Consider the following 50,672-nt stretch of genomic DNA (forward strand, 5'->3'; position numbering starts at 1 on the left):
TATTTGGGGTGTCTATCTAACAATTCAAAACCTTTTTACTCGTAAGTAGAATTTTAACTTTGAAAAAAAAAAAAACAACTTATTCATACAAAAAATTGTTAATAAATAAACAAAATATAATGAATATGCTATTATTTTGTAAGTTTTCACTAATTATTAGTGGTGGTTCTTAGACTTTTGTGGCAAAGGATTTACCCTTAAAAATTTATCTTCGTATATAGCTAGCATCCATACATTTTTATATAAATTTTATCACCTCAAAATAAAATCTTGGTTCTGTCACTAATTATCTTGCAATAAGATGGTTCCCATCACATTCTTTTAGCGGGGAATAGTGAAACTTTTCCTGCCTTTTAGACTGGGCTAAAATTCTTGTCTTTAAAGGAAGTAAGATTTATAGGTTAATTAGAAGAAAATGGAAAGTTGGTCCACAATGAGAGATATTCACTGCTTTATGATTTGATGGTACACGGACGATTGATACAGATCCCACATCAAGCAATATAGAGACCATGCTGTGGTTATCATCAAGTTGATGACTTGAATTTGACATTCATGCATCAAGCTTTGATCTCTGTGATGCAACGAGTTTAATAAGCTATTGGAAATGAATTTTACCTTAGCTTTTTGTTTTTTTTGTTTTCATTGATTGAGATGTTTATAGTAATTAGTGTAAAATAGTAGTGTAGTATTCATGAAAACGATAATAGACGAATGACAACTTATTACCTTAGGAAATTGTTCTTCTTCTAAAAAAATATTTAAAGAAATTGTGAACAAAATATAAAAGATAAATTGTGTTTCTAGAATTTTTTTTAATAAAAAATTATACAAAAGCATATTCGAACCACAATCCTAATATAGCTTAATGAAAAGAAAAGGATTTTGACATATTAAAGATTATATATAAAAAAAACATTTGGGGTACCAAAGTTCTGAAAGTGAATGTCTGGTCATATAAATTTAAGCCTTTTACCCCAAACTTTCTTTTGTTCTGATTCTATAAATGGAAGATTTAATATTAGAATTGGAAAGAACCAAAGAACTAGAAAAACGTTATGTTCATAACATTTTTACAGCAAATTATATGTGATAAGTTGTTATAGGTAAAGAAAAAAGTAATTTAAGTGGTGAATTCAAGTTAAAGCCAATAATAACTTACCAAATATGATTTATTATGAAAATGTTATAGGCGTAGCACTTCTCAAAATAAAATATTTACTCTCTCGTGATATTTTTGACATGAATTGAAAACCAAAGACTGAGGATTAGAAAAAACCTACTCAAAAGTCACAAATATATTAATCTTCAAGGTGAAATACCAATGTTAACAGCCATTATTAATCTCGAAGAATGTTATATGGAATATATTGAATGGGGAATCACTAATAAAGCGATCTTTCAAGCTTTAGCAGAAGATACATGGTAATATTTCCCTGCTATGATTAATACAACAATATTTTCTTTCAAATTTATAGTTGCAGTCATAATGTAAATCAGAAATAAAGCGAGAGCATATTCCATCAAATCTATTAATTTAATGTGATGCCAATCTAATTACAAGAGTGCCTTTTCATTCTTATACCCGTCGGCAAACCAAACTCCAAACACCTGTCTTGATCCAAAGACTATTTCAATCGATGTTGAAATAAATTAAAAGCATGGCCCAATCTACTAAAGTCCTTGCAAGTTCATTATGAATTTCAAGTATCAACAAGCAGTCAAAGACTTGAGCCTACAATTCTTTGGTCTTGGGTTCGAGTGCCCCTGATCTTCATTAGCGTGCGCATTGGTACTCATTTTCCTTCGTATTGTCCTGTGTTTCTGTTGAGACATGTTAGATCTAGATCCTAATCGAATAATTTGATAGAAACTTCTCTTTTGTTTGTTTAGCTTGCCGATGCTTTAATAACAATCCCACTTTCATGAATAAAAACAAACCAACAACCAAAGGCATAATCCACCATGTTATGCTTGGCTAATCATACTTACTGGAAAAACCATGACACCTAGAAAGGAAAGAGGAGGAAGAAAAAGAAGGCAGGAGCATGTTATGTTAATTGGTGGGGATTCAATGATTCATCCACTATTATCTGTACCACATTTTGAAGATAAAACTAGCACTACACACATAGGCACATTACTTTTGGCTTCAAGAAAAGCTTTTCAACGTAATAGACAAGAAGCTAACTTTTTTTGATGAACATAATAGACAAGCAGGTCAATGATCATGCTGTATTCTAATGTGCTAAACAAGTTGTGATGGTCGTTTATACGTGTCCATTAGTCTCATGTGAATTAAGCTCTCTTTATGAGACATAGAAGGAAAGAAAGGTCCCATGAAAATTGGGTAGAGTGTCACTTGATTGAAATTTGAGAAAACTTTGTGTTAAGAGGCCATATCACTTAGTAGAAAAAACCAATTTGGGTTCTGCTAAAGAACATGTATGCCGAAAGGGACCTTTTTAACTCTGGATTTTGAACATTTTTCCTCCTATACTTCTAAGCACTCTGTGTATGGGAAAATGTCAATCCAACTATAAAGTCTGTGACAAATGGACCATAATATCAACAAGTAGCGCTATAGTTGTTCATTAAAAAAAGAAAGCACTAAAAATCATATCCTAGAATTGGTTCTTGAGACACGCAAGGTAGTTGTATGAAAAATATATATTTAGTGCGTTTTTTTTTCTAACTTGATGGTGAAAATTAGAGACTAAAGAAATTGTTTGTGTTCACAAAATAGTACACCTGAGGAGTGAGGACAAAGAATCCCTGAAACAAGTGCAAGGAAAACTAGGGAATTCGCCAAGTTTGAAACTTCGAATGACTTTGATATTGGAAAAATTAACATGTCCCTTTTGCCTTTTGTGTGTCTTTCCAATTTTCAATATTGTGACAAAAGGTTGACTACACTCTTGAAATGCACTCTTCTGGCAGAAAAATTTTCAAATATTGATAATGACATGGCTCCTTCCAAAGCGGTAATAGTGACAGAGTTTTAGTAAAAAAATCTTTTGGGAAGTGCAATAGATTTTTAAAGACAAAGATGGGTGACATATTTTTTCTGTCATTCTATTTTATACAGTATAAAATTATATTTTTAATAATATTTTTTAATTAAGTTGATCTTTTTTACCATTTCTATTAATATTATTTAAGGTTTTCTTTTATCTTTTCATTCTCTCGGCTTGAACCTAAATCACATTCTCTAATTAGTACATTAATCATTTTTCTTTGTGCATAACCAAAGCATTTAAAATGACTTTCTCTCAAATTTTTTTAAGTAATCATTTTGTAACTTATCTTTCTTATATTTCAATTTATCTCTATTAATATTTGCATTTCAACTACGTTCATTTTATAAATATGTTGCTTCTTTATAACCTAACTTTTTTTTTTCTTTTTTACTGTTTAACCCAACATTCAATATGCTAGAGCATAGTTAGACAGAGTCTTGTTATAGTTGGACAAAGTCTTGTTATAGTTACAAACTTACGCTCACATAATATACTTTTTGCACTTTTTTTTAAGTATTAAGTATAAATATATCAACAATATCTCTATTACTCTGTCAACAAAAAAAAAAAAAAATATATATATATATATATATATATTGTTTTCTTTTTCTTTTTCTTTTGTCCATATTGGCAGGATGGACAAGATTTAGATATGTTGAAGTCTCTATCTTTTCTCTATAAAAAAATAAAAAATAAAAAGAAAAATATGTTGAAGCCTATGTCTTGTCTTTTAACCAAGATTAGCCATTTCTCCCCAAAAAAAAAAAAATCACCTAAGATTAGCCTTTTTTTTCTTTGATACCATTGGGCCTGGGCCAGAAACCATTTTGTAGTAATAATAATTCAACCAGTATCAGATCTGTTTGAGAGCACAGTTTCTCTCATAGGGCTGGGCTTGAGACGTTGATCGCATTAGTTCGACCTGGATGAGTGTAAGCCAGCCCAGTGTGAACTTTGTTTAGTAGACCAAAGTTGGCCCTAGCGGACCACAGGATTTTTTTTGGGTAAGTTAGACCAGAGTCCAAAAATTTAAAATTACCGATTGTCCCCCAAAAGAAAAGATATTAGAAAATTATGAATTTATTCACTGCGAGAAGAATTAGATTTAAATTATGTACTTAGAAATGTATGGATCCATGCACACATGATATTTTTTTTTTGGTAATAGGTAACTTATATTAAATCAAACAGAAGAGTTAAGGCAAAGCCTCTTGTAGTACATGCCGATAGCATCAAAATATAGCAACACGAGCATTAGCATCCAAGGATGAAAAAAAAAAAAAAAAACTCTATTTTATATCCTCAAACATCACTTTATCAATTTTACCATCTCATTTTACAACTCATTAAAATAATATAAACCATCCCATCAAATAATAATATAAATATAAAGTGAGTGAGATAAAGTGAGAGAGAGAAAAAAAAAAATTTAATAAAATATATTATTTTAGTTTACAAACTCATGAATAGTAAGTTCTAAATATAAGAACTTATTATTCACATGTTGCAAAAAAATTTAGGTATACATCCCCAGATGAAGCTCTTTTTTAGATAGTTAGTGGCTATTTTAGCAACTTGGGAGGTTTTACACCCCGCAATGCTAATGCTCTAACAAGGTCCAATGGAGGACTATCAAAGCTAATATAATATAGCATGTATGTAATTGCATATACTAGAACTCGAGTCTCTTTTTGCTCCTACATATGATAGCTACATATAATTGAGTTCAAGAGGCAACAAAACTTCCTTAGAGAAGGATAACAATTTCTTTATGGCAACACAATTTATTGCCATTATGTGAATCTATTACACAAAAGCTAGCAACTTAACAAAAACTAGAACTCCCAAAAGAAAACATTGCACGAGAAAATGTTTTTTTTTTTTTACTTTTTTACTTGAATTGGTACAACTTGTGTTGACACTGAATATTAGGATTCAACCACTGCTGAATTCCATGAGCTCGTCTAAAATTTGGTGACTGACCCGGAATAGTAGTCAGATGCGACGAAGGAATGAGATGCAATGCCTCTTCTAAGTCCATTCCCAATGCATTTTTGAATAGATTCCTGAAAGAATTAGTTGTTGCAATCCTCTCAACATTTTCAGCTCCAATTTCCTGCATTTTCTTCCTATGCTCAAAATACCCTATATACTCTGCGCAAATGGGATCATTTGGGTTCACAAACAAGTTAGGAAACCAGGCAGATAACATTGCAAATGACTCATCTTCTCTAGGCTTAGAGTTATAAGCTTTTGTAGCAGCAACAAGGCCTGCCTTGACAATACTATTCGCAATGCGAAGTGTATCCTTCACTTTTTGATCCTTGATTCTCTCTATAGGAATAGATAAGAATGGTGGATTGAATAGATATGTTTCAAGATTATAACCCTCCTTGATCATGTTCTTTCCTGCAAGCAATGCCATAGCTGACCCCAAGGAATGTCCAGCTAACCATATATTTTCAGCTCCAGCAAAATCAACCATTTCCTTAACATATTTCATTGCAATCTCAAAACGTGTGTCTGATTGAAGTTTGTTAAGAATGCATCCCAGGTCCAACATGAGGTCACGTAATAGTGTACCTGGTTCAGTGATTGTTCCACGGAAGGCAATAACATATTTTGGGGTTTTTGTCTTAGAATCATCACAGTATGAAGCTGGGAATTTAGACTCAAAAATGGCACCAAAGATGGAATTGTCAACATTATCTACAAGCACATCACTTAATAGGAAATCGAAGAAGTCCCACCATACTGGAGCAAAAGCTTGAGGGCCCTGTCGGTTTTGTTGCCGGTCTTGTTCTAGAATGTATACTCCTTGAACCAAGCTAGCTGCAATAGATCTTCGATGATCTTTGTTCTTCCTGCAAAATTATTGTAACATAGAAAATAGCTAATGAGTTTAGTTATTAATAAGAACACCTATGAGATACATGTAGTGAAAACCCATTATTCCATTAGGCCATAATCATTTTGACAATGAACTGTTATCATACTCTAGTTTAAGTTCAAAGTAAGGTTACAAAATAATTTGCGTTATATCACTATCCAATTGTTCTATTTTCTACTCCAACCGACATTTGTCACACATACTTTTTTTTCCCTTACAACTGACCAAAGTTTAAAATGAAAAAATCAAACATATATTATACAGCAATTAAGATCTTAATTGTGTATTTCCCTAGGTTTCATTTTTATTCTTCATACATTGTGAGTCACAAAGAGAATGTTCACTTAACTATATTTCTTTGAAAACGACTTTCCCTGACCTTAAATTATGGTCTCAAGAGTCAAGCCTCATATATTTTTGATGTATTGCTAACAATTAATATATCATCCTCTAGGTGCCTCTGAATCTCCTTGCAATCAATTCCACCCCATAGACAGGTTAATTATGTGTCCGTTTGGCAAAAACTATTCTGCCAACTTATTTTACTATTCGGCTTATTTTTGTTATTATTTATGGGTCTTACTGCACTTTTTGATACTATTTATAGGTCACATTGTACTATTTACTTTCAGCAAAAAGTTTTCAGTATCAGTAAAATAAGCGAATCCTAAGTAGACCCATAAAAAATGGTCTTACCAGTCAACAACGTTGAAATGTGTTGGTCCTGAAAGGTTGAAAATATCCTCCTTGGCGAGCATTACTCCTTAATTATATTACTTCGTTCATCTTTTACTGAAAGCATTTGAAATGGATCTGCCATAGAGGAAAAGAAATGTTTAATATTAATCGTGAAATTTTTTTTCAGCTCTTGCTGTACTTGTGTAGATATGGGTCTTTAGGTACTATTTAAAGGGCAAGAGAGGATATGTGGTTGAATAGGATAACGGATGCACTAGTACTAACAAAATTGTAAAATTGAAGGAAAATGCTAAAGCTATTACAATCAACTAGACGTGAGCCTAGCTGATACAATTATATGCAACCCTTATGGCCTTACTAACAATCAACTATTAACCACTAATTAAGGCTAATATTAAGCCTACAATTTTTCTTAATCCTTTCAAGTAAAGTTATGCATAAAATCTTTTATAGTTAATTCATGTCAAATTTTAAGGCAACTAAACCAAACAACTTTGCCATTCTGTAAGATTCAAAAAGTTAAATTCTTCCATTCTTTTGCATTATTTGATAATTATCATCTCAAAAGTGAAGGAAAATGGTAAATTAACTTATCAATATTCGTACATTATCTCTTCCATCATATGGCACTTTGAAGTTTGTACATATAATGTATCTAACAATATTGCTTCGAACCTAGCTAATTGCCTAATTGAACTATAAACATTGGTAGAAAACTAAAATATATTCAAAAGCCAATCCAAATGAAAACCTTTCAAGTATATTCTCCAACTAGATAATCAAATTCCATTTGAAATTCTCCAAATCAAATCTTAACATAGCATGTGAAATATTCCCTAGAAAACTCCCATTTTTAGCTGAAATTAAAACATTTTCTATTTTGCAGTTCAATATTACTAATTAGAAAAGAAAGGAAACCAACCTGTACAACATGTAATGGTGTTGAACTCCACCCATTTGAGTCTCTTCTTGTACTTTTTGAGAAAGAGGAAGCTGTAATGATTAAACATCAATTAATAAACACTAATTAAGTACATGTAAAAAAAAAATTATACATGGGAAGTTCAAAAGAAAATAGCATGAATAGAAATTAGACTTTTTTTTGTGCTATTAATAGCATTATTGATTGAGATAGATTATAAAATCCTTTTACTTCAGTTGTCTCGGATAAATTCAAATCAACTGTTTTTTGTTTGTTTTAAATGGGCGGTGTAAGTAAAAAGTCTTTCCATTTTGTGTAGTTTTTTTTGTTTATACAGTTTGTATTGCTTTTGCTTGTAATCTTGTTGTTCTTCGCTAGTACAACAATAGTTTTACCTTTGGAACATTTCCACTCGTTTGAACAAATCTCTTTCACACCCAAAAAGAGATAAAAATAAATAAATAAATAAATAAATGACAAAGTAAAATTTCAGAGTTTAAGAAACTATCAAAAAATGTAATACCCGAAAAGTAATTATTAATTAATAAGAAAAAAAAAATGTTATACTTGTTGTAATTATTTCTTTATATTAAACAAAATGAAAAGGTCAAGGCTGGACTTGCATTATTCTCAAAAAATAAAAAATAAGAAGAAGAAGGAGGAGGCTGGACTCATAGTTGCAGCGTGTGTTATCAATACTTCAATAAAAATTGCTTGAACGGTGCTTTTTGCTCTGGTACTTCTAATTTTCTATATGCCAAAACGATTCGTTTCAATGAGGATTAAAAGAGAGAGATTCAATGGAGGTGCGGGGAATCGAACCCCGTGCCTCTCGCATGCGAAGCGAGCGCTCTACCATATGAGCTACACCCCCACTCCTTATCCAAGACACGATAATATTTCATTTATAAATGTTATCAATGACAGAAAAAAAACTGACCAATTTACTGCTCAATAAACAAATCCTACCATTTTTTCACGTGGCAAATTATAAGTGGTGAAATTGTGAACTCACCACTCAACTTGACAAGTTGTAAATTTTATTGTGGACCTAGCATTTTTGTTTACTACTTAGGATTTATTTTGGAACCATTTATTTTGCTAAAACTAAAATTTTTTTGTTAAAAGTACTGTAAATAAAGGTAAAAGTTAACTGAAATAGTACAGTGAGACCCATGAATAGTACCAGAAAGTATAGTAGGGTCCATAAATAGTAGCAAAAATAAGCAGAATAGTAATATAAGTTATCCAAACAAAGCTTTAGCATGAAAAAATGGTCAATTTACTCTTGAAATATTTCTCATGTATATGGGGGAGGCAAGTGGGACTATTAAAGTTGTATGATTTTGAGTAATTAAATGATAAGTGGAAGTATGAAGGAGAAAACAATCATGAAAATCTCTTAGAAAATAATTTATTAATTGAAGTAATAGTTAATAGACTGAATGAACAAGGAGAGTTCTATGGAGACACCTAAATTGACGCCTAATTTCACGATATTTTTAAGTGTCAATTGTAGATTGGCACACAATAATTTTACTTTTCTTCAAGTACCAGTAATGATTCCATATGTAATTGATGTGGTCCATCACAAGTTGACACACTATTATGGTTTGAAATTAGGTGTGGACAAGGACTAAACAATCCATACAATCTGACTATTACACATTGAATCAATACAAGTCAAGTACCTTTCCTTGGCCACCTCTGCCGCTCCAACCATTGGTTATTAAGCTCTTGTATTATCATAAATCCAATTATAGGTTTTATATACTAAAAAAGCCTTAGACTAACCCTAAGCTAACTATAAACTAACTAAAAAAGCCTTAGACTAACCCTAAGCTAACTATAAACTAACCTTAATTAATATATACAAATACATGGACTAACAATTGGCTTAGGCCATAATATATCTAACAGTGGCATCTCAATTTCTTAATTGATGGACTTTTGTAATTGCTTGCAATAATAAAAGTTCTAAATATACAAACTGCTTTACAATTATTAAAGTACTATGTTATAATTGGTACTAATAAAAATAGGAATAAAGTTTCTCTCCAAATTAGTTTGGAGATAAACTTTACAAACTCCTCATATATCTTTATATTGAGTGTGAATTTTGAAAATCTAACCGTTAGATTGCATGTTCTTATTATATTCTTCATGCATGTAAAATTTCAAGAAGATTAAAAATCACTTGTGATCTCATCAAACAAATTTTAAAATTTCAAATTTTTATGATCTAAAATTGTGTATAAAAAAAATAAGTTTATTGATCAAATAGTAAATAATATCCAATTTGAACGAAATTTGATATGTATATTAAGAATATAAGGAATATGAAATTTAACAGTCAAATTTTCAAAATTCATACAAAAAAAAAAAAAAAAAAAGATATATGAAAAGTTTCTCTTCAAACTAATTTGGAGAGAAACTTTGTTTTAAAAATAATATTGGTAATAGAATCATGTAAAAGTAATGTTATTATAATTATAACTTGTCACGTTAACATTTATAAAAAAAAAGTGAGTATGAAATATTTTATATCTCTAGTGTATTATTTAATTGCTTCGAGTCCAACCCCATCTTTTCTTCTTCCGGATCTTCTGTGATCCTGTGAGCAGTAGAGATATCTAAGATGGTCCTTTGAATTGTTCTTCTGGTTCAATGAAGTCTTATTTGGCAACAAGATTGAAAATAAAAGAAAAGAAATGTTTGAAGAATCCATAATGTCATTTTCTTCTCCCACTCTTCAAGCATGCATGTTGGACATAGTCGTATGCATTTGTCAAACTCTGAATGCTGGGGAAAAAAGTTCGGATTTTTTTTTTTGAAAGAACTTCAACCTTTGGCATAAAGCCATAAACGTTTATGACTTTATGCATCATACGGCATAATTTCCTCCCAATCAAACAATTATCATTGCCAACCAAAATGTAGTCCACCCAAACCATTGAAACCAACGTGGAAGTAAAAGTGAAAGGAATAAAGCATTTTTCATTACACGGAAAAGAAAAGAAAATGCCATCCAATCAAATCCATGGGAGGCAAATTTGGAAGGAAAAAAGCAAGAGTTTGAGAAATGCACTAAAATTATTATTTGACCCCTTTGATTAATATCTTTTTTTTTCTTGTAAATGTTTGTCTTGAGTCTCTTGATCTTGAAATCTATAATAGGATAAAATTTTAAATACGATAATAATTGTTTTTTTTAAACAAAAAATATAAGTAGGTTTTACATTTTTCTCTCACCTCTATGAAGATTTCTAAAATATTGAACCAATAAAAATCCAACCTAATTGAAATCTTAAAATGTTTCTCACACAAAAAAAGAAGTTACAAATTTACTAATAATCATTGACAACCAATTTCCTTAACAACTTGAGGCTTTAATTTTCTCAAATCAATATTCCACATGGTAAATTATATGATCAAGTGACGTTACAATAACATTTTTAATAAATTAAAGTTAAAAAAAAAAATCCAATTTAAGATTGATTATGTCATAAGAAAAATAAGTTTTTTTTTAGAAGAATAAGAAAATTAATTTTATTGGCTATTTTCAATTTTAAAGAGATCTTAACAAATCTAAATACAAAAATTTAATTAGTAATATTGTATCTCAAAAGAAAGAAAAATAGTTTTTTTTTTTTTTTAAATAGTTACTGTTCTTATATAGTAAGTTAAATAAATATTAGGGTGTAAAATGTATTTATTTATCTTTTTATATAAGTCATTGTAAGAAGAATAGATATATAGATTAGAATGCAAATTAAAATATACTTTTCACCTAATAATATTCCTCCCCCCCCACCCTTCAAACAAAAATAACATGCAATAATCTATATATATATATATGGACACACACACGCAAAACTTAAAGAAAGTTCAATTAGATTTTGAAATTAGAATCCAATTTTACATCATGTGTCTAAATTTATGTGGAAATCACACCATAATTATCCATTTAAATTTGTACCATGTGTCCATTTAATTTTTTAATCTTTGTGCTAAATGAGTTAATGAGTGCAAAATACTAAAAATCTAATATTAATTAACTATAAAATTAAAATAAATAAATAAAATCAATCACATATACTCAATAAAAATCACCGCACAACAAAAATCTCTACACATTCTATCTTATTAAAAATTAGAAATAAAATGATCATAAGTAGTATTAAATTTAGATAAAAATGTTAATATGCGACTAATTACGTTTATTTTAAAAAATAATAATTTAACTAATTATTTATACTTTTATGATAAAAATTATGTTTAATTTTAAATATATCTATACATATGCATTAATGTAAATGTTACATGCTATTTTTTTAAAATAATTTAACAAATTATTTATATTTTTATAATAAAAATTATGTTTAATTATAAATGCACCCACGTGTTTACATAGTTACACGCCTCTTAATAATAAAGACAACTGAAACCGTCCAATTAAGTAGTTTGGTTATTAGTTAGGGGCATCCAAACTTCAAAGTCAAAACTGTATGCAGGGGCATTTTTTGTAATCCTGTTCCTTATAAAGTCAAAACAATACACTTTCAAAAATCTAAAATCCCATTTAAACAAGCTCACAATAGCCAAAATTCAAGAACTCAAAAGAAGTGAGTATATTGGGCATTGATTGAAGCCTATCGCTTTTTCTTTTTCCTTTTTTGAGGCAAGATTAAAGCCTATCTCATTCCAAGAAAGCATATATTTTTGGAGCCTGTTCAATCTCAAAGAAACAAAAAAAGAACCTACAAAGAAGAATTCAAGATGGGTGAGAGTGATAATAATGGGAAGGTATCAAGGGAAGAGGAAGAGCAGCCACTAAGTCCAGCAGCTCGATTGTTTCATTCACCAAGCTTCAACTGTTATATCATCGCCATCTTGGGGTGCAACACAAAGTTCAAACCTGACGTTATTAAATCTGGTTTAGAACAGACTTTGCTTAAGCATCCAAGATTCTCTAGCAAGCTGGTAAGAGAAACTATCCTATTCTTCTGCTTCATTTGTTGAGGTTTCTTTTGCTTTCTTGCTATTAGTCTTGTTATTATTATCTTCTTCTTCTTCTTCTTTTTGTTCTAAGTGGTGCATCTTTTCTATCTTGTTTTCTTTCTTTATGATGGTCGGTGGTTCTTTTTTTCTTTTCTTTTTTGGGTTGTTCAATCTTCAAAGTTTCAACCTCATGATTTACTTGCATTCATTGAATTTTTTATTATTATATTTTTGATCAAATACTTTTGAGACCACTTGTTGCTAAAAGTTTATTTTTATTGGTTACCTGGGTCTTAAAAATTGAAACTTTGGCAAAAATTATACATAAATAAAACTTTAAAAAAAAAATTTGATATCTACTGCACTATGTTTTGGCACATTTGGGGTTGACCTTAGATGTTTTTGTTGCCAAATTATCACCACCGAAATTTCCACAATCCAATCCACATTAGATGAGACTACACTATTTTTTTTTTTTTTTTTTTTTTTAACTTATAGCATCCGTTCTTAATAATAATTATTTACTATTAGACTAAAACACTAATTATTTTTTGATATAAAAAAAATTAAAACTCAAATCTCTTATACAATTATCAAAAATTTTACCAAATTAATTAATTGAGACTCACAATACTACACCACTTGATTCGCAACAATGAACATCACAGAACTTTTTTTTTTTTGGGTGAAAAGAATAAGAAAAAAGAAAGACAATAAATGAAGCTAAGTTAGTAGCTAGTTAGAGGCAACGTGGCATATTTAATTACCTTTCCCTTTCTACTAATAAATTAAGTCACATCCCATCACAGGGTTGGCATCACGTTGCCACCAAATCTTTTTATTTATTTATTTATTTTATTTGGGCCACCAAATCTTTAATATATAGATTTATTGATTCTAATTCTAAAGTATAATGTACATGCCTCTTTTACCAAAAAAATAAAATGTACATGCCTCTTTTACCAAAAAAATAAAATGTACATGCCTCATCTCATTAAAATATATATATATATATATATATATGCATACCTCATTTGTTACATTTTGATAACGACGGGTTTCCCGATTCCATATTTTAAGTCAACCATAGTACAAAATTTATCGATAATGTAAAATTGTATAAAAATATATTATTGTTGTGGTAATTGTATAAATTTACATTAATATTATTCATTTTACATTTATTATTTATTTTTTCTTTATATATGTATCCCAATGATTAAGAAAAATAATAAATGATGGTTGTTGTATGTAAAGAAAGAAAAAAATTATAATAATCAAGATAATTCAATATTTTAATGAAGAAATCAAATTCTGTAAGGATGTGGTGAAAAATTTATGTTTTACCCCTCTAATCCCAACATGCCACATCATCTTATCACATATTTAAGAATAAGCACAACCACATCCAATCAATTCTAATATCCATATATAAATTTAACCAAATTGAGAGTTTATTGAGATGTTATGTGTGGTAGAATGTATTGAATTTTAAGTAAAATGTTGATGTAATTATTTTATTGGATAGTGTAAAACAATGGTTTTATGCATCATCCTTACCAAATTCTGACTCTTTAATGAAATGTATTACTCCCTTCGTCCCACTTTTTTTATCCTTTATTCCATTTTGAGATGTTCCAAAATATTGTCTTGTTTCTAAAAATAAAAGTCATTAATTTACTAATGTTCCTATTATACCCCTATTAATTTACTAATTCAATTTTTTGATAAATTTTTTTAAGGGTAGTTTGGAAACTTATACATTTTTAAAAGGTAAATAAGACAATAAATGATGTTCCTTTAAAAAGTTTGACTTTTCAAGCAGGAAAAAAAATTTACTAATTCAATTAATTTACTAATGTTCCTATTATACCCTTATTAATTTACTAATTCAATTTTTTGATAAAATTTTTTAAGGGTAGTTTTGGAAACTTATACATTTTTAAAAGGTAAATAAGACAATAAATGATGTTTTCTTAAAAAGTTTGACTTTTCAAGCAAGACAAAAAAAGTGAGACAGAAGGAGTATAAAATAAATAATTTCGATGTGGGGTGTTTTGAAAAGTGAATATATAAAATAGAAAAAGTAAATTTTTATGCTAAAATAGTTAAGAATTTATGTCGGAACTAATGCGAATGCTCCAAGTATAAAAACTCAAAAGTGTATTTTTTTTAAGGTTGACTTTTTAATTTTTTTTATTACAATTTTTTATTTATTTTTGGAGTGGCACAAAATTCAATTAACATGTATTTGTTTAGAATTAAATCACAGTATAATATTTCTCTACAAGAAAGTTTAGGTGACAAATTATTAATGATAAATAATAAAAAAATGACATCAATAGTGAGCCAAATGAAAACTAATTTCATAAGATATACCAAGATTCCAATGGAGACTTAAAATAAAGAATTAAATATAAATTCAATTAATAACAAGTAAATTATGAGACCTCAAACTATGAGGCCAACCAAAAGTAACATGTTTTTTACTTTTGGTTTTATATATAAATAAATATGATGATTAGAGATATTATGTCCCATTTAATATTGAAGGCTTGAAGCATGCCTAAAACCAATATGTCACAATTGCATTATGATAAATTTTTGAAGGCGATAATTCAAATTTGGGCTATTAAATTTTATCACAGGTTACTAAGAAACAATTGGAGAGAATGATGCTCCTATTCATACATAGTTGCAGATTAATTTTTGACGAAAATAGTTAGAGAAGACTGTGCTCAGATTATTTTTTACTAAAACTCTTTCAAATGTAGTATTTCATCTTAAAATGTTCTTAACTCTTTATATAGTTATGGCTACTTGTGTTTAACTGTTAACATTTTCTTTCTTATTATCTATGATACAAAAGGTTGCTGATGATGGACAAAGATGGACAAAGACTATAGTAAATTTAGAGGACCATGTCATAGTTCCTGATTTGGATCCTAACATAGATTTTGCAGACCAGTTTGTTGAAGACTACATATCAGACCTTACTACAAAACCTATGGACCTCTCAAAACCATTATGGGAACTCCACCTTCTTAACATTAAAACCTCAGATGCTGAGGCTGTTGGGGTTTTTAGGATCCACCACTCAATGGGTGATGGTGCATCTCTAATATCTCTTCTCTTAGCCTGTACACGAAAAACATTGGACCCAGAAGCATTACCTAGTGTTCCAGAAAATATACAAGCAGGTTCAACTAATTCAGGCGGGTTTTGGTGGTTCTTGTCAGCATTTTGGTCAGTATTAAGGTTGATTTGGAACACTCTAGTGGATGTGTTGCTGTTTGGGGTAACCATTATGTTTATGAAAGACACAAAAACTCCTATCAAAGGTGCACCAGGGGTTGAGCACAATATCAAAAAGTTTGTGCATCGGACAATCAGCTTGGATGACATAAAGCTTGTGAAAAATGCATTGAACATGGTATGCTGATTAATAAATCCTGTTTACTTGCTTATTAGCTTGAATTAGTTTTTTTTTAGGTACAATAGTAACTTTTTTATGTGCGAAACAATTGCATGTCTTTTTATTTTGTTTGTGCCATATTCCAATTTGACACTATCACACTACTCTAGATGGATTTTGCAAATTCCTGTCGTATCATAAGTGAGCTTCAATGAGATGATGAACATTTAAAATTTTTGGTGAATCTTTAATGAATAATGACGCCCATGACCCATCAAATTCTGGGTCCCAGTTCTTTAAGATCCATTCAATTATTTGGAACTCCATCATAAATGTAATTTTGCCTATTGCCATGTGGTGGCCACTTCATAATCTGCATGACTGCATTGGCAGCAAGTGTTCCTGCAATAACTGAAAAACAATAATAGGCACATTTGAATGATGGACTACTAGTTGTTGTGGAAGTTTTTTTGTGTGGATAATTCAATTAGTTACAACAGAGGGGGGGAATTAAACCATGGATGTTTCTGTTAAAAACACTAAGAGATACTAACCAGTTGAGCTACAAGACTCTTGGCTAGTAAGGGTTTAATTAGCTAACGTCATCCACTTAGTAATAAGCTGACATTATGTTCTTCCAAATCAAATCTAGTGGCCTTTAGAAAGTCATTCTGTCATAAGGTCTGCTTCAAGGAACATACAAGTGTACATATGTTTCTATATTTTCTTTTGCATTTCTTAATGGCATTTTTGTTTTTTTACTCTGGTCAAATTCAGTAGACTGTCAACGATGTTGTTTTGGGAGTAACTCAAGCTGGTCTTTCGCGGTATCTAAACCGGAGATATGGTGAGCCTATCAATTGCTTTCTCATTTACCTATGATCATACTGCGATACAAGTGTATCACTTTATTTTCCTTATTTTGATGGCATTATTTGGGCTAAAATTCAGTCTTTAACAAGTATTTATATCATGTTTAGTATTGACCTCCTTTAATTTGTAAACTTAAAGCAACGGATACCAATTTTAGCAGCCATATCGTGTTGAGAGTGCTGGCATAGTATTTTTTTATTGGAGCAATTCCCAGAGGCAGTAACACTGCTATCTGATAGAAAACTTAAAACTTGGGCCATTACAGTTTTTTTCAGTTCTTTTAGTCAATATGCCTAAAAGTAATAATAATAGGCAAGACATTGCACTTAAACAATTGCTTTCTACATTAGTTATTCAATTTATCTGTCCTTTCCCTTGAATGCAATAGCTGTGAAAACTCAAAGATGCAAAGTCTAGGAAAAACAAAGTTTATAGATTTCAACACATTCCATCATACTACAGATAACTTCTTTTGGATCTAAAAAAGTTTAGCAAGACGAAATTTACAGGAATTGCAAAGATGATGAAGATAAGAAACTATTTTTTTTTAAAAGTACTTTAATGAAAACTCAATCCTTTCCCTAAACCTCTCTGAGATCCATACTGATAATTTTTAGGCCTTCTCATAATTATAATTAACATGAATTTGTTATGTGCTTCGGCATTGAAGTTTTGGACTTTATAAAAAATAATCATAAATCAGATGCTATGTTACTGGACATGATTGGCATGATCTTTGGGATATTGTCCTAGTAATTTATGAATTACCAGTATAATGTGGCTTGGTTGGTCCATGGACAAGTATTATACTATCAAAAACCAAATACATTACCTCTACATGATATACACTAATAGTGGTTTAATGAAGTTAACTCAGCAGGTGAGGCAGAGATAGATGGAGGAGAAAAGCAGAGGAAAAGTAATCTTCCAAAAAGTATCCGCCTTAGGGCAACCATTCTTGTCAATCAAAGACCAACTGTAGGAATCCAGGTAATTTATCTCTTGTTATTCTTTGAAGAATATCACATTGCAATATGCTCCAATGCTATGAAAAATGTGAACTCTAAAATTACTCATCCATGAAGCTTAACTATGTCAATTATCTCACGTATACAAGTTTGTAAAATTGATTTTAGTGTTGGTATGTAATTGGTGTTAAGATAATCAGCGTGACAATCTTTGGAATCCACATTAATGTTTCTCCCATTTTAATGTGATTCATTAGATAATAACATGGTTTGCCTGCCCCTCATCTAGATCATCATCTCTTCTAATGTTGTCCATGAAACAGGCTCTGGCTAATATGATGGAAAAGGGATCCAAGACCAGGTGGGGTAATTTGATTGGATATATCCTCCTCCCGTTCACCATTGCTTTACAAGACGACCCATTGGATTATGTTCGGACAGCTAAAGCCACCATTGATAGAAAGAAGCATTCACTTGAATCTATATGCACATTTTCGGGTGGTGTGTTAGTACTCAGAACATTTGGAGTTAAGGTACAGACATATCTTTTTAAACCTTCTCGATCGGACAATAATGAATCTAAGGTCACAGTTGGCATTGGGATCTATTCTCTAACCACTATGGAAAAATTAACCAAAGAATATAACCCAAACTCATATTGTGCCTCAAATTATTATTCATGAATCATATGCAAAAATATTCTCCCATTAAAGAAAGTCCTTAATCAGTTCTGTTATATTTAAACATAATTATGGATCTAAAGTGTGGCACTGCAGAAGATGGTTATTGTTAGAGGAAGTATAACAAGCTGCTGTTATTGCATGTTTAAATGGATAACAGGTTGCTGCTGCTTTAATGCACAAAGTTCTTTCCAACACTACAATGGCCTTTTCCAGCATGGTTGGTCCGCTAGAAGAAATTAGCTTTTATGGGCATCCATTAGCTTACATTGCTCCTAGTGTTTATGGGCATCCACATGTAAGTAATCCAATGACTAAGTTAGAACCTTGTCTCTGATGCTTTCATATAAAATGACTCCTCATGGTTTTAACAAGAGAATGTGTTTGGTATGAATGTTTTGCACATGAACTAGACTTGGTGCCAGAGTTCTAATGTCTTCATTTTTCACCACCATGCTAGCAGTTAACAATTCATTGACATAATGACATTCTATTTCATTTTACTCCTGTTTCTTCAAGTTGAACCGGAATGTGTAAAAATATGACAACCCCATTTTCTCGAGCTGGCTGAATGGAACTATGAAGCCTAATGTAATCTGATGGAAAATGCAATATGAAAAGTTACTGAGTTAAGTGCATTTAGACTTTTATGATGCTGTTCCACTTATAGCAAATTTTGTGATACGAAACTATGTTCCTAACGGCTTATGGTGCTTTGTTCTTTGTTTTTTTGGTTTCTTTTGCAGGCACTGACAATCCATTATCAAAGTTATGTAAACAAGATGACTATTGCTCTAGCAGTTGACCCAAATGCAATTCCTGATCCTCACCAGCTCTGTGACGAACTAGAGGAATCGCTGAAACTCATCCATGATGCTATAGTAAAAAAGGTCTAAGAGGAGGATCAGTTCATAGAAAATATGTTCTATCAAAAAAAGAAATTTGAAGTTCCGGTAAACATTTACTGGCATTCTAATTGACTTGCTTTTAAAGAAAAGAAGAAGAAGAATCCAAAATTGATATCAAACAAGCGTAGGACCATTTAGTTTTGGTACATCTCTTTTCTTTTTTTTCTATTTCTCTCAACTAGTTTTTACACGAATTCATTTCATACGGCAATTGTTTAAATTTTGAAAACCATTGTTTGACGATACAAATGTTACAAGCCAATTGTCTAGTAGCACTATTATACCAGTCACCATCTACGACATAAAAATGCACAGGAATAAATTTTGCTCTACTGGTTCAAGCATTTTGAGGTGGAGTTTTTGTAATTTTGTCCTGTCTCCTCAAATATTTTGGGTTTTAGTGTAGATTTTGTTCGAGCCTAGATCTTGGACTGTCTTTGATATGATGCCTGCACACTCAAAGTAATGGATCAAAAGGTAAGGTGACATTGGTGTAATGTCGGCCTAAGTTTCTTTTCTCCCATGCTTAAGTCAGTTTCACCAATGGGGTAACACTGTATTTTGTGTATGTATTTCATATCAGCCATGGTTGGAGGAGTTCGGTTTATATATTGAGTTGAGCAAGGATGGCTAAATCATTGTTAGTTACTGAACTGGTGCCAATGAGCAAATCATAGGAGTTATATAGGGAGATCCGCCAACGGGGGGCTTGGCTTAGTTGGTAAGGTTCGGGCACTTCGTCTAACTCACCTAGCTTCGAGTCTTGGTGCCAGCAAGAGTCCGTTGGTGGGCATTCACACAAGTTGGCTCAAGGGCTTTAACTCTAGCATCCTGAGTCCGTTGGTGGGCATTCACACAAGTTGGCCCAAGGGCTTTAACTCTAGCATCCTGCCTAGGGGCTAGCATAACCTAACGAACCCTTATTTTTCGTTTACCAAAAAAAAAATAAAAATATATATATATATATATAGGGAGATCCTCCCTTATTCTAGTGCTCACGATTTTAGTGATGGGAGGGAAAATGCATTACATGACAGTTAGCATTCCTATACATTTAGTACACTCTACATTCACTGTTTTATGGGGTACAACTTTTTTAATTTATAGAAATTAATATTCCCCATAATAATTTTATTTAAAAAAAAAAAAAAAAAAAAAAAAAAAAAAAAAAAAAATCTCAACCTAAAGTTATTAGGGATTATAGCTATCTTCAACGCTTTGGTTTTTTTAATTACAAGTAGTAAGGGATGTGCCCCTAAAGATTTGAATCTAACTCTTCCCAAAAAGAATGATCAAAGATACCACTCGAGCTAAGAAGAGGCTCGATGGTGTTCCACACCAATTTCTTGTGTCATTCTTCATGATATTATGATTTCTTACCGGCTCTTAATGAAAGATCCATCATACCTTTTTATGAAGTATAGTTTGGATTTCTTGATTTTTATTTTTTTAAGTGTTGTAACTATAAGTCTATAACACCAAGACTCTTTTGCATGACTAACACGTGGTGGAAAAAAAAAATAGTAACGTAAAATAGATACTTTTTATTAAAGACTTGTGTAAATTACATAATTACTACATAATTTGGGGTGATTTCAAATTAAACTATAAATTTTAGAAGTTTTAATTTAAACCATAAAATTTTAAATCGTTCAATTCACGCCCTTACTAAGTTACTATTAACTAAAAAGAACAAAATTCACATAAGTTATGACTAAAACTTGTCTAAACACAAAAATTCTACTATGTGAAATTATAAGAGATTTGGTGCTCTATTTAAAAGTTATGCAACTATATAAATAATCAACAATTTAATTATTGTCATCAAAATGTGCACAATAAAATTAACTATCCTGGTGTGAGAATAGACTAGAGGAGCTATTTGATGTTTAATCCATTGAAGCAATAAGAAGAATCCAAATCCCCATTAGGCCAAGGCAAGATAAGTTAATGTGGATTAAGGTACATAAGGGTTGCTTTTTTGTCAAATCAGCCAACAGAATGTGTGAAAGATCAACCTTTGAGCACAAGTAATGTTTTGAATCGGCATAATATGGGAATAAAAAAAAATTTCAAGAAAGCTAAAGTGGTTATAAACCCTGTCAGTAAAATGGGTCCTATCTAATGTTAAAAATGCTCTTATAGAGAATCAGAGCTAATATGTTATCTACAAAGGAAAATCTGCACCACGTAATAGTGGGTATTGCTAACACTAATTGTGTTCTTTGCAAGTAGAGCACAGAAACAGTCTCACATTTGTTCTTCCACTGCAAAATAGCCAGAGCTATATGGTTTGGCTGTAATTTTCTTTTCTTTTTTTGGGGTAGAAAAGGAACTTGCATTAAAAACTAAGGAACAGAATTACAAAGAAGAACAAAACGCTCATAGGACACCCCAGTAGAGTCTAAACCAAGTAACAAGGACACATCCACGGGGGGTTCTAATAAAACCACAAAATCTTGGGAGAGCAAAGCTCCCTATCTAGCAAGGGCATCAACACACTTATTTGCCTCACAGTAACAATGTTGAATTTGAAACATTGGAATTTCCCTCAATTCGATCTTACAATTGCTAATTAAGGCACCTATACAATTCGGGTGGCCTTCCTCCTTCTATAACAGATCTACAATAAGTTTCGCTTCAAGTTCAAAGATCACAGCAGGAAGTTTTAGGGAGATGTACAATCTAATGCCGTCCCTTAGCGCCCACAACTCTGCAAGTTTGGCTGTAATTGGAATCTTAAAACTGATACCCTTCAAATCAATAGCCTTAAAGATATTATAAAATTTGTCCTAAATCCCCAAACCTTGACACCACATACTAGGCAATTATAGGGAATTAACACGAAATTCCCAACTTGTGAGAAACAAAAATTAGAGAAAACACACACCAAAGAAAAAACAATCACACGCACGAGACAATATTTACGTGGTTTGGCAATTTGCCTACGTCCACGGAATTCCAGGAATTTCACTATTATCAAGGAAAAATACAAAGTGCAGTCGTATAGTTTTTCTCTCTCAAAAACTACAACGACAAACCCTAATCACCAAAGCAACGTTTTTTACATCCTGCGCACATGATTCACAATGGACTACAAAATGAGCCAAAAAATTAGGCCTGTCAGCCCAAGCCTCCGCTCCATGGACTAAATCTCAGAAAATATCCCATTAAAAACCACACAACATTATTCGGATCAGGTTAGGTCATCAACCAGATCAAACATAACTAGGCTCCACAAAGCCCAATAGCAACCCTATCCAAATGAACACTCCTCACTTAAAATAGCCTACACCTTAGAATCCATATGGGATTTGACAAATGAGGTCCTTCACAACAATGTTCATGAGGTGAATCTTGCCAAAATTTTTAGCTCATTCGAGATCATTGTACAGGCCATCAAACTTGCTAATGAGAAAAAAATTCCAAGATATTGTGATTGAAGGAAATGCTAAACTCTGATTTGATGTACTAAATGGTGATTTCCAGAATTGTCAGTAGAGTGCAAAGACTTTTGGCTATCAAATAATGTGGAACTCAAGACTTTTTTTTTTTTTTTTTTTTTTGAGAAGCATAAAATGAGGGTGTTTATGGTTATATTAAACCCCCGAGCAGAGCACACACGCTTAGGGATGTGATGCCCACCAACGGACTCCTGCTGGTAGCAGGAATTAAACCTAAGCGTGTTAGGCAGAGCAAACGAACCATACCCAGTTGAGCCAAGCCCCCATTGGCAACTCAAGACTTATTTTGGTAATTGTTGTTTTTGTTGGGTTAAAAAAGAATGTGATGTTGTAGCTCATGCTCTAGCTAAAATTGTTTCTCCCCATTCCCTTGTTTTCAAGTATAATAATTAAGAAATGCTAACACTTTTACAACAAATTTTAAATGACAGGTTGTTATTGACTATTCTTAATAGGAAAAAAATAATTTTAGTACTGGATTTAAATTAGACCCATTAACAATATGTGAATTTGTTATGAAAATGTTGTGGATATAACATTTCTCATAATAATTACTCCCTTACTTATGTTTTTTTTTTTTTTAATTTTTTTTATAAAACTACTTGCTATATGCTATGTGGGAAGCTTGGGAGAGAGACATGTTGTTTGTAGATTCTATTTATTTGTTCGCTTGTTAATGAAATGGAATGTGTGAGTCTTTGTTAGTCGAATAAAAAATTTGGAGTTCAATCTCCGTGTATACCAAAAATCGATTAGTATCTTGGTCTGATGATAAAAAACTGTCATCAGGAGCGAATGTCATAAATTTAAACTCTCTAAAAAAAAAAAAAAAAAAAAAAGAATGAAATGGAATGTTGTTTATCAAAAGTTACCTATAAATAAATATTCTCAATGAAATTATCCAAGTTAACTTGCATTAACCAAGTAAGAATAGTAAGAAATTGAAATTTCAAAAGTACGAGGGGGGGTTTTTCAGCAAAATAAAGTTTCTGGAACTTTCTCTAAAGATTTCGAAACGACATGTATTTATCTGAGTCTTTCTAAAGTCCGAGACTCAAATCCAAAACCCCTCTGTCAAAGCAAACTCAAAACCTTGCCGATTCCGAACACCGAGTTGACTCACTTCCAGCTCACTCATTTTCTGTGTGATCAATGGCAATAATCTCCGATTTCGAAGAAGAACAAAAAGAGACGAAGCCTTCGACTTCGACATCGTCGGCGACGACGACGAAGAAGAAGACGGTGTCGTTTAGTGCAAGCCTCGACCCGTCGAGTCCGCTAGGTTTTGTGGAGAAAGTCTTGGACTTTCTCGGCGAAGAGAGCGATTTTCTCGAGAGAGATACGGCGGAGAAGGAGATCGCGGCGGCGGTGAAGGCCGCGAAGGAGAAGAGGAAGAAGAGGAAGGCTGCGGAGGTGGCTGCTGCGGCGGCGGCGGCGGCGGCGGAGGAGGAGGAAGATAAGAAGAAGAAGAAGAAGGCGGTTGTGAAGGAGGAGCCTAAGGTGGTTGCGAAGGAGGATCCTAGTTCTAAGGTGGTGGAGAAGACTGAGGAGAAGAGTAAGAGTGACTCTAAGAGAGGTACTCAATGGTTCATTCATAATCTCTCTCTTTCTCTATCTCTCATTTTTGCCCTAGTTATTATTGTTGTATTTTGTTTGATTGATGATTTTTTTTTGTGTATGTGAGAAAGAGTAGTGAATTTCAATCTGTTCTCTGATTTTTTTTCTTGAATGTTTGTGTGTAAAATGTATCTGATTTGTTTGGTTGTTTGGAAAATTATTTCTTTAACTCTGTTTATTAGAGTATGTGATTTGTTTGGATGTTTTTAGAATATAGGAATTTGAGAATTGTGTTTGTTGTAAATATAATGTGGTGTTTGATTGTGTTACTATTGTTTACATTGTAGATTATTTCATTCATTTCCATGAAAGAGTTACAAAAAGATGTCATTTTTAGTGTGAAGGACAATTTTGATAATGATTGGGATGAGGATGTGTGTGCTTTTCAAAATATATCTTTGTATATTTTAGCAACCACTTAGATATTGCTTCCTCACACAATGTAGGGACCTTGTGCTTGGAGGTGCCTTTTGCTTCCAGGCGCCTTTGATTACATTGATATGCGCTTTGGGGTTCCTTAATGATGATGGTTTTATTGATGGAATGTTGTGTTGTGGTATGTATGGTTGCTAAGGAACTAAAGGAAGAAGAAAGTATGGAAAGTTCATTTCTTTTGTCTTTGTTTTTTGAGGTTTTGTATTTTGTCCGTATTGGTGATATACTTATTTGGGTCAAATATAAGTACACATAGCAGCATTGAATTTAACACTGCTTGTGTTTCATTGTTCAATACAATTATGTGTTTATTTAAATGGAGAACCTTATGTACTATACATAAGTAATTGTACCTACATTTTATCCAACTTATTTTGTGGTTTGCTTGGCTGTGACCTGTGAGAAATTTGTGAGCAAGGAAAAAAGAGAGGAGTTAATCTTTGAAGTTATTATGTGAAGACTGAAGAGGGGTGTTGTGTTATGGTTTGTTTTGTAGCTGTTTGAAGATGTAGGTTATAGGAATCTAAATTATGATAACTGTTTCTAATGTGTGGAGTTTGGCTGAATTGTTTCAATTTTGGAATTCTTTCCAAGTGATTGAAATTATGATGTATCTGTTGAAAGTTTGACCTTGATATTAGATTATATATCCCTTCCAAGATAAGCACAATTTATGCTGTAAGACCAAATTGCATAAATCCTTTAATATTTCTATGTTGAGTCTGCACCCTGTCATCATCAGGTCACTTTCCACACACAGCTTTAAAAAGGGGAGAACTTTGAGATTTATTGGTTACCAAACATATAATATGTATAAAACTGTTAAATTGGTTGTTTAAATCATGGTGGCTTTCATGCCAAACTCCAGACTATCTATAATGAGTGATCTTTTCTACATTTGTTGTATCTTTTAATCATAATAAATGTCTATATGTTCATTTAACCTTTTTTGGTTTCGTATGTCTGTGCAGTTCCAAATGTAGGCAATGGCCTTGATCTGGAGAACTATTCCTGGACACAGACCCTTGAAGAGGTCACTTTAAATGTCCCAGTGCCAACTGGAACTAAATCAAGGTCTGTTGTATGCGAGATAAAAAAGAACCATCTGAAAGTTGGACTCAAGGGCCAGCCTCCAATAATTGATGTAAGACTGCTTGTAGGCTTGTTTTTTAGGTGTTAAAACTTGTGTACAACATATTGTCTCCTTATTCCTAATATTGGACTTTTTTTTGCCTTGGCTCATGTACTTAAACTACTTGTAGGGGGAGCTTTTTCGGCCTGTCAAGCCTGATGATTGTTACTGGAGCATAGGTATGTTATAATATGAATACCTGCATGAACTAATGGAACTTTACATTTGTTTTTTTTATACTCAAAAAAAATTAGAAGCTGATTAAATGCATGGATGCAAAAAATTAGAGGAAATTTCTGACTAGTTCACGCAAAGTATGTGTGTACAATACTCATCAATTTGCCAATGTGATCTAGCTCAATTGGCACTTCATTCCCTTGTAAGAGCTAGGTGGAGGTTGAGTCTGCGGGTTCAAGACCAACTGGGTGCATGTGTAACTTACCAATAAAAAAAATTGTCAATTATGTGTAAATCGTTTGCATGTGTGCATGTGTGAGTGTCTGTACACGGTTTGGGTGTGTGATGTTCTAGCTGTTTTTTTGTCAAGATCCATCAATAAAGTTTCTGAGTTGCTCATTATATATGTACCAATAAATTTGCCATTTTACAGAGGATCAGAGTGCCATCTCTATTCTTTTAACCAAGCACGACAAAATGGAGTGGTGGAAATCTATTGTGAAAGGTGATCCTGAAATCGATACTCAGAAGGTCGAACCTGAGTCCAGCAAACTATCAGACCTGGATCCAGAAACAAGGCAGACTGTTGAAAAGATGATGGTAAATCGTTGATGTTGTATTTTATGCTTTACACTTTGGTTGCCAATTTACCATCTTGCCCATCCTCTCCATGTGTGAACTCAGACTCCATGCTCTAATCTAGCCTTAGTTGCTTGCAGTAATATCCCCACGGTTTTATTCATATTGAGGTTCTGGATTATTTTTTAGGGCTGCATCAACAAATGTAGCTGTAGTCTCTCTTGTTCACAGTGAAGATCTAAGATTTTTTCCCCCAAGTTTCTGTCTAAGTCTTCTGTTTGCTCTCTCTCTCTCTCTCTCTCAGTGTGTTCTCAGACTCTAGCTAGCATGTAAGATAGAGCCTGTGTTCTGTTGCTGCGTTATTAGATCTTGTTTTGACATTCTTTATCTCTATTTTTTGTCCTTCATCAGCAAATGTTCTGGTTCATGTTTTTGTGTTCTGCTATGAATAATTGGTTAATGACTTGAGTTTTTTGCACTTAATGTACAGTTTGATCAGAGGCAGAAGACCATGGGGCTTCCAAGCAGTGATGAGTTGCAGAAACAGGAGATTCTGAAGAAATTTATGGCTGAGGTAAATACTTGAGCTCTTGATTGTTGAATTCCCCCATCACGAAAGTAATTGGTAAAATCTCTTGATAATTAATCTTTGATTTCCCGCAGCATCCGGAGATGGACTTTTCGAGGGCAAAGTTAGCCTAAATGGGACGGATTCTGTTGATCCTTTTTGGCAGCTATAACTCAACCTGGCTTTCTCATTTTAATGTTGTTGGAACTTTTTCTCCCCCTTTAATCCTCTGGTTCCTGAGGGTTAGAATGGTTGACTCTGTTCATATGACCTGTTGGCTAAACTATGGATTCAGATGATATTTTACAAGATGAAAAATAGTAAAATTGTAGTGTTTGTGGTGGGTTTTTTTCCTGAGTCTTCTATGGATACTTTCATGTTAGAATTGGGTCACGCGCAGAGCTGCAAACCAATTCCTTGGCTAATAGTGTCATCATGGTTTCCAATATTTTTGTGGCAAAATATTTTCCATCAAAACAAAATCAAGTCCTTTTTTTTTTTCTTTTAACAAGATAAAAATTCTATTTTAGCCTAATTTAAGTATATATGTGTGTGAGTTTCCCTTCCGAAGACTTAAACCTTGACATTTTCTCTTCACACTTAATAAGCACTTATACTTATAGTGTGACTATTGCGACAAATTCAAAGCCCAAGTTTTTAATTTTCCGGAATTGTTAACAAAAAAGATGCCATTGAATTTTGAGCCTCCTAAGGCCCATTTCTCCTTGATGTCAAGCACTCAAACAAGTCATAACATTATCTTTATTAGGAAATGGTAAAATAAGGCGCTGTTTGTTACACACACTTTAACAACGTTATTTGCGGTTTAAACACCCAAATAGGTGGATCCCATGTTGAACTATGTGTTTGGTAAGTGATTCAGAACAAGTATTGTTTGAATTTATGTTTGACATATTAGCATAGAGAAAATTATTGTGTACTTCTGAAATACCATAAATGCGTAGTCCCCCTCTTACATGAATGATGGGTCTCACTAATTATGAATAATGGGTCTCACCATGAATTTAATTAGTAAAACCCATCATTCATGTGAAAGGAAGGAGTACACATATATGGTACTCTGGGAGTACACAATAATTTCTCTTACCGTAGAGAGTGAAACACTTTGGGCTAGGGGTGGCAAATGGGTGGGTTTGGGCTGGGCATAATTGGGTTGGACATATAAAACCCATTTACCCATTTAAATCCCATTTAACTAATTACTTCTAACCCAAGTCCAACCCAACCCAATTATTATGGGTAAACCCCAACCCACCCAATTACCCAATTATCAAAATTACCAAAATGCCACTAAAGTGAAAATGATCAAAATACTCTAAAATCTTCAAAAATGACAAAAATACCCCCAAAACCCAAAAATGACCAAAATATCCCCAAAATCTAAAAATGATCAAAATACCCCAAAAACCTAAAAATGACCAAAATACCCTAGAAACCCAAAAAATGACCAAAATACCCCGGAAACCCAAAAAATTACCAAAATACCCCCGAAACCTAAAAATACCCCCAAAGCATAAAAAAATGACCAAAATACTCCCGAAACCAAAAAAAAATGATCAAAATACTCCCGAAACCCAAAAAAATTACCAAAATACCCCCGAAACCCAAAAAATGACCAACATACCCCTAAAACCTGAAAATTACCAAAATACCCCCAAAACCTAAAAAAAGACCAAAATACACCCAAAACCCAAAAAATGACCAAAATACCCCCGAAACCCAAAAAATTACCAAAATACCCTAAAAACCATAAAATGACCAAAATACCCCCCAAAACCTAAAAAATGACCAAAATACCCCTAAAACCTAAAAATTACCAAAATAATCACAAAACCTACAAAATGACCAAATACCCCCAGGAATCCAAAAAATGACTAAAATACCCCTGAAACCTAAAAATTACCAAAATACCCCCAAAACCCATAAAATGACCAAAATACGTCCGAAACAAAAAAAATTACCAAAATACCCCCCCCAAAACATAGAAAATGACCAAAATACCCCTGAAACCCAAAAAATGACCAAAATACCCCCAAAACCTAAAAATGACCAAAATACCCTGAAAACCCAAAAAATGTCCAAAATACCCCCGAAACCTAAAAAATTACCAAAATAATCTTGAAGTCTAAAAATTAACCAAAATAACGCCGAAACCTAAAGATGACCAAAATACCCCTGAAACCTTAAAAATGGCCAAAATAACCCTGAAGCCAAAAAATTGACCAAAATAACCTAGAAATAAAAAAAATGATCAAAATATCCTCGAAATCTAAAAAATGACCAAAATACCCCGAAACCTAAAAAATGACAAAAATGCCCCTTAAACCTATAAGTCGATAAAAATACACCCTAAATCTAAAAAAATGACCCAAATCCCTCCTAAAACTAAAAAGTGACCAAAATACTCCCTAAACATAAAAAAAAATGATCAAAATACCCCCTAAACCTAAAAATGACTAAGATAGCTCGGAAACCTAAAGAATGATTGAAATATCCCCAAAACCTAAAAAGTTATTAAACAACCTCCAAAACCTAGAAAATTACAAAAAAAATGGCCCCAAAATCTAAAAGTTAACGAAACACCCCTAAAACCTAAAAAATTAGTGACATTCCCTCAAAAGCTACAAAATGACTGAAATACTCTTAGAACTTTTAATTTAATGAAAATACCCTCGAAACATCCAAAATACCCCAAACCCCTATTTTGGTAATTTTAGAGGCTTCGGGTGTATTTTGTTCATCTTATAGGATTAGTGGTATGTTGGTCATTTTAGATATTTTGAGGGGTATTTTGGTCGTTTTATAGGTTTAGATTTATTTTGGTCGTTTTAGGAGTTTCAGGGTATTTTTGGTAATTTTAGAGGTTTCAGGTTGTTTGTGGCTATTTTAGAGGTTTTGGGTTTGTTTGGGTCATTTCAAAGGTTTAGGGGTATTTTTGTCACTTTTATAGGTTTGAGGGTATTTTGGTCATTTTTTAAGTTTCATGGGTATTTTAGTAATTTTTTAGGTTTAGGGGGTATTTTGGTCATTTTTAGGTTTCTAGATTATTTTGATCAATTTTTAGGCTTCAGGGTTATTTTGGACATTTTTTAGGTTTCGAGGGTATTTTTGTCATTTTTTAGGTTTCGGGGATATTTTGGTCATTTTTTAGGTTTTAGGGCTATTTTCGTCATTTTTTAGGCTTTGGGGATATTTTGCCCATTTTTTAGGTTTTAGAGGGATTTTGGTAATTTTTAGGTTTTGGGGGTATTTCGGTCATTTTTAGGTTTTAGGGGTATTTTGGTCATTTTTAGGTTTCAGGGGTATTTTGGTAACTTTTTGAGTTTCAGGGGTATTTTGGTCATTTTTTGAGTTTCAAGGGTATTTTGGTAATTTTTTAGATTTAAGGAGTATTTTGGTAATTTTTAGGTTTCAGGGGTATTTTGGTAATTTTTGGGTTTTGGGGGTATTTTGGTAATTTTTAGGTTCTGGGGGTATTTTGGTCATTTTGTAGGTTTTGGGGTTATTTTGGTAATTTTTATATTTTAGGGGTATTTTGGTCATTTTTTAAGTTTAAGGGGTATTTTGGTATTTTTTTAGGTTTTAGGGGTATTTTGGTCATTTTCAAATTTAGGTGTTATTTTGGTCATTTTTAGGTTGAGGGATATTTTGGTAATTTTAGTGGTTTTGGGGCATTTTAGAGTTGGGTGATTTGTAGAAATGATAGTTAGATCATAATTGGGTCAATTGGGTATCTAATTAAAACCCAATAAACATTAATGTTAATTGGGTTAATACCCATTTAACCCAATTAATAATTGGGTAGGTTTGGGTGGACAAATGGGTTTGGGTTAATTTTGCCACCCCTACTCTGGGCCCACCTAACAGTAAGCTCTCACTCCTCTCCCACACATTTGTGCAGATGATCTCTTCTCTCCCACATGTCAGTGCACTGTGGCATCTCAATTTAAAATAGTAGCGTTGTCAACTTTTTAAAAAAAGGAGTACACAATAATTTCCCTTATTGTAGAGAGTGAAACACTCTAGGCCCACCTGATAGTAAACTCTCACTCTTCTCTCCCACGCATCTGTGTAGGTGGTCTCTTCTCTCCCACGCGTCAATGCACTGTGGCATCTCAATTTAAAACAGTACTGTTGTCAGCTTTTAAAATTAAAAAAAAAAAAAACACACACACACACACACACACATACCAATCACACAACTTATATTTTTAACACCAAAATATACTATTTGAAACACATTACCAAACACATTTTTTCTCTTTATGAATACTATAAATACGTATTTTTTACAACACTTTTAAACCACATTATCCACATTATTTTAAACAACGTTACTCAAACTCTTCTACCAAACGCCCCTAAATATCCCAAATCCGTGAAATTAATATTGTGGAGAAGCTTCATGAAGCTGGTAGGTTTGACAGGATTGTAAGATCTTTTTTTTCTCATAGCATGTGTTGATCCTTACCGTAGAGAGTGAAACACTCTGGACCCACCTGACAGTAAGCTCTCACTCCTCTCCCACACATTTGTGCAGATGATCTCTTCTCTCCCACATGTCAGTGCACTGTGGCATCTCAATTTAAAACAGTAGCGTTGTCAGCTTTTTTAAAAAAGGAGTACACAATAATTTCCCTTACCGTAGAGAGTGAAACACTCTAGGCCCACCTGATAGTAAACTCTCACTCTTCTCTCCCACGCATCTGTGTAGGTGGTCTCTTCTCTCCCACGCGTCAATGCACTGTGGCATCTCAATTTAAAACAGTACTGTTGTCAGCTTTTAAAATTAAAAAAAAAAAAAAAAAAAAAACACACAAACACACACACACATACCAATCACACAACTTATATTTTTAACACCAAAATATACTATTTGAAACACATTACCAAACACATTTTTCTCTTTATGAATACTATAAATACGTATTTTTTACAACACTTTTAAACCACATTATTCACATCATTTTAAATAACGTTACTCAAACTCTTTTACCAAACACCCTTAAATATCCCAAATCCGTGAAATTAATATTGTGGAGAAGCTTCATGAAGCTGGTAGGTCTGACAGGATTGTAAGATCTTTTTTTTCTCATAGCATGTGTTGATTGATTCTATGTGGGTTCTACCTGCTATGAGATGTCTCATAGGATACCCTCTCTCCATGGAAGCATTTTATGCGATATCCTCCCCCAAATCTGTCTCGTCTCATGCGGTTTTCTTTTTTTCCCAATAACAAGTGTTACATGTATAAATTATTTCCAAAATAAAAATTTAATCCTTTGCCTCACTAGTTTTATATTTGGCCCTCTTCCTTCTCTCTTATTTACCAATGGTAGACTCTTTCAAAAGGATGGTGAAATGCCTTTTGTTCTGTTTCGTCTTGAGCCCATCTAAGCATAGATTCTCCTTGCACTGATTTCAGGGGGACATAAATGGAATGGGACATCTGCGATTCAGCTTACCCCATTCCATTGTCACCTCTAGCAGCTTAAAATTAAGAGAATAAAATTGCAAAAATGACTATTATGCAATTCAATCATATTATACGAATTTGTTCGGGATGTTTCCAAAGCCTAATATGCGGCCAAAATTTAGCCACTGTTTAACATGTTAAGGGATAGCCCTACCTGCATAGTCATTAGGGATGTGTCTTTGTCAAGGGACTATCATAAAATTTCGAGAATTTGCTCATGCATTGAATAAAATATTAAATCGACTTTAAAGTTTAAAGATCTAAAGAAATACTTAGTTTGAAGACATCTAATCAAGGATAGTGTTGAGGTTAGGTATACATTTCTTCCTTTTGTTTCTTCTTTTACTTCACTTTCTCTGACTCATATTAAACTAGTGGCAAGTGTGATCAAGTCTAATTCAATTTTCTGGAGATAGTATTATTGATGTGGTCAAAAAACTAAAACCTTTAAAAATCATAATTGGATACTTAACTTAGTGATGTAATAGAGTGCGTGAGACGAGAGGACTGCACATACCTCAAAAAATAATCAAATATTTGAAAAAGTTTGGACACTTTTGTTATTAAAAAATGGTGTTAGTCTCATATTCATAAATTTTGAACCCTCTTATGCATCTGTTTACAAAATGGCCATTACCCATTTGTGTACTTCTGAACCTTCTTTCTCACGTGTACTTTTGTAACTTTGACATGTGAGAAAGTTAGGTATCGAAAAATCACTTAGTTCATTTTGCAGCTGAACAATCAAATACAAATAGGCATTACAGGCAATACTGTCCAAGATGTTTCTAAAATGGCCATTACCCATTTGTGTTACTAGCAATACAAAAATGTCTATGAAAAATTGAAAATGGCAAAGGAGGAAATGGTCACATCGTGCGTTGTGTGTGTAACTAAATTGTAGTGTAGCCGAGAGTGTTTCCTAAGTGGGAATCCCAATAACAATGGGACATATATAAATATGAAAGCGAGAAACATTACACCTTTCACTTCAATCTTTTGTACATAATGCCACCACTTTGTGACACGTGCGTACATGACACGTCGGTCACTCTCACATGCTTTTTTCCATAAAAAGGTTTTGGGCTCGGTTTGGGTTCCACCACTTATTGTCTTTTTGTGGGGCAGGTCCATTTAGCCCAACCCAAGAAAATGACTCCTATTTTTATCAGTTTGTTCTAGACTCTTACAATTTCTTTAGCCTTGAGAGATGAACTTAAATAGTTAAATCTCAATCAAAAACCAAGCAATAAGTTTTGGTAATATATATATATATATATATATTTTCATAATTTTTGTCATGAGGTATTGGGATTAGTACAAAATAAAAGTGATATAAATGATAAACTTATGTAGAGCTAATTTTAATTAGCTCCAAACCTCAGAATCAAGAGGGCTTTAAGCTTTTACTTTCTAAATGCATCTGAAGGGCTCTGTTGTAGTACATGTAATGATGTTGCTTTCACTATCACACCATGTACTCCATTGACATAAATTGACATAAAAAAGACTTTTCATAAAATAGATGATTGGAATCGGTTTGAATTAAAAATTCAGTCTCCAAATGGACCAAACATACCCCTTGGTTGGTTAACATAATAAATGCCATTTAAGACGGAGTGTGTGTTTTTTTTAATTTTTTATTCAGGCAAAGACTAGATATTTTGTTGGACATTATTTTTCTTTTAAAAAATATAATATTATACCATTAATCCTCTATTTCATTTTAAGATGTTCTAAATTAAAGTCTTTTTATAAAATTTAATAAATAAATTTTATAATATATCATTTATTTTATCTAAAAAGGTAATATCTACCGAAAGTTTTGTAACTCAACGTATTGGTGTTTTCAATAGAAATATAGAATGTTCATAATTCAAATCTTCCCACTTTCAATAATCCATATAAAAAAAATTTTAAAAACCTATTTTCATTAAATTTTAAATTAATAAGCGTAATTTTAGAAACTTGTACCTTTTTATGTAAACGACAATGGGTGAAATGATGTATTAAATTACTAATTATTCTAAAAGTTTTTTTATATATATAAAATAGAAATTCAACTCTAGTATAATCTAAGTGTATATGTGTGTGAAGTTCCCTCCTAGAGACTTAAACTTCGGTTCTTACCCCTTCACACCCCACAAGCATTTATACTTGTGGAGTGACTATTACGCCAAAAGTGCGCGGTGGAGATTCTTCCAAAAGTTTAAACTATTGAAATATAGTAAATTTAATCATATAGTCACATATTTCTCCCATGGTGTTTTATTAAAAAAATTGGATTTTATTAAATATACCAAACAATATGGGAGAGAGAGCTGTTTATGAAAAATATTTAATGAGTAGATGTTGATGAGTGATGACATTATTTTTTTCTTGTCATCGAATGCCATTGCTTTCTTTGTTATCATCAGAAATGTTATTGTCACTAGCTAAAAAAACGCAAATGTAATTGTCAGGTCTTCTTGGGAAGTCTTGAAATGCATCAATTCATATCAATTATTATCAACCTATAGACTAACTTAGTTTATTTATTTATTTATTACTTTTTTCAGAAAAAGTAAAACTTTTTAGACCTTGACTTTTCTCATATGTCTTAGTCATGAATTTGTAATTTTTCATAAAATAATTAACTATCTTAAAAATTATGAATATGTAATATATTGATGCTTTGATGCAAAGGAAAGCTAACATAACATAATATAAGGCCGAGAAAGCTTTGAGCAGAAATTTTCCTGCTTCGATAATTTCAAAATATTCGACCAATAATATAATACCTCTGAAGTTGAAGTTATTTTTTCACATAATTTGTAGAAAAAAGAATCCATTGTAACTAATAAAATATTCATTTTGAGAATTTACAAGCAACTTTTAAAATGAGGAGATGAAAAATTACAAGTGCAAAATCATAGATAGGACAGTAAATTGTTGATATGAATAGTTAACCAATAATATAATAGTTTAAATTGGGGGGGCTTTCATATTAATGTTGAAAAAACAAATCCATAGCAAATCAATAAAATAGTCGTTTTCAGAATTTTAAATAAATTTTATCTATAATAAAGTAGATAGTAAGATGACAAACTATGTGACCAACAATCATCATTTTGGTCACTCAATAATTCATTGTATTTTTTTTGGGTGGGCCTAGGGATTATAACGTGTACATTACTACATTCGGCTCATGCACATGAACATACAAAAAGTATTGAACTCATAAGTGAAAAGACATTAAGTTAGACATATCAAGCATTATAATACGAAACTTATGTTACTTATTTAAATAATAAATATAAATAGTCTTATAAATTATCACGTAGTAAATTGGAAGACATAATTTAAAGAAATAACTTGTCTTTATAATGTTACAGTTCCAAAATTGGAAGAATTCCAATTTTATTTATTAAGAATATAGTAGAGCTCATTTCCATCATGTCCATTAGTACCTATTGGGTTTTGGTTGAGGGGTGAGACTGAAAATGGATCAACAAATTCATCACAATAAAATTCACAATAGTCGAGGAGATGAGTTGTTATTGTGAATAGTTATGATGGGCTTATATGAGAACTAGTAATAAAAAACTTGTCAATTCAACTGTTGTAAAAAATATTGTGAAAATTATTGTGTTCGTAGCATTATTTCATACTTGAGATAGATTGGTCTTGTAGTTTATTCTCCCTCTCTCGCTCTTTCCACTCTTATTTTTTATTATTTTAATATGTTGTATTATAAAATGAAGAATATTATATAAGACGATTGTTAAATGATTTTGTAAAATAGAAACAATAATTTTTTATAAAAAAAAAGAAACAATAACTTTTCGATGATGCAAAATAAAAGAAATTTGCATAACCGAATGGGAATGCTTATGCTTGGAGCATGGAAGAATGCCTCATTTATGTGCATTCAATTCAATTTTCAAAAAAGAAAAAAAGAAAACAAAATGCTTTAGCATACTCTAAAATTGGTTTATAGCATTTCTCCTATAGTTTGAAGGGACTTCGTTTTGTTAATCTTCACCCGAAAATTTATTATTATTATAATAATAATGATAATAATAATGATAATAATAATGATTAATAAGAAGAACGAAGAATTGTCATTAGGATTTCATTCTTGTCTCTCTTTTTTTTTTTCATTTATGAAATCATTGTTTTTTTTTTTGAGAATCATGAAATCATTGTTTTATTAGTCGAAAAAAATGGAAGTCACATCAATAATCATATCTTAATATCATAAAATAGTCCATCACTGTCCCAAAAAATGTGAGTGACTCAGTGGAGAATTAAACAAAGCAAAGTACTGTATGATCTATCATGTTTCGATAATGTTTTTTTGTTTTATTACATTATAATTTTTTTCCAGTCTTTGACGGCGTTAGTTTGAAATAATTAAATTTTGCGAAATGGACACATTATATTTTTTATTGCTAGAAAATAATCTAAAATAACATCGATGAATAATATTTCCTTGGGTCTTTGTCCAAGCTCTAGTAAAAATTTTCTAAAAAATAGTTTTGCCGACGTAGATTTTGCGGCGGTACTTTCATTAAAAAACTCTCTAGTTCTTTTTCTTTTGATTTTTTTACCATATCCCTTGGTTTATCTTATAGTATGAAAATCACTTTCCAACCCAATTTTATCAGATCCACCACTTCAAGTTTACCAAAAAACTCATATATTTTTCATACTTTTAGTGTTCTATTTCTATTCATCTTTAAACTATAAAATTATCTTTAAAGATCACATGAATAAGATGGTAGAGCTAGAAAGTTGCAACCATCTTATTATGATATTAATCCCTTTTTACATATGATTTTATATACATATTTTAAGTTTTATTAGCTCTTTTCATCCTTTGGTCCTTGTCATAATATGTGGACTCCATAGTATAACCAAACCACTTACATTGAGAAACCTATATGACCTTGTGTTCATAAATATAAATATATAGTAAAAACTAAGAGTAAAAACAAACACTATCTTTGTTCAATTTTTAAAAAGTAACTTATTTATTTTATTTTATTTTATATATTATATATGTAGTACAGATCACTACAGATTGACCCAAGTGCTCCAATTCTTTGCAGTACAACAATTAATATACAATAAGAAATCAAAAGCATTGCATTCGCGAACAAGGACAAGGCTTAGGCTCAACATTCAATGGCTTTAGTTGGACATGGACTCGACATATACAGGGTTTTTGGCCCAACGCAGGTGGTTATCCACCTGTACTTGGTGTTATGCTAAAATTCAATGACAAGTGGCATGCCTTTTTTACATTGATGTGTCCACCTTGCCATGTTGTTGTCAACATGAATCTAGGGAGATGAAAAATGGTAGAATCACAATTAATTTTATATTACTTGATGTGATTGACTGTGAATAAAAAAAAATGACAAATTTTTGTAAAAGTGATAGACAGTTAATTACAGTCTACCACATAAAACAATTGTGAAAATAAATATGAAATTGGTTGTTATCTTAAAATAACTTTATAAAAATTTAGGAAAGTCTACAGATACAAAAAGTTCCACGCCTAGATGATGTAACAAATTGTTAGTAGTAGGTCAAATAATAATATTAGTGATGAGTTTAAATAAAAACTAATAAAATCTTGTCAACTCATTGAACTCAACTATTGTACAAAATGTTATGAATTTTTTTTTTTTTTTGGGGTAGCATTGCTCTAAAAGATTTTCAACATAGTTTTAGAAACTAATATATCATCAACCATTTTATAATTAATGTTTGAATTTTTTTGTGATCGATGAAACATTAGTATGAAAGCTCTGTATGGTAAAATTTGTAATATCCCTAATAACATACCGCCAATATAAATGGATTAATATGTATGATCTTTGAGACTTTGTTTGGGCATGTCATTAGCCAAATTGTTATTGTGACATGCTGTCCTATGCACGGGCTGCATGCGCGAGATAAGGTATCATTTGGCATTACAATATTTTGTCACTTGGACTTTTTTCGAAGGTGACAAATGTCATTTTGTTCCACTTCTCATATTACTATGAAAATGATATTTTATCAATTAATTTATACTAGTACAGAAATGTTTTGGAGAAAAAAGAAATTTTCTTTGATGTCCACGCTATAAAGGATTATTTATATAGTTCCTAATTATAAAAATTAATAATATTTTTTTATATTTTTTTATAGAAGGTAATTTTAGATATATGCACTGCTCTTTTTTCTTAATTACTTACCAATCTTCTGGATATGTGTGATAATTTTTAAAATATCATAAACTTTTTTGATTATTATATTCTAAATATCTTGTACCAACCATGTATTGAATTATTTAAGTTTGAGCAGTGTGATTTATTAAATGAGCAGTGTGTATTGTGTTGTAAGTGGTTGAAATAATATTACCATTTCAAAACTTATCTATCAAAAAAATCTTATTTTAATTTAAGTCTTGGGTTAAGGTAATCTTTCAATATCTTATGTCATTACCTCCCATGAAAGATTTCTCCTGATATTAATGTTTATAGTTCAACTAGTACCTTTTGATATTTCTATTGGAGACGTTTAAGATTAAATCCCACTTCACTAAACCATTAAATTATGGCAAAAAAAAAAAAAAAAATTCTATAAAACCCAAAGCAAATACTTTACACTATTTATTTTAATGTTATCACTATCAAGTTGAAGGAGAAAGGGGAAAATATACATATTCTATTCTAGATGGTTAGTTTTCTTGAATGCGAAAGGGGAAAGAATACATATTCTAACATAGATGGTTAGTTTTCTAGAAAGGTTGGCAGGGAATAAAAAATAACAAATAACAAATAACAAATATTTAAAAAAAAAAAAAAAGAAGAAGAAGAAGAAGAAGATAATTTACCAGTAACTTTATGTTTGTTTTTTTTTTTTTTTAACCAGATTTATACTTCTTCTTTCTAACTAAATTTATTATATACTGGGACATAGATATTAGTGATTGCTTTACAAAGGATGAAATGCATATTGTGTATGTGTAGGAATGTTAATAATCCTAACTTATTTATAAACATTTTATGCATGCTCGACTCAAGAAAAAGTTTATTTATTTTTATTTATTTAGCAACTAATTTAAACTCAAGCTTAAGTTTGAGCTCAACTATTAAATGAGACAATTAAAGCTTAAAGAAAATAATTTGTTCTTGAATTTACTTGTAAATACGGGGCTTAATGTTATATATATCAAGCTCCATATAAAGTCACTCGGATAATATAATTTCTACTATAATTGTTCATTAATTATTAGCATAGATTTTTGTTGAAAATCAATTTATCTCGTGAACAGAACATCACTGAGACGTGCACGATGGTGTTTCTTATTAAAACAAAACACAAAGTATCCACAACCTAGATGCTCTAATGAAATTAATGAGAAAATGGAGAGAAATGTTTCTTTGTGCATTGTTCTCTACAACATCACACGTTAATAAAAATATCGAAGTGTACAAATGAGTCATTGTCCCTTTTATACAGACAACGAAAGCGTGTGAGGCCAAGAAATGCAAATTTCTAACAATTTATGAAAGGACAAAAAATTTTAGTTGTGATGTTTACTATACATGAAAATTTAAGTTAATCAAGTATCTTAAAACAAGTTTGAGCTGGTTCAAAAATTAAGTTAATCAAGTACGTTCTTTTAGCTTTTTGGCATTTAATCAAGTGTAATGTTTAGTTGTGGTGTTTAACATATTTGTGTTAAAAATAAAAAAAAAATGAAATCAACAATTATGAACCGTTCGACTCCCCTTTTTACCCTCCTAATTTTGTGACTTTTTTTTTTCTTCTTCTTCTTTTTATTTATTTATTTATAGAATTTCAGTTTTTTGTTGTGCAGACAAACAGTGAGAGTGCTCGCCGTTCATTTTCTCACAGTGAAGTGTAGGAGTCAGTCATTTTCAGGTGTTTTGTCGTTACCAGGATTTGGTAAAAAGTTGCTATTGTGGTTTTTTTTTTTTTGTGGGTTTATTTTCTTTATTTTCATAGAGATGAAAATGGCAATAAATGAACATAATGCTCTCTGCAGGAACTATTGAATACTATCCCCAAGAGTCGGATTGAGCATATTTATAGAGAGGCTAATCAAATATGTTGATACGTTGGCTAAGTTTGGCTCTAATCTATCTTGTATTTTTTGTTTAATTTGACAGCCTACCGTTTGTGGTTGTTAACTTGTTTGCTCTTAATAAGGCAGCTACCGTTTGTAATAGACTTATTTTTATTGTTGCTTAGTTAATTTATCAGCCATTTTGACCGAATAACAATAATAATAATACTGCAGTTTGCAGTGGCTGAATTCCACACCTAGATCCTTTCAAAAAAGAGCTGAAAATAACAAAATGTTATGCCAGTAATATAAAAATAAATAAATAAACTCATAAATTTAAGTGATTATATGGACTTCTTAGAATTAAGAATTGAAAAATAAAAACTTTTTTTTAATTGATTAGGAGTTGGGTCACAAGAGTTCTTTTACATGGAAGAATTTGCAAAATTTTCTTGAATAAGGCTTTGTTTAGATACCGTTTATTTGCTAAAATATAAAACTTATTGCTAAAAACACTATAGTAAAATAATTTTTAAAAGTATGAATAGTACTGTGAGACTCAAATTTATCTAAAAATCTGCGTTTTGTTAAGTTTGTTGGTCCATAAACAATGCCGTGGGACCCAAAAAAAAGCAAAACGCAACTTATCTTGCGAATGGCTGAAACGTGCATAGTATCTGTGGGTCCCACTTCAAACACCAAACACTGAAACGCACATTGAACGTGCAATCCAAACGCACACTAACTATCTACACAGAAACAGTTGAAATTTACAAATTTCGCCCACCTTGGTAATTACAAATTCCATATGCTGTCAAATATTTACCGACTGTTGAGCATATGTGAAAGCAAAAAAAAGTACATGTGAAAGCAGGTACTGGTACTGCCGACTTTGCCTAAAAAGCAAAGTATTTCCTGCTTCTCTTACTATGATTATAGTTAAGTAAAGGAATTAGAATATTGATTATGACAGGCATACGTAAACTAAACATCAAAATTTATTCCAAAACTACAAAATTCCTTCTTCTTTTTTCTTTTTCTTTTTTTCAATTATGGTAAAAGTAAAACTACGAAAATTCATAAAGTTGATTTCATTGTTCATATATGGGTAGCTAGCAATATGGTTTTCCAGTTCACTGTTTACAATGACTTTGATGGGAGAGTGCACTTAACTTTTTGTCAATGTCAAACTTGTTTAAAGTTTAAACACCACTCTCAAACCCTTCAGCCTCACACATCATTTCATTTTTTACATCAGAAGGAATCCAAAAAGTGTCTTCAAGTTTGGGCCAAAAATTGGGGTGCAAGAGGGACCCATTAAACCAAAGCAATTCCAATTGCAATTCGTCTAGAATGACAAAAGCACTACAAGACAATCCACTCCAGCTGTTTTTATTTATTTTTTAATTTTTTGTAATAACCCATCACTTTCACCTTGTCTACTTCTCTCACCCATTGCCAATTTCGAACTCTTCTCTTGGCCAAAAGTTCTTAGAATTCAAGAAAAAAAAAATTAGGATCGTGGAAATCCAATTTGGAATTAAGAATTCCCATACCCTTATTTAGTACTTAGAATTTTTGTTGCATTCATTTGTTAGATGGTGACTATATAACTCATTGCACTATTGACTCGAAGATGAATACGTATAAAAAGGAAAGAAAGAAACTATATAACATCGGTGTAGTGACAACCGATAAATGCATTGAATGGGTTAAGTTAGAACTCAATTTTCATCGCTTGAGCATAAAATTTTGTGAAATAGTTTGTATTCGTTAACATTGATACGAGGGTTTTATTGCATGGTAAATAAGAATATCTCAAAATTCACTAATTGAAACTAAAATTTAGATGACACCTATTTATATTGTTTACAAATGATTTAGATTATTCGAATCTACAAGCTATATGATCAATAAATATAAAAAAGAAAAAGAAAAAGAAAAAAAGAGTGAGATCCCATTATTGTAGATGAGCAACACCAACATTTTTTACAATCTCATTTAATTTTCACACCATACAAACTAAGTCCTTATGACATACATACTCCACTTTAAAAATCTCATGTTGTACCTTTTTTTCTTCTTCTTTTTGGTCTAGTCAAAAACTCCAAATCTCTCCCTATGACCATAACTTCAAAGCAGCCTACAAATATTGTCAGAAGTCAGAAGTCAGAACCCTTTTGTTTTGCAACATTCATGAAACAGATAGTGATTATAATCATTTGAAGTTAGAGAAATCTATTGGGACAAAGAGGTATGGGCAAGAGCACATAGCCACATAGTTACATACCATTTGTTTTTCCCTCAAGAAAAGGAATGGGGTCATGAAAAGTCATTTAGATGCAAAGCTTGCAAAGCAATGACTAAATACACTTAATCTCTCCTCCATTAACAAAATTTTACTCTGTGTTTGATTCTTTCAGCAAAGTCAAATAAAACTAAGTGCAAAATTGGATTATTCTCAAATTCGAGTTATAATGCAAATTGTATCATGTTTTGTATGGTATGTGATAGTTTGATACCCTCAAAACAGTGAAAAATCATTAGCAATGATTCACATATTCCTTCATTACTGGCCAAAAAGAATTAAACCAGCATGCCGACCCACAAATGTGGCACACAGCCTCAATGATTTCCCATGATAAAATTGGCAAAAACAAAGACAATTTTTTGTACATTCTTTGTCTGCTCTAAGTCTACTACAAAGAAATTCGGCCGCCAAGTGTTGTGACCTTAGTGCGCCACATGTAGATGACTAATGGGCATCAATCTATTTTGTATTTATTTTCCCATTTGACATAGACAGCTCAAAAATTGAACTTTGTGTTTTGTGTGTACCTTTAACTCTTCAATGGAGATTCCCATAGAGCCTTCACTTTTACATTTTCTTTTTTTTCCTAATGTGGGAATTTTTAAGGTTTTGTGTACCTCTTGGGTAAACCATCCCCGAAGTGTATATACTTCAACTCCTCATTTACTCAAAAGAAAAAAGGGGGGGCATACCTCAGTTCTCATTACTTAAAGTAGGCGCATATACTCTTTTTGTTTTTGGTTGAAATTCTTTGACACTTTTTTTTTCCTTACTTTACAGCCCAAACCCATATTCTTCTTCCTCATACTTCAAGCTTGAAAGCTATTTGACCTTAATAATTAGTATTAAACTATATGCATCGAAAGAAATCTCATAGTGGGTCTTCCTATTTAAGTTTTGCGTTCACATTCACTTAGAAGTTAAAACTTAATTGTGTAATTCCCAAATCCTCCACCGAAAAAGACAAAATTTTGCTCTTGAATATTGTTTTTGTAACCATTATTATATGATATTGCAAATGACTGTTCACGTATACTTTTAAGCTTTAATCAAGTAACTTATTTAATACTCAAATTTAACTAATCTCCTTTTATTTTAAAAATAAACTGTCACATCATTCATTAACTAAATAAAGGTAGATGTTAAAACCCACTACCACTTGCCATTATTATTTAAAGTAAAATGAGATATGCACTTAAAAAAAGTATTGAAGGTAAGCCAAATTTTTTTCTTAAGAATCCATACTTATTTCATAATTCACATATACTTTTAAAATATAATCTCACAAATTTTATTTAAATTATTTAATTTGTCATGTAACTAAAATACACTTAATTATATGAATAGCCACATAATAAATCAAAGGACTAATTGGAGAAAATTTTGTCAAGCAAAAAAGAGGGAATCATCTATTATTTCTTGTGGGGGCCAGATAGCCAGAAGGTATTATTAAAACTGTACGAATTGGGCTTATGGCCCAATCCTAGGATATTAACTAATCCGAGGATGGTCAAATAAGGTTATTATGGGAATGGTATAAGAAGAAAAAATAAGGATTGTTTATGATAGTCCAAAATATGTCCGAGGAGAAAAGTCATCTTGGAAACAGAGATTTGAGGTCAGTAAGAATGTCTTATCATCCTGAACATCCTTCAAGGTTACATCACGATTAGAAGTCGGACATTGGATAAGGGAGGAGTAAAGGGAGGCAACAAATATCTTCAAAAGCTGCTACCTCCACATTAAATGCGTCATACCTAACTCTCTGGCCGCATTAATGTGGAGATGATACCTGAACAGTGGTTAAGCAGCCTTACAGCTGCTAGTTGAAAGTTCTGGGAGGTGTTGGATAGGACAAGAAGGAGTTCCTAAAAACTAACCTACAGGTGTATGGTAGGGATGATACCAAAATTATAATATATAGCATGGAGATGTGGCCCAAGGGAGGGGGATCGAGAAGTGAAGAAATCTTTGTAATTATCCTTTGAACTCTTGTAACATTGATCATCAACTGGATATTATAATATAGCTCCTCGGACTATGCCGATGACAAATTTTCTCATTTTACTTGTGTTTGATTCTCTTAAATAAACAACTGTTATTGTCTTTCTTACCAAATAGAACTAATTCTTTTACCCACGCTCTACAAATTCATTGTTTGGGCTTATTGGACTAAAACTCAATCCTATATTGGATCCAATCCAAATTCAGTCCTTACATTTCCAAAAAGTTTTAAAATAATATTTAGTTCATGTTAAACAAAATCAACAAACATTGTCAAATTATGTTTAACAGTTTACATATAGAAAAGAGGGGTATACATCAAATTTATAAAATATTCATTTTTGTATTGCTATTTGGTTCTCTAATGAGGATTAAAACAAGATAGAGAAAATAATTAAATTGTTTCTTTTCATTCTTGCCTTTGAATTTCTTTTTCTTTAAATAAGTTTTAAAAAATGTTGCATATTAGGAATTAAAAGAGACACACACATATATATATTCTTGCAAATGAACCAAATGAGTACAAAAATAAATAAATATTTGGTTCATATATAGAAAATGGGAAAATGTGAAATTTATATATACGTCAATGAGATTGAAACTATCCTTATACGTCGATGCAAACACAGGGGACTAGGATTAGCCCTTTTTTCTTTTTTCTTTAATTCTTTTTTTTTTTTTTGGTTAGAAAAGACTAGGATTAGCTTTGATAATAAGAAAACAACTCAACCTTTTCTTATTTTATTCTTGCCACTATTTTTTTTTCTCCTTTGAAAAGTTTGAAGAAATATTGCATACTAGCAATAAAAAGACACAGAAATATTTCTATTTATAGATATTTGCGATTCCTTTAACTACATAGCCAATTGAAATACTAAAAACTAAATTCCTTTGTCTTCATCACCCGTATTTCTTTTGTAGCAAATGACTAACATGAGTTCAAAAGTAAATGTTCAAGCCCAGTTTGTTCTATTCCTTTTTTTTTTTTTTATTCCGAAAACATGTTTTAATTTTCTGGATCTAAAACTAGTTTGGCACACGGTCTTGGATTTTTTTAAAAAATAACTAAATCCTTCAAACTATTTTATTAGTAAGGCAACGTTTCAAACTATTTTTGTTTTTAGCAATTCGAGTATGTTAGACTCGATTTTGCCATTTGAAAATACACTTGGAAATCGAGTGTGAGACACTTGATTTTCAAACTCGAGTTTCTCACACTCGATTTTCAAGTGCATTTTTAAATGGCAAAATCGAGTCTATTAGACTCGAATTATTAGAAATGAAAATAGTTTAGAAAGTTGCCCAACTAATAATATTGTTTCAGATTTATAGTTTTTTTTTTTTAAATCCCACGGTTTTAAAAACATGTTTTGAAAACAAAAAACATGGGTACTCCATTTGGCACTTGGTTCTTTAAAATAAAAAAAAAACCACTTTTCTCACTTTGAGTGAGACAAGACGTGCATGCTGTTTTCCATTTTGTATTACGAGAATGTACATTGAATTCATTTTTCTAAATTAAATAATGCCAAAATTTTGTTTTCATTTTCTTTTCTCAAACTCACATTTTTGGATCTTGTATTTGGAAACGGAGAACAAAAAGCACACCCAAACATGTTTTTGGGTGGTGGGGCCACAAAAAACAGAAAACCCTCTGTTCTTAGTGGAACCAAACATAAACATTTATAGTCAAATAGAAAAAAGTGAATCAATATTAGTAGGAAAGACAAGGCTATGGATAGCCATAGCCTTATCTTGGATAGCCATAGATAGTTACAATCATAATTTAAGATCTTTGTAATTATTATTACAAAGATCAATCAAAATTCAAAAGAAAATTAATTGTAACTATCTATCTTAAATCTTTTAGCCAAAAAAAAAAAAAAAAACTATCTATCTTAAATCATGGAGAAGTGTTACATCCATAATAATTTCACAACAAATCATCGGTAGTAAGTTGTTATTGGTTCTAAGTGAAACACACCTTTAAAATTATTTTTTTGCCCACTTATGAAAGTGTTGTGAAAATATTGTGAAAATATAGCATTTTTTTAAATTACAAGTATATTTGTAATATACACCTTAAATTACAAAATTTTACCATCAAATACCTCAATTCAAGACTATTTTGTAATCTTTACAAAAAATTAGTGTCTAAATTATCATATTAGTGAGTAAACTATGTCAAACTTAGGTGTTGATTGCATAATTTCCAAGCTTAATGCATACATATTGTAAATTCCCCATAGTGGATAACTACCTTTACTCTTTTAAAAGAGAGGAAAACAAAAACAAAAAGTCTTTCAATATGCCCTTTATTCTGGGATCTAGGAGACTGGAACAGTGAAAACTCTTATTGCACTTTGCTTACTTTTCAACTCATCCTCCTTTCCCATTTCATTTTATGAAATACTTATTCTCTCTAATGCTTTTGAGTTTGAGAAAGGGACAAAAGTTAGGTTGACACTTAAAAATATTGTTTCTAAAATCCAAATTGCAATATGGATTGTGGAGGAATAGACCTCACCACATTGAAAGAGAATTTGAATAATTTGATCAAATTGGAATACAGAATCTATCTATCTTTCTTTCTTTCTTCCTTTTACAGCTAATAATATATTTTCTATAATTTTTCTTTCTTTCTTTCTTGTTCTTGTTTTTTTCAAGGAAAAACAAAATTAATAAGATCTTATTTTTATTTATATATATATTGGCATACACCTATGGTGACTCATTTTTGGTAGTTTCATATTGAAGATAGTACGTACAATTCGACAAGGGGTTGGGGGGGACCTTTCAAAATATAAAAAATTCTTTAATTAAACTATATTATATATCATAGTTACACATAGTTAAATATTTCTTTAACTCAAAATAAATAACTATCTTTAAAAGCTTATTTGGTACGAAGCCAGATAAATCTTATCGAGATATTTTCAGAATCAAAACCAGCTCAACCATAACATGTTTTTAAGTAGAAACCGGCAAATCTGATTAGGCCTTTGAATAAGACATCATTTGTTTTTTTATATAATAATTTTCTATGACCTAGTCGGCAAACCAATGCTTAGTTGAGGTTTTAGTACTTGCTTTAGACAGTTCTTTTTACCTTTTATATTTAATTGCAAAACCTGCTAATTGATTTTTAATATATATCTATAAAAGGTGTTAGGTTAGAGTTGCACTAATTTTTGTCAATTTTATACCACTTAATATTTTTTTTATTCAATATATTTTATGACAACTTCACTATTGGCTTACATTATTTCTTTTTATATTCTTCATATTTAGAAAATATGCATTTATTAAATGTTTAAATTTTAAATTTTTATATATAAAAATTATACACAAGACAAGAGTTGATGGATTGAGTTGTAAATTACATCCAACTAACGATAAATTAAGCATGCATTAAAAGTAAAGAAAACTTGTGGGTTCCAGTTAGCTCAACTGGTAAAGTCTCTAATGGTTGAATAAGAAATCTGAAGTTCAATCCCTACCTAAACCAAAAATCCGATTGGTATCTTGGTCTGATGATAAAGAGCTATCATTAGGAGTGGACGCCATAGGTTGAAACTCTCAACAAAAAAAAAGTAAAGAAAACTTGTTATTTACCAATGTGATTTTCAAACTATTAATTTAATAAAAAAATATTTAAGTGTTTTTTTTTTTTTTTTGGTACAACTTATTTTTCAACTATTGAAAATTAGCTTATTTGAAAAAATTGTAACTAAAACAAAAAAGTGAAATTTAAAGAAGCTATTCTTTAAAAAAAATGCAATTTCATAATGCGTTACCATTGGAGGGATAACACCTTGGAGAGACTTTAATTGAGTATTAATATAATATATAGAGACATCACTTTATCCAAAACCTTAAGTCAATAGTTTGGGCTCAATTATATTATTAACAACGCATTCTTGTTATTAATATCTAATGTGAAGCTTTACTATTTAACTAACCTTACTAGCTACACTTGAATATTCCAAAAAATCTCTCCCTTCACTCGTGAGCCTTCTAACAAGAATCCAAGTGTCGTCCATTTCCATCACCAATGGAGTCACCAACATGCACAGCCGCCTTAATTCACCACCAGTTAAACCCTTACTCAACCATGTTTAGAGCTAAAATGAGTCTTTCTTATAATACATACATACATACATACATATATATATATATATATATATGTGTGTGTGTGTGTGTGTGTGTGTGTGTGTATCATATAGGGTTTACCCAAAAGATTAAGCCAATGGGTTTGGGGTGCAAGACTTCACTACTTAATAAACTACATTAATTACTTATACCTAAATATTCCAACAGTTGCCAAGAATCTTATAGCTAAACTAGTTAACACCTCTTAATGTTTCCAACGAAAAAATTCAGGGTTCAAATTCCCTCTCCCTCAACTATAGAATTAGCAAAAAAAAAAAAAAAAAAACCCAACGGACTTACTAAATGCACATTAAGTGCTATAATTCAATCGTGTGACTCCTAAGATATTAATAAATGATGTGTCATATTAATAAAGAATTACATCATGAATTAGCTGTTCCTGATGCTTATATGTATATGTATGTGTATATATATAGATAACCAGTGGTCCAATAAAATTTGAAAATAGAAGTAAATGTGAGAAGGCAGAGACACAATAGCTTCAAGATCTGCTTAATTATTTTGCAACAATTATGTAATTACAAGTGATTCTGATCATCACAGAACAACTCTTAGTTAACTGCAGATTATTAATAAAAGTCAGTATGAAATTATATTACATGACGGGTTTCGCTATCATCTAAGATTTACCTGTAATTAGTAATTACTACTCATTGGTCATTGCATAACAACGTATGATCTTGATAAGATGATAGTAATAATGATAATATCAATAAAAAAATATTTTCAGAATCACAAATCAATCAAAAAATCGGCTCATTGATAGATCTATTTTTAACTTATTAGGCAAAAGAAAAAAGCTATAGAAGTTATGAACTAAGGGTTAAGGGATATTTATATGGTTCCCCACGACTTTGTTGATAATTTGTTCTTCTTCCATTCTTTTTTGTACTTCTATTCTTCTTTTGAGTTATACATAATAGATTTTTTGTCCTTTTTTAATTATCTTTCAATGCCTTATAATAGCATCCTTGATTAATGTAACTTATGATAATTGAATTAGGAAAAAATTAATATATTCTATTCTGTCTATGCAAACCTAATTCAAATGCTAATAATTTTAGGTAATAACTAGTGGAATATTGGACATTACCTGAGGGAGACTTTAACATGTTTAGTGGACATGAAACTATTGGTTATGATAAAAATTGCAACCCTAATTGGTGGTTCAACTTTCTTTCAAGTTTTGGCCCTTTAGGTCCCTAGGAGCTAGAGTTCTATTTGGTCTTATTGTTTTTTCTTCTTCTTCTTTTATATATAGTACATGG

The 50,672-nt window shown here is 31.3% G+C and overlaps 3 protein-coding genes and 1 non-coding gene across 8 annotated transcripts; 2 read left to right on the forward strand and 2 right to left on the reverse strand.

The window, feature by feature from the left end:
* Window positions 1–4,911: 4,911 nt before the first annotated feature.
* On the reverse strand, window positions 4,912–6,668 carry LOC126700684 (GDSL esterase/lipase At4g10955-like). Its single transcript, XM_050398892.1, has 2 exons — window positions 6,607–6,668; window positions 4,912–5,884 (listed from the first exon to the last, which is right to left on the reverse strand). Exons 1-2 carry the CDS (start codon window positions 6,666–6,668, stop codon window positions 4,912–4,914), a joined length of 1,035 nt encoding a protein of 344 aa, XP_050254849.1.
* Window positions 6,669–8,332: 1,664 nt separating this feature from the next.
* TRNAA-CGC (transfer RNA alanine (anticodon CGC)) lies at window positions 8,333–8,405 on the reverse strand. The gene has a single exon. It is a non-coding gene; the product is annotated as a tRNA-Ala (tRNA).
* A 3,700-nt stretch (window positions 8,406–12,105) lies between these two features.
* LOC126698385 (wax ester synthase/diacylglycerol acyltransferase 5-like) lies at window positions 12,106–19,708 on the forward strand. Of its 5 annotated transcripts, XR_007646446.1 has the most exons (8): window positions 12,106–12,514; window positions 15,402–15,965; window positions 16,728–16,794; window positions 17,689–17,810; window positions 18,112–18,321; window positions 18,629–18,766; window positions 18,988–19,096; window positions 19,215–19,352. XR_007646446.1 is itself a non-coding variant. In XM_050395559.1 (7 exons), the coding sequence occupies exons 1-7, from the start codon at window positions 12,311–12,313 to the stop codon at window positions 19,362–19,364; spliced, it is 1,455 nt and encodes a 484-aa protein (XP_050251516.1). In that variant the 5' UTR covers window positions 12,106–12,310; the 3' UTR covers window positions 19,365–19,708. The 5 variants fall into 5 exon arrangements, 4 of the variants coding, with proteins under 4 accessions (XP_050251516.1, XP_050251517.1, XP_050251518.1 ...); XM_050395559.1 differs by lacking the exon at window positions 18,988–19,096 and having other exon boundaries at window positions 19,215–19,708; XM_050395560.1 differs by lacking the exon at window positions 18,988–19,096 and having other exon boundaries at window positions 17,698–17,810; window positions 19,215–19,708.
* Window positions 19,709–23,841: 4,133 nt separating this feature from the next.
* LOC126698386 (protein BOBBER 1) lies at window positions 23,842–27,696 on the forward strand. The gene is made up of 6 exons (XM_050395563.1): window positions 23,842–24,416; window positions 25,864–26,036; window positions 26,155–26,203; window positions 26,635–26,801; window positions 27,271–27,354; window positions 27,444–27,696. The coding sequence occupies exons 1-6, from the start codon at window positions 23,993–23,995 to the stop codon at window positions 27,480–27,482; spliced, it is 936 nt and encodes a 311-aa protein (XP_050251520.1). The 5' UTR covers window positions 23,842–23,992; the 3' UTR covers window positions 27,483–27,696.
* Window positions 27,697–50,672: the final 22,976 nt, after the last annotated feature.

The sequence above is a fragment of the Quercus robur genome, chromosome 9 (genome assembly GCF_932294415.1).
Source record: "Quercus robur chromosome 9, dhQueRobu3.1, whole genome shotgun sequence".
NCBI lineage: Eukaryota > Viridiplantae > Streptophyta > Magnoliopsida > Fagales > Fagaceae > Quercus > Quercus robur.

Coding starts and splice junctions, on each gene's coding strand:
- LOC126698386 (XM_050395563.1), top strand. CDS start 23,993: ATGGCAATAATCTCCGATTTCGAAGAAGAACAAAAAGAGACGAAGCCT. Junction 26,037..26,154: donor GCCAGCCTCCAATAATTGAT/GTAAGACTGCTT, acceptor AACTACTTGTAG/GGGGAGCTTTTTCGGCCTGT. Junction 27,355..27,443: donor TGAAGAAATTTATGGCTGAG/GTAAATACTTGA, acceptor GATTTCCCGCAG/CATCCGGAGATGGACTTTTC.
- LOC126700684 (XM_050398892.1), bottom strand. CDS start 6,668: ATGCTCGCCAAGGAGGATATTTTCAACCTTTCAGGACCAACACATTTC. Junction 5,885..6,606: donor CATTTCAACGTTGTTGACTG/GTAAGACCATTT, acceptor ATAATTTTGCAG/GAAGAACAAAGATCATCGAA.
- LOC126698385 (XM_050395559.1), top strand. CDS start 12,311: ATGGGTGAGAGTGATAATAATGGGAAGGTATCAAGGGAAGAGGAAGAG. Junction 17,811..18,111: donor GACCAACTGTAGGAATCCAG/GTAATTTATCTC, acceptor TCCATGAAACAG/GCTCTGGCTAATATGATGGA. Junction 18,322..18,628: donor TCAGAACATTTGGAGTTAAG/GTACAGACATAT, acceptor AATGGATAACAG/GTTGCTGCTGCTTTAATGCA.